General features: G+C 39.5%; 4 protein-coding genes across 9 annotated transcripts in view; 1 reads left to right on the top strand and 3 right to left on the bottom strand.

Annotated features, from left to right (window-relative positions):
* Window positions 1-4,309: 4,309 nt before the first annotated feature.
* Window positions 4,310-20,834, top strand: lnx2b (ligand of numb-protein X 2b). 5 transcript variants are annotated; one of them, XM_023421697.2, is made up of 10 exons: window positions 4,310-4,452; window positions 9,775-10,362; window positions 11,994-12,187; window positions 14,327-14,523; window positions 15,355-15,768; window positions 16,789-16,935; window positions 17,898-18,072; window positions 18,569-18,812; window positions 18,903-19,061; window positions 19,167-20,834. In XM_023421697.2, the coding sequence occupies exons 2-10, from the start codon at window positions 9,953-9,955 to the stop codon at window positions 19,300-19,302; spliced, it is 2,076 nt and encodes a 691-aa protein (XP_023277465.1). In that variant the 5' UTR covers window positions 4,310-4,452; window positions 9,775-9,952; the 3' UTR covers window positions 19,303-20,834. The 5 variants fall into 5 exon arrangements, with proteins under 5 accessions (XP_023277465.1, XP_023277464.1, XP_023277468.1 ...); XM_023421696.2 differs by lacking the exon at window positions 4,310-4,452 and adding an exon at window positions 4,460-4,612; XM_023421700.2 differs by lacking the exon at window positions 4,310-4,452 and adding an exon at window positions 8,667-8,773.
* Window positions 20,835-22,867: 2,033 nt separating this feature from the next.
* chic1 (cysteine-rich hydrophobic domain 1) lies at window positions 22,868-30,533 on the bottom strand. Of its 2 annotated transcripts, XM_023421622.1 has the most exons (6): window positions 30,388-30,533; window positions 27,259-27,313; window positions 26,100-26,255; window positions 25,650-25,706; window positions 25,076-25,135; window positions 22,868-24,324 (listed from the first exon to the last, which is right to left on the bottom strand). In XM_023421622.1, the coding sequence occupies exons 1-6, from the start codon at window positions 30,531-30,533 to the stop codon at window positions 24,274-24,276; spliced, it is 525 nt and encodes a 174-aa protein (XP_023277390.1). In that variant the 3' UTR covers window positions 22,868-24,273. The 2 variants fall into 2 exon arrangements, with proteins under 2 accessions (XP_023277390.1, XP_087034196.1); XM_087178070.1 differs by lacking the exons at window positions 22,868-24,324; window positions 25,076-25,135 and adding an exon at window positions 25,142-25,413 and having other exon boundaries at window positions 30,388-30,523.
* A 1,135-nt stretch (window positions 30,534-31,668) lies between these two features.
* Window positions 31,669-35,380, bottom strand: cdx4 (caudal type homeobox 4). The gene is given in 5 exon segments (XM_023421624.2): window positions 31,669-32,133; window positions 32,135-32,239; window positions 32,242-32,367; window positions 33,346-33,491; window positions 34,945-35,380. Coding segments are annotated over 5 exon segments (897 nt in total). The 3' UTR covers window positions 31,669-32,049.
* Window positions 35,381-44,614: 9,234 nt separating this feature from the next.
* kdrl (kinase insert domain receptor like) overlaps window positions 44,615-63,013 on the bottom strand; it is a 44,572-nt gene continuing 26,173 nt past the window's right edge. The window contains exons 19-30 of the mRNA XM_023421655.2: window positions 62,844-62,957; window positions 62,533-62,621; window positions 62,208-62,361; window positions 61,374-61,471; window positions 60,612-60,734; window positions 60,206-60,317; window positions 57,326-57,425; window positions 54,580-54,685; window positions 53,368-53,492; window positions 50,481-50,559; window positions 49,851-49,954; window positions 44,615-46,901 (exon numbers count right to left, since the gene is read on the bottom strand). Coding sequence (XP_023277423.1) covers window positions 46,703-46,901; window positions 49,851-49,954; window positions 50,481-50,559; window positions 53,368-53,492; window positions 54,580-54,685; window positions 57,326-57,425; window positions 60,206-60,317; window positions 60,612-60,734; window positions 61,374-61,471; window positions 62,208-62,361; window positions 62,533-62,621; window positions 62,844-62,957 — 1,403 coding nt within the window. The 3' untranslated portion in view covers window positions 44,615-46,702. The remainder of the gene's footprint in view (window positions 46,902-49,850; window positions 49,955-50,480; window positions 50,560-53,367; window positions 53,493-54,579; window positions 54,686-57,325; window positions 57,426-60,205; window positions 60,318-60,611; window positions 60,735-61,373; window positions 61,472-62,207; window positions 62,362-62,532; window positions 62,622-62,843; window positions 62,958-63,013) is intronic.

Genomic DNA, 63,013 nt, shown 5'->3' with positions numbered 1-63,013 from the left:
GGGGGGGGTTAGCAAGCTGCTGCAAAGTTTAAGTGTCCCTTAGCAACAGTTAAAAACAAAAGAACAGATACATATGTACTTGTAGTTAAAGTCTGTCTCTTATTAACAGAACAACACCCAGCGAGGTGTCGTACTTGAAAGCTAAAAGAGAAGTTTTTAAATGTCAATACATTTCGTAAAAAGATCATAACGATTGCCTGTTTAGTCAAATATAGCTTATTCCTCTATGCCAGAGACCTCCATTGTTGTCCATCGAATTAATGACATGTTCCCTCATTACGATCAATATGGGCACTGTAGTTTATCTTGAGGTGATCCCTCCCACATTATTTTGCTACTGTAAATACTCGCTACAGCACCAAATGTGCATTAATCCACAGATGAAAATAATCCCAAACGAATGCACTATTTCTACACCTGTCTGAGTAAAAGCTGCTAAACAATTATAGTGGACAGTTGTGTTAGGGGATGGTTTAGCTGTAGGAAAGCACATATTTGTGATCCATTTTTAAAGATTCACATCTTCAGTAAAAACAAATGGGCTTGGAGCTGAGAGCCACAGAAAGTGTGAATGAGAACGTTTTGAGAGATGGACGGTGGCTTTAGTCTCTCCTCTAGGTTTGCTGACAATAACAAAAATGCAGAATACTGTCAGCCTCATCCTCTGATGAAGTTATTTTCAGATAATCAGCTGATACCGCAACAAAGCCACAGAGCTCTGTTTTTAGGTTTTTATTTTTAGTGTGAGCCAACTAGAGCGGTGTCCTCCTAAATTTAGACAAACTTTCACCTCATGTCTGAAAAATAAGGATTATGATCGCTTTCAAATTTGTCTTTGGTTCACATCAAGCCAAGACAATGACAACAAAGTATCAGCAACCTGTTACATCCACGCTCCAATTAAAAGAATTAAGATGTAAGAGGCCTTCATTATCAGTTCTCTCTGAAGCACATCAAAGGCTGCGGTGTAGTGAGAGTGCAGCTGCCCTGATGGTGTGAGTTTCTCCTCTCTCACTCCAGAGGAACTTGTTTGTGTTGAGGATGTTTACTGATCCCAGGAAAGACAAACAGCCTCTTTCTTGTTTGTAGGTACCGCAACCAAACACAGAGCTCTGCGTGTGTGTGTGTGTGTGTGTGTGTGTATATATGTGCGAGAGAGAGAGAGAGAGAGAGTGAGGCAGAGCTTCAGGATGTATTGTATTGTTAGGTCACTGTTTATCTTGTCTCTGTCTTTTCACTCCACTTCCAAGTTTCCCATCAGACACCGACCAAATTCAATGCTGCGAAATACAGTTGGCCAAAAAAAAAAAAAAAATGAGTAAATGATAAATAAAAACACACCAAAAGGCAGTTAAAAACACCAAATGTGAAATATCTGAAACCTGCATATAGTAATTAGGATTTCTTATTATGATAAGTGAGGCTTTTAAATACTTAATTCTAATTATAATAGTAATAAACTTCTTCATAACTCTGTCATGTGTGATCGACAGAAAAAGCAAACATTAAACTGTCACCCTATATTTATGTATCCAACAATTTCTAAAAGAGATTGAGTTTTAATACTTCACCTTAACACATGGTGTCACTCTTTCTCATCTATGCTGATAGTCACTGGACAAACCTCAAACCTCTCCCCAGCTGTTTGTTACCACATGGATCACACACCTTCATGCTGTCGACTTGTTGTAAACAATGTTTTTGGCGTAACTGCAGTACAGTTCTCCAGACTCTTTAGGCCCACGGTTAAATGTTGTTGTTATAACCTGGTTTAAAATGGTTAGAAAGAAGAATCAGAATGGTGTACATTATGCTAATGTTTTGTTTTTTTTAATTGCAGATGTTGAATGTTGTACATTTGGCAAAGCCCTTTTGGATATATGTGATTTTAGATTATATAAATAAATTGACTTGTCTTGTTTTGAATCTTATTCTTATTATCTTGTTGTAAAAATAAATTTTTACTTATTTGTTTTTTATTTTAGTTTGGACTATGATAGCAAATGAATATGTCCACTCTTCTTTTATTCAAGCTGAAGACAAGGTAAAATCCGGGTTAAGCCACTTGTTCACTGAAATGATGACACTTCTCAATCAATCCCATAATTCATGTAATGCTAAGATGATGAGCAGCCTCACTTCCTGTCTGTCTGAAATACAGACCAATTGATGTTTGTATTGTCACCATGGAGTGTCTCATTCTGTGAGCTTGTATCAGCAAATGTCACTTTGTATTGTGGTTTCCTACCACAGATATAAATCCTGGGTGTAACAGGCTTTCACAGAGGTTTTATGGCAGAGACTTCCCTTCCATTCTGCAGGGGGTATGCAGCTTTACGCCGTGTGTTCATGTGTCGCAGCCCTTTTAACTGGCACAGTACCAAAACTAGTATTGTAGTATTTTTCTATCCAGCATCAACGTAACATCACAGTTTCCAGCATCTCAAATATGAGCATATGCTGCGTTGTAAACTCATTGTAAAGTAAATATGTTTGGGTTTTAGGCAAAACACGTTATTTTAAGACGTCAGCTTTGGTTCTGGGAAACTGTGATTGCTATTTTTACTCTTCCTAACATGTTTTAGACATTTTTTTAGATGAATTGTTTAAATAATTAAAAAATAATTAATTGATTGATAATTAAAAAATTGTTGCTTGAATCACTAAAACAGTGACAAATTAGATGAACAAAGACAACAATTATCACAACACAGCCACAGATGTGTAACAATATACAGTCTGAATATACAGTGGTGCATGTTGTGGATATATAATATTGGTGCATTTTGTCTTACATGTCTGTGCTCACTTCCTTGCTGATTACAGATCCATGCAATCTTAATGCTATGTAACATGTCAAACACAAGTTTAAATGCTGTACTACACTGCCATAAAGTCATTACAAATGCCCTTGTGAACTTTCTACATTCAGAAGAGTAAAAATACAAAAATATTAGCCACATTATCCTCACAGCACTCAAAGTAAAAGCAGTTACTATGCAGAGTGGCCAGTTTCATAATAATATATATTATGTTAATGGATTATAATTATCAATCCATTCATGTGTACATCAATTTAAGGTTGCAGCTAGTAAAGGTGGTGCTAATTTTAATGACGGTTTAATGACTGCTGGGTAGCTTGTGAGTTTCTCCCTGGAGATCAAAAAGGTTTTTATCTTAACCTATAATCATACATCACCATTTATTTGTTGATTATATTTTATTTTATTAATGTGAATTTACATAGTGTTATCAAATAAATGCGGTGCAGTAAGAGGTAGCCTCTGAAATGTAATAGAGTAGAAGTAGAAGAAAATTGACAAGACGGCATTATAGGGCGAGGGCCCCAGACCTGCAGGTTTACTCCATTTCATTTCAGTCTATATTATCTGATTCATTGCAAACTTGTTTGAAATTTGTTTCACAGAAGTGGAATGTCAACTATGATATCTTGTAGACTTGTCTTCAGGAGGGACTGAAATCCAATTTGCAGACATTGTGTGCTTTAGTTTATGTTGAGCTCCTTTGTTGTAAAGTTGTGTTTCATCAAATTGCTTTAACTTTTTCTTGGTCAAGTACAATAAGGCTACAATCAATAATTATTTTCATTATCAATTATTTTCACCCAAGTTAATATATTCAAACTGCCTTTACTGTCTGACCATCAGTCAAACATACAGATAATGTTGAGTTTACTATCATGGTAAACTGGGAAACTAGAAGCTGGTACCAGGGAATTATTGGCAATTTTATTTGAAAAGTAACTAAGACTATTAATCATTTGCCAATTAATTTCCTGCTAATCAACTAATTATTCCTGCTCTGTTTGTACAGTGGGGGACAAAAGGGGCCCAGCAACATATTTTTGGGGCCCTCGAGGAAATCTATCTGGCCATGAAAATGGAAATACTCAAGTAAGGTAGACTCAAACATAGTACTTGAGTAAATATACTTAGTTACTTTCCACCACTTACTTTTTGTTGTGTAACATTTTGAAAGCAGATTTTTTTTCTAAAAAAATACTCCATTACAACCTAAACACCTGCATAAACACCCATTTACTTAAGTACATTATCTGAATACTACTTCCACCACTGAATAGACTGTATGTGAACTAAACAGAAAACATGTTAAATATTAGATCTGATCTCTTTAAATGGCTTATTCTGATTCTTATTTAAAGCTTATGTTTCATTGCAGCTCTCTTCTGAATCACAGAGAAGACAACTGTGCATTATGGAGACAGTACAGTGCTGTAGCAGAGCAGTGCAGTGCAGTGCAGTGCAGTGTAGTGTGGTGTGTGTACACCTGCATGGACTTCTTCCTGTGCTGCTGGACGTCTTCTGGCTCGCAAGCACGTCTGCTCGAAACTGGGAGAGTCGCCCAGTCTCCGCCTGTAGGTTGAACTCCACCTGGATCACTGGGCTGCGATTATTCAACAACAGCAATGAGGTAAAAAAAAAAAAAAAAAAACATGTTGGAAACCCTCGGCGGTGTAGCAAGGTGCTGGTCAGCGTCTGTGCTGTTTTAAAATCGTGTTTCACAGAGTTTTACAGCGGTTTCTTTGTTTTAGCCATCGGTTAGCTGCTTCCGGAAAACAACCTTCACACAGGTAAGGCGAGTTTCGGTCTCGACATGAGCAAATTGTGTGGCTTTATGTAAACAAACATGGCAGATAGCCGCCTCAGACTTTCAGCTTTGTACCAAGCCCGTGTTTAATGGTGAAATGTCTTTGTATGAGAGGAGGAAAAGTGAGTTTCCGAGCTTAAGGTGTGTAGCATTTAGCGCTTTTCCCGCAGGTTATGTATGTGCTGAAGGTGAAGCCGTGTCCGTCCGGCTCTGACTTTACCTGCTACATCAACCACGATCCCGTCGGTCCGATACCGATAAAGCCCAACTTTTATGACCTCTTCTGTCATATGGATCTGTCACATAGGTGTAGTGATTAGGATAAAACCAACAGCCTGGGTTGACGTGGTGGGGGGTGGGGGGGAGCGGGCGGGCAGTGAGTTATTTATGGTCCCCGTGACAACACACTAGTGGTGGAAGAAGAACTGATCTTTTACTAAAGCGAAAGTAGTAATAAGCAACCACAATGAAAAATAAGATCCTCCATTACAAGTCAAAGTCCTGCATGCACAATCTTACTCAAGTCATTGGTACAGAAGTACTGGCAGCAAAAAGTAGTGAAAGTATCAAATGTAAAAGTATTAATTATGCAAAATGGCTCTATTTAGCTAAATAGAGCCATTTTGCATAATTAATACTTATTACTAATTAATAGTTTATACTTATAGTTTAAACTATAACAATGCATATTTTATCAACAGATTGTCTGTTTTACATACAATGTACTGGACTAAAAAGTACAATATTTCTTCATGAATGCAGTGGAGTAGAAGTATAAAATTGCTTAATACTTAAAGTATAAGTACCTCAATTTAACTACTCTTCTTAAGTAAATGTACTTAGTTATATTCCACTATTTCCTCTATATTAATTCTGTTTAATGCTTCTTTATTCTTGTACTCCACCACATCTGAGGGTGAAATATTAGCCTATACTTTTTATTTTACTAATTATTTGACTGTTGCAGTTATTGGTTACTTTGCTGATAAAGATTTTACATACAAAACGCATGATAACTGTATAAAATATGATGCATCCTGGGCTGTAACTTATTATTATTTTCATCTGTCAATTATTTTCTCTATCAATTGATCCTTTCTCCACTGGTAACCATCACATGTGTGATGTTTCTGATTAACCTTGAGTAATATTTCAGTCAAGTAACAGTACTTCAGTTTGAGCATAATATTGTTGCATTTATGTCACTTTTGAAATAGCTGTTTCAAATACCCAGACAACAGAGGAAACACTTTTTTATTGTTGAATTCTTGGGAACTGAAGGAGCACCGAGAAAGTTGAATGAGCTCTGGATCCCACAACTGTCATACTTGATCTTTATCTTTGAGGAAAATCAATCATCAGCTGAGTATTTGTATCTGTATTTTTGTATAATTCCTTGCGCTGTGAGAAAATGAGCAGAGGGCTTTGTTTATGACTGTAGCCTTCTGCCCTTTATGCGCAATACAATAGCGATATCCTAAGTGAAAGCCATGGGTGGTGTTTGTTAGGCATGTGCAGTCTGGCTGCTGTACAGTGGGAGGCACAGGAGCCCTGTCAACATAAGATTAACCACCTCCATGTGTGACTTTTTCGTGAGACACTGGTACAGCAATACACGTGAGTCTGTTGTGAGGCTGAGAATCCAGCTGGTTTGGTTGTGTTCATTTACAAAACTCTTTGGGGAATGATGGTTTTAACGTCAATCAGATGGTTTCTGTTGTTGGAGTTGTTTTCTTCCCTGCATATAGATACACAATGCAAATATTTGTCATCATGTTTAAAGCAGGGGACTTTGCATGTTGTTGCTATAGCAACAGCCAATGCTTGTTACATAATTTCAATAATTTAGTTCAAAATAGATAAATAGATGGCATTTTAATTTGGTTATAAATGAAATGTTATGTTAAATTTAAGAGAGAAAATATCCATGCAGCTCCAGTGATAAGAAACGCGATAAAAGCGGAATCTTGGACGTGTTAGAGATTTCCACTCGATGAACTCATACTCAGACACTGATGAGTAAAGTCTTTCACCTCTGGCTAGGAATTTGGTTCATTTTCCATTTCCTGTGTAGTATTTATGTGTAATCTCTATTAGTGGTGCCAGACACCGGTGTAAGGTAAGAGGGTAGACATGACATACCTCCTGTCTCATGGACTGGGGAGATTATTTGTCTAATGTGGCCTCACCTGTGTTCACTGAGGGAGTGGCAGCACATGTGACTCACTCATATCAACCATCGGTGCGAATCACTCGGCTCAGCTCTGATGGAACGCCACCATGGGTAATCCTCTGGAGACTGGAGGACACTGTAGGGCCACAGACATTTCTCCCAAAAGCTTAGTCTGTCACATGATTACAAGGCATTTCCATTTGGAAAAGGCATTCCCTCACCAAGCCTGGTTGTACTGAACTTTGGTTGGCTCTAAACCTGTAAAAAAAACACATTTCACCCCATCTATTGCAAAACTCATTGTGCTAGTTTAATAAACATGGACTTTAACTCTATTCAGAAATGTTGTTTGAGGTGTGGGAGTTTGGGAAATAATTTTCTTCCTCTAGTGTAGGATTAGGATTAATCTATATCTGTACTTGTTATGTAGTCAGAAGATAATAAAAAATGTCCTATAGCCCAAGGTTATTTCTTTAGGTTGCCTGTTTGAGCTGCAGCTAACAATTATTTTCATTATCAAACTGCCAGTCCATTTCTTTATTCATTGATTTTGGCTGGTCCAAAACCTAGAGATGAGAAATGATCAAGCAACTGTTAAGGAATGTTTGGCTGTTTTTCTTGATAAATAAAATTAATCAATTAAAACAATTGAACATTAGTTTTCTGTTCATCGACTAATTGTTTCATCTCTTTATTAAGTCCAGGCAATATTTCATGTACAGTGTCAGAATATTGTAATTTCCCAAAGCAAGAAGGTGACGACTTCAAAATGATTGTTGTCGGTCAAAAACCCAAATATACTCACTTTACAGTGATATAAAGCAGAGAAAAGCAGCAAGGCTTGCATTTTAAAAACGGTCAGTAGTGAGTGAGTAATTGATACAGTGACAAATCAATCAACCAACTAATTGTTTCTGTGCTACACTTTTTTACATTGTGCTGTACCATTTTGACTAATCGCTGTTTCACGTGGAGGATTCCAAGAAAGATGAGCACCTTTATTGATTTTGTGCTGTATCCTTGAGAAACATAGTGATGTACTGCTGTGTTAGTGTGGTTACAGTGGTCATTAATAGACAGCTTCAGAGCCAGCTGCCTTTGGAAAGACTCTGTGTTCAGCTGTGACTTCCAGAAAGCAAATAGTACACCTAAGCGATAAAGAAGGAATTTGATGGGAGTGAAGGTGCGAGTGTTTTAGTGACAAGAGAACCGGCTGTGCTCTTTTGCGTTAGAGCAGCGCAGTGTATTCAATGTAAGTGTGTATCTCTGGTTTCTCATTCGTGCACAAGGTCGTGTAGTTTCTAAATAAATGGAGCATAGCCTGGTTTCTACTCTGCTTCTCTCCCTATGCTACAGGATCCATGACCCCTATCCATTACAGGAGGAGGTATCACTTGCACAAAGTAAAGACAAAGAGAGAACGAGGGCCTGTAAGACCTCAGCCAGACTGCATGTATGTGGAAAGATTTGTGTGTACACATATTTGTAATCAGGCTTGTGTGTTTGCAATCAGTCATTCAGCTACTGAGAGTATTTTACCTGTGGTAGTGCAACATCAGCAGTCTAAGTCCCCACCCCCAAGCGTGTACACACACACACACACACACACACACACACACACACACACACACACACACACACACACACACACACACACACACACACACACACACACACACACACACTCACTCTGACAGAGGCCTTTCCTCTCACTCTGCCTAGTTACACCAATTCCCCTCTGCATTCCTCACACCGGTGCAGTCAGAGCTCATACACATCCACACTCATGCACACAAATATGTGTCCACACATACGCACACCCACCCACACACACACACACATTATTCTGACGGTGTGCTGCTGGAGAGGCAGGGCTCTGGTTTCATTCGGGCTTCAGGCAACTGCTAGGCTAGAGTCTTGTGTTTGCGTGTGGTGGCTACTGGGCGCTTGACAACAAAGATATCATCTCGGGTGAGTCGCTCCAAGGTAATCACACTGAAGATAAAGCAGTCCTTTTGTGCCTGAAATCTGGACTGGGGTCACAAAGGGAAGGAAACTGAAGGTATTGAGTTCATTGTGGTGGCTTATTTAGTCTTTTTCACATGTGGTACTGTGCAAGTGAAAAGTTTTCTATACTCCTCTGTATATTTAAGATGAAGTCATAGTTCTTAAGGTGGTATTTGGAGGTGCTTTGTGCTTTTCTGTCCCACTGTAGCCCCTCAGACAGCATGAAGTGATCCCTGTCAAAGTGTTTAGGTCAAAAGTCCTTGCATATGTTGTAAAAAAGCTATTTATTATAACTTAATGAGATTTTCTTTTAACCATTATGAACAGTAAATGAATGTTCACCCTTTTCATTCCATTAAAAATATGCTGTGGTCTCTTTGAAGCCCTCTAACCCTACTTCTAGTAGATGAAGTCAGTCTTGAAGGTGGATTTCATGAGATCTAACTCAGTGTATTTGGTGTGATTCATGAAATGCCACTTTATTTGTTAATGTGTGGAGTAAGCAGCCAAAAGTTTCACCAAAGAATGCTGTTGTTAATCAGTACTCTCCTTATGAGAGGGGAATTAAAGGAGATTAAGTGCGGCACAAAGGGATGGAGACCGCTGCTGATTGGGTGCAAGGGGTCATTAGTGATGGGGGTTGCATTTCTGCCCAGTTCATTCAAAATTTGTACTCTCGTGTAGTGCCATGCCTTTGTTCCCTCCCATTAGCAGGGGTTTGACTTTAGTCCGGTTCTCCTGCCTCATTTCACAGAGTTTAGCCCTTTCTGTGTGAGAATGGTGACTTTTAGTTGAGATGAGAATTCCTTTTGTCCCTCAGGAAACTCGCTGAGAGGAAGCAGCTGCGGCTTGCTGCCATATTGCTGCTGCTCTGTGGATTTGTCATTTCCTGTGGAGCTGGCCAGTTTGAGTAGGAATAGTTCAATTTCTGCAGTAGACTTTACTGTGTTTCTCTTTCTCAACAGAAAATCAAAATGAAGTCGAGGAGATACCTTTGTTGACTCCGGATCATTGTTTCACTTTCACCATTTGAATGGATTCAGCTTTGGACATGCAGACATAGACTTACAAAGTATACTGGACACAGTTTCTGAGGAGATAAGAGGACGCAGATCTGAGGTTTGGACTGAGCTCCCTCAGCCAATGGCTACATTAGAAACCAAAGTGACCAGCAGCAGCAGCAGCACTGCAGGTCTCTCGTGGGCGCGGGTATGTAAGGAGTGTGGCCAGCAGCACGAGAGCCAGGACAGTCACCTGTACGAGTACCAGGACGAGGTAGACGATGAGCTGGTTTGCCACATCTGTCTGCAGCCCCTGCTCAGACCTATGGACACCCCTTGTGGCCACACTTACTGCTTTCATTGTCTGAGCAACTTCTTGAAAGAGCAGGACTTCTGCCCTGTGGACCGCCAGCGGCTGCAGTTACATCAGTGTCGTCCCTCCAGCCTGCTGGTCAGGAACCTGCTGGACAAGCTGACTGTGATGTGCCCTCACTCTGAAGAGTGCCTGCAGCAGATGCAGCGCTGTGAGCTGCAGCCTCACCTGCACAACAGGTAAAGATCTGGGGGGTGGGGTTGTTAAAAGGTCATTACAGCAGTTGCAGTGGATATTGTTTGACTTTTACCGGGTTAAAATGATTGGACACAAATGGCAAAACCACACATATCAGCACATTTCACTATCAACATACTCTTTCACCCAGAATATAAAGACAATGCATGGATGATGTAAGAGAGGGGGAGACGTTCCTGGATTTCATCAATATGTCAAGAGGTACTGGGAGGCTTTTAGCAAGGATTCAAGGAATTAGAGGCACAGGTTCAGGGGAATACCAAGGCATATAAATCTCATCAGGGAGAACCTGTGAATACGTCATAGTATACTATAGCACCAGGTGGTGAGCATATCAACAAAGCAGTGAGTACAGATAATAATTTGTAGCTACAGTAGATAATGCTGTATAAACAAAACCTCACACCTGACAATGACAGTTACTTTCACAGTTGAATTACATTACTGAAGATCCAGTGTGTTTAATGTTATGTTGATGTTTGTCTCTGTCGCTCTCTTTAAAAGGTCATTAAAGGAACAGTTAGAAAGATCGGGAAATATTAATTGCTAATTATTATTTGCTTTCTTGCCATGTTAGATTGGAAGATTGATAGCACTTTCGTCACTTTCGCCAGATGCCAGATAGCTTAGCTTAGTTTAGCTTAGCATAAAGACTGAAAGTATGGGGAAACAGCTAGCCTGGCTTTGTTCAAACGTAACAAAATCGTAGTTTCGGTGCCTCTAACGTTTGTTGACTCCTTACAAAATTGAAGTGTAAAACTGAGTCGTTATTTTTTGTATGAATTAAACAAACAAGACGTAACATGCTAATTAACTTGAGAGGTGCTGCAAGGTTAACTGTTTCCCCTGTTTCCAGTCTTTGTGTTAATCTAACCGTATCACACAGCAAAAAAAGCAAAGACACTTATTTCCCAGAATTTCTTTCATTTCTTAAAGTAAAGTGGATTTATTACAGTATATTGTGAATTGCATCAAATATCTGCTATCCACACACGCGCTGCGAGCACGTATCTCCACTTGAAGATAAACATAATATCTTATTTTTATCAAGTCATGACAAAAGAATTCTGACTGCTTCTCAGGAATGTAAAATTACTGTCATTAGCCTTGTCTGTTTGTTTCTTATTCCTGGTAGCGGAGGTCAGTCGTCTTGTTTCTCACATGGCCAGTGTGGTGCTTATCATCCCAGCCATTACGCAGTCAGTTGTGGGTGGCAGATTGTCATGCTGCAGCCTCTCTGTGCAAACAATGAGGAGGCAAAGTTCAGGCATGAGGAGCAAGCAGCAGTCCCAGCACTGTGACTGACTTAATCAGACTCAACCTGTCTCACCCAGACACCCTGCAATGCAGTGAAATTGTCTATTAATCTGCATAGTGCTTCTCTTTTAAATTTTGTACAAAAAGACACTCTTTCTCTCTTTCGGTCTCCTCTTTCCCCTCAAAAAACATGTAGTATTTATTTTCTTTTTCCCTTTTTCTGTGGCCATCCATTCCTGCCACTCCTCGGTAACCAGAAACATTCAAGATCATCCCTTTTCCATTATAAAGATGGTTATTCACATGTGTTGTTTCTAAAAGGAAAATGTCAATCATCACCCATGTCTTTCCACAGATGTCCTGTTTTTAGAAAACTAAGGGAGGAAGCAGAGAAGAGGAAGAGGCCCTCGTGGAATGAGTTAAAAGGACGTAAGGGTGACGGGGAGTCGTCTGGTGATGCCAAACATTCAGCAACTCTGTCTCGAAATCCCACCCGCGATCAGCCCGAGCCTGGTCTGATTAATCCTGCCTATGAGGAAAGTGAGGACGGTATGAAGTCATCTTTATCTTTTATAACAGCCACCATTATAACAGTGACCCAGTCCCCCTGTCTGTGTTTAGTGCAATCATGATAATTAGAGTGACCACTGCTTAGGAAATGACCACTTCTTAGGAAAAGATTTTCAATAGGACGCTGGCGATACTGTGTGGCAGTGACAGGGAACAATGTTTATAGAAGCTCTCAGATGTAACGGAAATAGTTTCCCTGCCAGGTTGATTGCAGAAAACCTAAATCCTCATGCCCGTCCCCTTCAGTGGGGGGCGGTTGTCAGAGCACACAGACGGGAATTGCTGATGTTTTTAGCCTCAAGGTTTTGATTCTGAGTCTGTCACAGGTGAATCATCAGCCTTGCTGTAGAGACATGTACCAGCTCACAGAATTTTTTTTTCCAACCTGAACCAGACTCATCACAAAGAAAAACCTTTAAAGCCCCTTAAAAGCCAGTTCCACAGACCAAAGTCCACTTAAACATAGTTTCCAGGCAACTGGCAAACAGTTTCCCCAGAGACGTTTGCATTGTTGTCAATATCTTATCTATTTCAGTCAAATTACTGCTGTATGCTCTTAAAATCAGTAAATACCTAAATGAAATGAGCTCATACTTTTAGATTTAATCATGTCATATATGTACTGATTGTTGTTGGTTTTTTTCCAAATGTCAGCATGTTGACTCATCCAGGTTATTCTATCTCTGCAGTCGGATCAATTCATGCCTTTGTGATGCTGGTGGGACCGAAAAGATTGGCAGCACTGCTGAGGAGTTAGCTGTAGCGTGTAAATACTTGTATGGTCTGTGTGTACGCACAGACCAGCTCCAAGGCTGAGATACTCTCTGTAGTTCAGTCTGCTGAGACGCTCGCTATCTTACTGTGATGATAACACGCTGAGGTCGACTCTGTTTCACTGTTTCCTGTCTATGTTACCGTTCGGTGTGAAATGTGTAAACAAACGTCACCTCAAAAGCAGGTTATTGGTTCACAAACTACATTGTGTAATTTCATGCATGTCTCTACATGGAGAGATATACCCCAGAATCTTGCTTAGTAAAGTTGGAGTTAGATGAGACTAAATCTTGTTCTGCCATTTTAAAAGGATAATTCCAGTTAGTTACAACGTGTGTCATATTTCCATAGCTCCGGCTGTCACTTCTGCAGGTTGTAGTAACATTGTTAAGTAACTGCTGAGATCTGGGAACATGGCGATGTCACTATAAGAAAGTCTAATGTGGTCAAATGATCCAAACCACTTTATTTGGTTTGTGAAAGCAAATGTGAGGGCACTTGAAATAATCCCTCGCTGCACAGGAAAACTGTGTGCATGCATAACAGTAAGTATGGGAGGATTCGTTTGAATCAGGATGTTTACAAAGAACAATTTGGGCAAAGATTTTACCCTTTTCCTGTGTTTCCTCTTCCATATAAATTTATCTAACCTTGAGTTTCTGGAGTCATGTCATGAAGGGAGAAGCAGAGAAAACCATTTGAAAATGCTGATGTGGGGCTTTCAATTGTATCCGTACACCGTAAAACATTTTTGAAAGAAATTTTTAAAACTGTATTATTAATATTTCCACTGATTTACAGGTATAATTAGATTTTCAATGAAATAGAAATACAAATACAAGTTGGGATTAAATCGCTTCATGTGTAAATAGACTGTATGTCTCACATTTTTCTTCTTTTTTTGTGTATAAATAGTAAAGGAATATTATTACAGCCATGAACAATCAATATTTGGATTGATTGTTTGGGTTCCAATGCCAATACTTTGTTAAACTGAGAAAATGTTAAGTCAGACTTGTAGCTAGAGAGATTAAACCTGTTTAATATGCCACTGTTGGACTTCTTTTCAGTGATGTTACCACATTCCCAGATTTCAGCTCATCAGTTTGAAGAGTACAATGTAATAACTTCTGGTTGGAATAATGACAAAAAGGAGGAAAATAAGACCTAAGTTGTAATAGACCAGAAATGTCTTATTTTTTGGCTAGCACACTGATCTTCAAACTGTATTATCATGTGTTAATCGAGGGCAACTGAGCTGTGGAACGTGGAGAATTTGCTTCATGAAAGATGGAAATGCAGCCATATTTATTCCACCTGCTTCTCTGTTTCTCTTCCCTCCAGACAACACACCTCTGCGGTCTAGTCTGGTGGCCGAGGCCAACATGGTGGAGTTGTTCAGAGAGCCGGAGGAGGAGCTGGGCTTTCGCATCGTGGGGGGGAAAGACACACCTCTGGGGAACATCGTCATCCAGGAGATTGTGCGGGACTCGCTAGCAGCTCGTGATGGCAGACTGGCCCCTGGGGACCACATCTTAGAGGTGTGAGAGACTCATAAACTAAATGAGGGAGGTGCTGAGATAATATAGCCCGTCACGTCAAGTATTCATCTCCTCCTCAGCATAGGAATTCAAACGTGTTCTGGTAGTGACACAGTTCAAATCAACATATTTCTGCATAAACACCTTGTCAGTGCGTTCTCATGGCATTGTAAACACCATGTTTTTTAGCAGGGAATGGGAAAGTAGATATTCAAGATAAACAAGTTTTAGCTCCATGGTAACGAGGAGTGGTTTGTACTGCTGGGAACAAACGCGTAAACGACTTCACCTGGTTGCTTTCACTGATTGACTTCCCGCCTTTCTGTATAAGAGAGTCAATGTTCAAACATGAAGTGACCTCAAATTTAATTATTTGTTATTTTTGAAAGGGTTATGTAACCAGAGTTATTATGAAACTATGTCATGAGTTTTCTTGAAGTGGTGATAACTTATTTTGCCATTTAAGGCTGCAACGGTTACTGTATTTTGAGTATCGATTAACCTGTCGATTACTTTGTCAGTCCGACCTAGAAAAGCAGCTTTGACAGGCTCTTCATCTAAACATTGAACACAAGCTGACCAGTATTTGTTATGTTCTGGTCATTATAGTGCATGAACCAGGCAAAGAGAGTTAGTTACAATATAAAAGTGAGCTGTCACAACTTTAAACAGAATTAAAAGTCAACTTTAGACTTCCACTCTTTGGCTGACAGTAACACAGTTATCTTACAGGAAAAACAACATAAACAATTCACTTTTCTGCTTGATAAAAAAAAAAAAGTTTCACTGACTGTGTTGTTGCTGTTTCTCTCTGTGATGTTGTGTATCCAGGTGAATGACGTCAGCTTGGCTTCAGTCCCCCACGCCCGGGCCGTTGCTGTGCTGCTGCAGCCTTCCCTCCTCAGACTCACCGTGATGCAGGAGAAAGGTTTCAAATCAAGGGATCCACGGGCTGATCATCACCCCTCCTCTTCCATCATATCACACAATCCCCACGGCAACGCTACCTCCAATCACAACCCCGGCACAGTCCTCCAGGTGATGCTGATGAAGAGTCAGCGCACCGAACCGCTCGGCATCAAACTCATCCGTAAGTCGGATGAGAGCGGGGTTTTCATCCTGGACTTGCTGTCGGGCGGTTTGGCAGCCAAAGACGGAAAACTGAAGAACAATGACAAAGTGTTGGCCATTAATGGACATGACCTGAGGCATGGTACACCTGAGAGCGCTGCCCAGATCATACAGGTATATTTAATATATATTATATTATAAACTCTCTGCATTATCAGTGACCATTCTTTAAAACATGCCATAACTTTGAAGATTGATTTCATTCTTTCTACGCTGCCATTGTTTTGAGTTAATTTTTGTATATTGAATATTTGTGTAATAATGCGATTGTGAGAACGGACTCATCTGTTCTGAGCTATGTTCTGAGAAAATCAACCCAAGAGCAAACAACACACCAACAGGGGACACTACGAAATGAATCATCTGAATTATGAAGTTGAATCATTAAAACAATAGCTTTTCAGCTGTCAGTTCTTATAGATTGTTAGTTTGTCTGCATCTGCTGTTCCGGTTTCCCACAAGCATTTAAATGCAGCACCAAGGAAGACTTACAGAACAACCACTGCTTCCAATTACCGTGCAATGATGTAGCATTAACAAAACAAACCTGAAAGCCTTGAGCCTTGCTAGCTCATAAGCCGCAGCGCTCATTACACCACACAATGTGAAAGTGATTAATAAAAGCAAACACGATAGTCTTATAAGTAGTTTTGCTACTAATGTGACGAATTTAACAGGATTTAAACCTAAAGAGCCTGAATTTACTCCATCACTGGTAATATGCCAGTCATGAGAGCTTTAAGTCTGATAGTGGCAGTCAAGGGAAAGGTCCAGGGGTCACAAAATTCACTCAAAAGAATCTTGAGGGGACTTTGAATATTCAAACAAAATGTCATGGCTTTGCAAATGGTTCTTGTCCAGATATCCTGCTCGGAAGGAAAAGTGACAGATGGGCCAATATTGCCATAGACTCCACTGCTGGCAGAGTTAAAATAAAGTTGTCTAAGTGCATTAAATGTGATGGATTAGTCGAGCAAGTTTTGGGTCTCTGCGAGTTGAATTCCATCCAGGAATTACTCTGAACCAAGGTGCTGCCAGCAAGGTAGCAAATCAGTCTAAAGTGGAATATCTATGGCATGGGAAATGGTGTTGTATATGTATTTCCTGTGGAATTAATTGCTTTTCTGCAATTAGGCCAGTGAGGTGCGTGTGAACTTCGTGGTGATGAGACCTTCAGAGTCTCAGGAGGAAGGAGGAAGCAGCAGAGAGGGACAACACAACAGAGCAGCCAGGAGGGCGCCTGAGCCACAGTACTTCAGACGCCAGTCCACCTACATGAAGGTAACGCAGAACATTTCCTAACAAATGAATGCTCAGACTAAAAGAGATTGCTCCTGGCCTCCTTTTTATAGAAAACATTTATAAATCCATCTTAATTTTGCCCTGGACAGCTGTTGACAGCTGGAATTGTAACTTGTTTTTAATCCACTAACCACAATGCTGGTTGCAGTATATTACAAACTTTACATGTTTCTATTAACACAGTGTAGTTGTGATAATAGCTCCTTTGTCAGTCACACTAAGTTGTACCATGCACTGTCAGTAGTAAGAATAACCCCCCCCCCCAGTTGGGGGTGAGACGCTTTGAGAGCAGACACCTGCGTCGGTGAGCAGAGATGAAAGCCATTCTCTGGGGCCTCCCTCTGTCCTGATCAAAAGGCCTGGGGTGCTGCTCACTCTGCCGCTACAGAGCCACTGTCTTGTTGTTTTTTGGTTGTTCCTTTGGGTGGTAGAGGATCAAAGCTGGTAACAGTTAGCTTTCGCCTGCAGAGTCGAGCCTTTTCGTCTTGCTGGGGGGGATGGGTTCCCTGCTGGGGGGAGGAAGAGCCCCCACCTCCCCCAAGCTTCCCTTCTGATGGTTTACAGACTCCAGAGAGAAACAAGGAGGCTGGTTGAAACTGTCATTTTCCACACATCTTTTCCACTACGAGAGCTGAGTGTGGATCCTCACACGTTACCTCCACCCTAACCTCTCAGCCCCATCTCAAATGTTTCACATTTGTTTCTACGAGTGGTTTTGTGAGGGGAATCAATTAAGTCAAAGGATCCTGGAGAGGCAATTTATTTGACAGCACAGGCTTCATGCATGTTATGTCAGACAGGACGGGATAAAACAATTATTCCTGTGGAGAATTTGTTACACACGTCCTGAACAAGGCTTGCATAATTTTATACATCCACTGGTGATGTTGATCAATATGTTTGTAACTGTTTCATATTAATTTGTCTCATTGTTCATATAGGATCCTCCAGGTGGGTTTTCCAGCCAGGAGAAGACTGTGAGCCTGAAGAAGGAGCCTCGGCTTTCCCTGGGCATCACCATTGCTGGGGGGAGGGACTGTCGCAGCCGCCTGCCGGTTTACATCACAAGTGTGCAGCCTGTCGGCTGTCTGCACCGGGATGGCACCATCAAAAGAGGTACGAGCAGCATCTGGTGATCTGTGATTTTGACTTTTAATAAAGAGTTTTACTTGAAGATGATGATGTTATAGACATTGTTCATTGTGGCTGCAACTAATGATTATTTTCATTACTGGTTAATTTGTCAGATTATTTTCTTGATTGATTGATTCTTGATTTTTGCTTAAATAAGTATTTTTCAATTACAAAGATAGTTGTTAATGAATTTAATATCAATCAATAAATGGATTAATCGACTGATCATTCAGCCCTTGTCATGACTAAAACATGCAGGAATGGGGTCAGTTCATTATATTTAAACTTAATTGTGTTGAAATATTTGGATAAATACACTATAACAGCAAGAAACTGTTAACGGGAAACAATTTCCAGTTATGTTTTCAAATCTATTACAATGTGACAAATGGCTGAGTAAGAAAAGGGCAAATCTTTATTCTTTAATACAATATGTTGCATTGTCCATGTCCATGTCCACATCGTCATGTTTCCTTAGGTGACATTCTGCTGAGCATCAACGGTGTGGATCTGACCCAGTTGACCTACAATGAGGCGGTCTCTGCGCTGAAGGCTCAGACAGCTCAGTCCCAGGTGGTGCTCCGTGTCATCCAGACCCTCTCCGAGGACTCAGAGGACGAAACCGAGGCTGCCAACAAGGACGAACTGGACCCCATGGACGACCCACGCGATGACACCCTCAACTGGACGCCGCTGTGGACTCGCTGGTTGGGATTGCCCAGGTGGAACAGCTTTCATTAACACCACTTAAACTGTATTCTGTTCATGTTTATGTGAAAGAGTTCGCTCTGACTCTGCCCTCATCGTTTCAGTCACATGCACTGGTGCCGAGACATTGTCCTGCACAAGACCAACAACGAGAGCTGGGGCTTCAGTATCGTCGGTGGCTACGAGGAGAGCCACGGCCAGCAGCCTTTCTTCATCAAAACCATTGTGCCTGGTACACCTGCTCACTTTGACGGACGCCTCAAGTAGGTTAACCCCAATTTGACCTCCATATGATGCAATCAGCTCCCGTATTCTGTCATCACTCTTACTGGCCACTCTCCACGATAATCACCTGTGCTTCCCTCCAGGTGCGGTGATGAGATCGTTGCGGTGAATGGAGCCACAACAGTGGGAATGAACAACTCATCTCTCATCCCCATGCTCAAGCTGCAGAAGAATAAAGTCACACTGACAGTGGTGTCCTGGCCTGGCAGTCTAGTGTAGAAAACACACATTCACTGTCTTTTTCCTTCTCTCTCTCTCTCTCTCTCTCTCTCTCTCTCTCTCACACTCACAGCCCTGTTCAGCTGCATTCTTGACTGGGCCACTCACTGTCGCTTCCATATTTGTTTGGTTACATTCTTGTTAATCTTTTGAGCAGTTATGTAACACAGAACATGTGTGTACATAAAAGCCATCCTGTGTATAATGGTACCTGTTTGTCTCAGTGCTCGGTGCGCTCGCACTGCAGTTTAGTCAGGGTGCAAAAATGATGACAATCAGTGAATTATATGCTAAGGACAAACTGGAAGGATCATTTTTTGAAACACCTTTTTGATCTTCCTCTGAAGCTTTATCTATATTTTTGCTTACCTGTTGGATAATGTTATCATTTAGTCATGACTTGATTCAAGTGATTCACGCTAACAGCCTCCAAAGATGAAATGTAGAGCTTACAGTACAAGTAGACAGTTGTAATGATGAATTATAGTTCACTTTGTATAACAAAATGGCTGCTGATTGTAAAGACCAATGCCAAAGACAGAAAAATCATCCTCTCTTGTACCTGTTGTATCACTAGTGTGATTTTATCAACTTAATTTAAATTGCACTTTGAAATCGTGCAACGACTGATGAAGCCATGAGAAATTGAAGTAAATTGAATCAATTTTTTTAAGAATAAAATCAACAGCTACGGCCACATTGTGTTACAAAAAGAGACGCATTTTAACAGTGGGTTTGTTGGAAAGCTAAAGAAAAGATCTACAGTCACCTTTGGTCTAACACTTTGGTGCTGGCAGGCTTAAAAGACGCTGGAAAATCTAAGGTCCAGTCTTATCTAAGCCATAAAAGTAATCATCAATCTACATGGAACACTTAATCTGAACTGCATTGGTAAAAAACACATTGGATCCAAGTTTATTTCCTGTTAGCTCTTGATTTTAGCAATTCTGCAACAGGAAATAAACATGGACACAGTAATGTTTTTGTTTCAAACTGTGAGTGGGTCTATTGAAGCAAATAAATCTGTGATGGATGTTTAGTTTTTTATCAAAGTGTCGTTAATCCTTAACGAGACAACTTCTCATTCATCTTTTGATTTATTGATTGATACATGTACCAGTGCTCTGTATTTATTTCAAATGATATAATGCCTCATATTGAACAACTCTGATAAGCGGGTGCCTTGTTGATATTGAAGGACAAACGAGAATGTATACTTGCCTTAAATTGCCACTCTACCAAAATGTGTTTTCCCTCATTAATTCCTCTTATTATTTCCTCTCATTATATTCTGTTTAAATTAATTCAAAGGTGAATGGCCTAGTCCAGATAAAATGGTTTTACCTCGTTCTTTTTGTTTCAGCACATTCCCAGTGGCCTTCCTTGTGTCTTAACTGATACAAGACTTATTGAACAGTTCAGAGTATTGTCACAGAATTAGTTCTGAGTCAGAGTGGCATTAGTTATAAATATTAGTGTATGCCTTGGCCCATCCACTTTTTCATTATGTTCAATAAAATCATATTAAATCATGTTGTTCTTCTGTTTATCAAGTCTCTAATTGCAATGTGGGGGATGTCCCTTGTCTACAGTGGCATGAATGGTAAAGCAGCTCCAGCAAGATCCCAGGAAAAAAAAACATGGGGGAGGAAGTTCCTCAGTACAGCAATCCAGCAGTTTTTGTTAGTACAAAAAGTGAATCTCAAATATTTCCTCTTATACAGCTGATGTGGTGGGAAATGGTGCAGAATCACTACACAAGTTAAATTTTATATAAATGTTACTGAGCTGCTATTGGTGAACAAATTATGATCATATTGGATTTGTTATGCCACATTCCCTCAGAACATAGTATTTACAGTAAACTACAATATGAGTGCAAATGGTGCTTTACCAGAGGCAGAAATGTCCAATAAGTTGTACAGTGACCCCTGGTGGACACAAACTGACTAATTTTAGACTCTCAAAACATTTTCCCCCATATGACATGTTTGCTCAGAAGTCATTATACATACATGCGAAATCAAAGGTGACCAAACATAGGTTCTTAAAATGACTGTACCCCATCGAGGTACAAAGAAATTGTAATGCATTAAATAAGACTAATGATTATACTGCAGTGAGTGTGTACAGAGTGTACAGTTCAAGTTTGTGAATATCTACATGTTTAAACACACACGCACAGGAGTGCTTGACTTTCTCACTCATTCACAGCCTCTCCTGGTCTATCGCACACACACAGACACATTTGTGTTTGTGTATGCAAACAGACCAGACAGTAAGACCAGTACAACTAGCTGTAAAAGCAGTAAGTACATATGAAAGTCACACACACAGACACTCACCATAGTATCAGTGGTATGCCGCATGGATAGCCAGTGGTGAAAGGGTTACTAGTTTACTAAAAGTCATAATACTACAATAGACAAATACTCCAGTGCAAGTTAAAAGTCCTGCATTCAAAATTCTACTGGTTTTCTGTGGCTCCCCTGTTCGATTTGTCACAGGACTTTGGTGGTAAATCCCAGCAGAGATTTGCACAACTCCAACCTGAGCAGGTCCAATCAGCCACATAACTGAGAGCAGCTGTGTAGGTCAAACCAAAGTAACTACTCACTATACTTGTTAGATAATTGTATTGGAGTATAAAGGGTCATATTTCCCTATGAAATTTAGTGGAGTGAAAGTATAAATCACCATAAATTGGAAATACCCAAGTAAATTACAAGTAACTAAGCATTATTCGTAAACTGTTACTGAAGTTCAGTACTTACAACACAGGGTAAATGTACTTTTCACCACTGTGATTAATGACGATCAAGCGGATAGCTGGCAGAATACAATGTACGTAATGCACTTCACATGGTGTACATCAAAGTTAATTTAAATAAATCTGCATGTCACAACTAATATTTCTCACACGTGAAATTAAATTACATGTTTTGGGATTTCAAAGATCAATTAACCAAATTCTTCAGGTCAAGAATGTAGAAATGTTAAAAGAATAAATTACTTGACTAAACCTTGTGCTTATCATAAACTGCACTACATTTAATAATGCTCTTCAAAATTAACTAAAACTAGAGGTGGCAGTAACTTGAGTTGAAACTATTAGGACAGTGGTGAATAAAGATTACTGCAGTAAAAACCTCTTTAAACAGGGAAAGACTGTGAATGTGAAAACAAAAAAAACAAAGGACCATAAAATCAGCCCCAGTGAAGACCCAGTATTCGGGGGTTGTAGTGAGATACAGCAGAAACATGATCCTGTATTTTCTACTCTCTGACCGCTGATTCACAACATTAGAAAGCAGAAACAGGTTTTGGTAACAGCATTCCTTAGTTTTACAAATGTGTCGAGTAATTGCAGGCTGTCTTGTTAAATTTAACAATTCAACACCTTGTTAAACATGACTAATAGCCACATTTCTGGTAGTAGGGCAGCATGCTGTGGGCAAAGTGCATTAGCAAAGGTCCACAATGATCTGTTTTTACTCAGGTGACACATTGCTCATTGAGCGTGACAGATATTTCAAATGAAGAAGGACGCAGCAGCAAAGAAAAACCAAATCGACAATTTATTTTCTCTCTCCATAGGGATCAGGTCATCATGACAAACATTTACAAGAATTGTAAGGGGGACAATACTGGGAGGAGGATTTCAAATCTCCTTTGTACAAGAGAACAGATTTTAACCTGTACTTCTCTGTGTTTCACCAACTAATCCAGAGGCACTCTAATACAACGCAATACAGCAATCTCTTGACCAAGATTCAGGAAAATAATTTTAACACTGGACAGAAAGACTGAAACAAAGGAACCATCTGCTCAACACACCATGTACTGTTAATGCATGTGCTCCATAACACATAAGGAGGACCAAACACAGCACAGGGAAGAGTACAAAACTATAAAAATCAATGCATTGTTGGGACAAATTGGGGAAAAAAAGTGCAGAATTCAAATCATTATCTTCCAACTGCATGTCCAACATCAAAGCTGGAGATGCGACCATCTCCAGCTTTATCAGACGAGGCGTCATTGAATGTCATCTTCATTGGCAAAAATCACACGGCAACAAGCACAGCAGCTGTTGTTATTGGATGAATATTCAGGATGCATTATAATCTAAAATCCTGACTTTCTTTTGCGCTCAAGTGCAATAATCAGTCCTAACTCTGGCATCATGTACATTGTAACTATATGGCTTACAAGGTAAACAGGTCCATATAAACTAGAAAGGTACGTAGACATCTTTCAATAATCAAAACTATGGTACAGCAATATATTGGCAAAAAAACTAAAGACCTAAGTAACTTTATGTAAACAATGGTATACCACTGTACAGCTTATCCTAACATGATATTTACAGGTCAAGTTCTCTTACTAGCTAGTTCCCATGTACAGAGGGTTACATGTAAAGAAAAAACACAGGGTGATGACGTACACTGTACGTTAGGCAATTTCAACCATCCCATCAACTTGCAAAGAACTGGATTCAAAGAGAGGAAACCCAACAAACAGCGTTTGAATCTACAGACTTGATGAATTACCCAATGCCTTCCTCCTCCTGTTACATGTAGAGTTATTTAAAAAGTCATACATAAGGCAAGGATAGTTAAGGAAGGTGGAGGCATCACATTCTTTGCAAGGGATTACTGATATAATAGATGGGATACAGGTTGATGGTTCTTTGGGGTAAATGCACTTTTCGAGAGTTTCACTTGTTTGTCACATAACAAAAACACATCAGAGTGCAACAAAGGGGACATGTCTAGTTCTGTCGGGAAAATGTGCAAAATCTGCTCTAAAGCAAAGTGACAGTGTTGCAAATTCTAATGTACAAGGTACTGGGAAATGTACAGGTCGCCACGATAGACGCCGCTGCAGACCCTTATTTCAACATACTGTATATACAAGGCACTAAGGATAAGATTCAAGGGCCACACGTCCAGTCTGTTAACGGCCTCCTCAGTCCGGTCGGAGTATAGGATATTTGGGTAAGAATTCTATAAGAATCACCTGCAGAGAGAAAAAAGGCAAAACTAGTTATCAGGACCACTGCAAGATGTTTAAATATAAATGTGTTAACTAGCCCCAAAACTATTAGTCAATTAATCGACCAATAGAATATTGATCATTAAAGATTTATTTTATGGGTACTGTAGTTTCTTTAGAATTTCTTAAGCAGTGTTTTTGTGAAGAGCTTTTGGTATAAATCACGCAGAGAGACAAAGTTCTGATAAAACCACGCTGTCTCCTAAATTCTGCAACGGCAATAAATGTTTTGAAAGAAACGTAATGTCAACTGGATTTTGTTTTCTACTAATATAATGAGGAGACAACGCTTATTAACTGAACTTATCAGTAAGATTTTCAGTGAAAACTTATTGGGTTTTTTTTTTCCAACAAAATATCCAATGAGTGTGAACACAGCATCAACAAACTTTTTTATGGTTTACTTAATTTTGTTGAGTTTATAAGCAGGTGTTGATTTACACTGACATTTACTCTGGAGATCAACTGCTTGAAACCAATGCAAGTAAATATTCATTCATTATTGGACCGAACTTTATAGCTCAAATGTAATGAATTTGTTTTGATTGAATTTGATGATAGTAAGGAATATGTGCTCTACGGAAATGTGATGTGCATTTTTCATTATTTTCTTTTTATAGACAAAACAATAATCTGCAGATTAATCAGTAATAAATATAATCGCTAGTTGCAGTGACAGTAATTTATAGCTGTTTCGTTGTGACAGCCTACTTACATATTCCATCATATTACTGCTTTCACATTTTCTTTTACTGAGTTTCCAGTGCAGTCCCAGCTGATGAGAGAAGACATAGACACAATGAATGAACATCTCTCTCACTCTCAAACACACGCACGCGTGCACACACACACACGCACGCACGCACGCACGCACGCACGCACGCACGCACGCACGCACGCACACACAAAAAGGACAATCTGTCTGAAATTTCTCCTTCAGTGTCAGGGGAATTTGGGAGAAGAGCTGTCTGGTCTCGCTGGGGTCAAACGGTGGCCAGACACCCTGAAGAGCTTCCTTTATGCCTTTGCACAGCTACTAGCTGTAATTTGTTGCTGCGAGACAAAACAAAATTAACACAGCATTTTAGTGCTGACCTCACTGTCCTGACAGACCCCGTGCACCAAATGTGAGGCAAGCAGCTTTGAGGGACTTGTGCTGCAGCTTAAGTTTTCAAAGCAGATTAATTGTCATTATCCATCATGATAATACTCAACTTACACTGCACACTGACACAGACAATTAAGCACTTTCACACAGGTGCAATTGTGCCATTTGTTGTCTTCCTTACCTTGTGGTATAATCGGTTATTTTCCCACTCTAACAACTTCTGAATAGACCGTCTTGTCTGTTGGAACAGAAAACAATTGCATATACATTAACACAAGTAGAAGAATACTTATTACTCAATTTTACACTTTACACATAACAGTAAACAGCCACAGTGTTAGGATTTATGGACTGAACTCCCAATTTACCAGCTAGTAATTTTCACTTTGTTGTCAGTAATTCTGAGTGGTAACACCACCTTTAAATGACATACCCTTGAGCTGGGCAGGAGAGGAGCTGTGCAGTGCAATACGTCATTTCTGCACAGAGCCACTAATTGAACATGAGTTGTTATTACCCTCTACACTTAGACCAATACGGCTGAATTGCTGAAACAGCCCCTGAGTAATCAGCGCTGATGTAAGGGAGAGTAAAAAGGTCCAACTTGTGTCACAGGCAGTCTGGGACTTACTCTCTTGTTGAGGCAGATAACAGGCCATAGACTGCAGCCAACTGTACAGCAACAACACAGGCAGCCGCAAAGAAGCCACTTCACATTCACAGGCAAGTTCTTCTTCAAACAAGCATTCACCCTGCTGATGCTGGTTTTGAATTCCTCTGGCGCTACCTAGAAAAAAGAGGAGAAATGATGGATCTGTGCACCAAAATCAACAATTCCTAGATGTCATTTTTTATCAGAAAATTTAAACATTAAGCAAAAAGCTTAGAACAAAGGGGAGTAAGACAATTCAAGTGTTTCTTGGTAGTGCTGACATGAAAGATTCCTAATTGCTCAAAGGAAACTTGTGCACAAAGATCAAAGAGCTTTGGAAAACCAACAGGTAGATATTTGCAGATGTTGTCCAGAGATGAGATGACATCTCTAAATACTATGGCTCTGACTTGCTAACCAAGCTCTAGACTGTTCAGGGCAAGGACAGACTCAAAGGAGAGATAAGCTCAGTGCCTGTGGCAGCGCCGGCCAAACAACTTGAATGGATGCTCATTCCTGGCTGAGTCTGTACGCCATAAAACAGGGGTCGTAATCTTTTATGACAGGATGCAAAGGTCTCTTTGCAAACAGCCAAAGACCTCAGAATAAAGCCCAGCAGGGCCTGATCTGCACCCTTCAATCATCATAATTGTGACCTCATCCATCACGTCACCCTGGGTCACAATACTGAAGGTACCTTTTATTGCCCCACACTTCCCTCGGCCTGCTCTTACCCCTGCAGCCTTTTTGTGTTTCTGTGTCTGACCCAGGAAGCTTTTCTTTCTTGTCTACGACCGAGTCTTCATTTCATTATTTTATCACCTGGAGTTGGACCCTCCAAAACACTGGGGTCCCCGTCAACTGAGCCCCATAGAAGGCTTACTCATTTACAGAGCTGGACAGCAGCACATTCAGCCTCTTTTCTATGCACTTTGGTGCATTACTTGAAATGCATCGCCATCACATCACAACAACTTGGAGAGGTTTGAATAGGCTGGTTTGGGGAAGTTGGAGCTGTTAAAGACCCAAAAGAACAATAGAATCACTGTGGTTTTAATTGCTTAATTCTTCCCACTTGGAACTGAACAGAAAGCAGCCTGCAAGACTGAAATGCAAGAAAACTAAAAAGCAACTGTACCTTTCCCGTGAGAACAGAGGGAAATTCTGTGTCAAATCTGTTGCTCAGTCCAAACCTGAGAAAAGGGGAAAAAAATCAAATGTGATCACTGATATACTATTAAAAATATATAAGTACAAAATCTTTCATTACTATAAATGTAATGAGAACAAAAGCAATCTACAGCCAGAGCAGAAATATATTGTTAGATTACATAATGAGACATAACATGTTTATTCAAAAATTATTCATTCAGCACAATTCTGTTTAATATAAGTTAACTTTATGAGAAGGGGGGCATTAAACCACACTCAACTACAAAACAATGACACAGTAAACACTTATTCCTACTGCAGACCTTCATGTAATGACAGTAAAGATGCAGGAGTCCAGGTGACGAAGTTGCATCACAAAACCAACCAAAGCAGTACAATAATTAATAATTATTTAATAATTAATTATTTTATACCATTATATCATTTTATACCATTTTTATACCATTATCATCAATAAAAATCACTTCAAGTCAAACATGCCAAAAATAATTACAAACAAATTATAACTAGGATGATAAGCTTACACTCCCAAGCTTCCAATAAGCCATTGGTACTTTATTTTACTGTGGTGGCCTGTTTTCACTGATGAGAACTGGCCACTGTAGATTTCATGTGACATTCATATGCATATTGTGTTATCACTCCAAGGAAATAAAATCAATGGGCATATTATCCTTGCATTCATATTATTAACTATCCAATTACAGAAACATAGTTTATATGTGCCATATTGTCACAGTTTATCTGCAGAACTGTGCAAATGTTTTAGGCACTTCAGATGTTTAGATTGTCATCCATCACAAAATACTATTCATGGTATTATTTTTGAAAGCATCCTCACTTCACTTATAGGCCCTAGAAGTTTTGCACAGTAATGTATATATACAGGAGTGTAACCCAATACAAGTGGGCAGGGGTACAGTTTCATCTTTTTCTGCAGTTCTGAGTGGGCACATTAGCAATGCAGAATTTGCCATTAGTTGCTTATAAAGCAGCTTGACAACATGTCCCCTGATAATATATTTTCATGTATTTATCTTTCCTAGGAGGTTGTTCACATTCATATGACTTGACAACGTTCAATAATAATAATACCCATGAGAACAGTAAGAAATGGGATTATGTTTTAAAATTGATACCCTTTTCTTATTAGCATCCACGTGCAGGGATGGTAAAGGAGGCAAAGAAAGCTGATTCAGAATCTAGTCAGGTTAATGTTATGGTGAAAGTGAGGAGATATCTGACAATGATGACAGTGATGAAAATTTTCAGGTTTTCCAATTTGTTATGACAAGACTAACATATTTCATCAAACTGGAGAGCTAACATGCGTTAAGGTTTATGCTCCACTCTAGGACTGCAACAATAAGTCCTTTAATCGATAAGTCCAAAGACAAAAAAATCTGCAACTAGTTTTATATTTGATTAAATGTTTGAGTAACTTTCCTCAAATGTGAAGGCTTGATGCCTTGGTTTGTCATATGTGATCATAAACTCAGTATCTTTTTTGGACTGTTGGTCGAATAAAACAAGAAATCTGAATACATCTCTTTGGGCTGTGGGAAATTATATTAGCCGAAATGTACCTAGCTAGTCACTGGCAACCTCATGTAAACAATGGTGAAACTTAACAAAAATGTCTTAGTCTTCATTGGTGAAGTTGTGCTGACTTGGCAGATACCTTAACTGTGGTGGAGGAAGTATTAAAAACCTTTACTTAAGTAAAAGTATTAGTACAGCAATGTGAAAATACTCCATTACAAGCAAAAGTCCTACATTCACTAATGTACTTAAGTAAAGGTACATAAGTACCATCAGCAAAAAAAGTATCAAAATTAAGAGCAATATATTATCATAGCCCCTCCAAAATGTCACCAGATAAATCTGAGGGGTTGTGGGGAGAGAAGTAGGAGAGGAAAAAAAAAAAAATCAAAGCTCTGTTTAACAAAACTATTTTCATTTTTTTTCCTCAAAGCTTTACTTTTTGTGAATACTTGATAATCTTAACTCTTTGGGCTTCAAACTGTTCAAAATCTCAATAAACTCATCTGAGAGGTTTAAAGTGGAAATTGCCCTTTGGTGGGACTCTTGACAACTCGTATCTCAAACCTGCAACATCTGACATCTGTAACACAGGGCTCCAAGAGTTTGGACACTTAACTAGAAAATCTTATCTAGCTGCAAGTATTTTCATTATTGATTAATCAGATGATTATTTTTTCGATTTGTTGCTGTTGTTCAGTCACTGAAATATGTTAAAAAATGTCCATCACATCTTCACAGAGCCAAAAAATATAGGTTAAAATCTCTTGCTTTACTCAACCAAAAGTTCAAATACCCAAAATATTTTGTTTACAACGATATATGCCAAAGAAAAGTCCAAATACCCCAGAATATTTAGTTTACAAACACATATGAAAAAGAAAAGAATAGAATCCTGCAATTAGAGAGGCTGGAATCAGAGAAAATTTAGCATGGTTTCACAATTTTTGCTTGAAAATTGACTGAAACAATTAATCAATTATCAAAATAGCTGCTGATTATTTTTCTGCCAATTGACTTATAAACTCATCATTTTAGCTCTACAAGTAACCAGTAACGACAGCTGTGAGAAGTGGAGTACAAAGTAGAATGTTTCCCTATTAAAAATTAGGAATAGAAGTATAGAGTAGCATAAAATGAAAGTACAAGTACCTTAAAAGTTTACTTAAGTACAGCACATGAGTAAATGCACTTGGTTACTGTCCACCACTGTTTAATAGTATCTGTTGGAGACATTGCAACACTTGTCTGTTCGGTGATAACGTTAGTCACAGACTTGTAGCTTAAGGTACATCACATGTAAACTTGCCTTCCAATGCCTATCGGTTGCTGTACTACCACGTTTATGGTTGCCATGGGGATATAGAACTGTTAGGTTGTATCGTAATAATGCTCCGTTCGGAGGCAAACCGTTTATCCCCATGTCACAACATATGGCTAGCCGTCAGTTGTTGTGATTTGCGTTAGCTCACAGGCTAGCATCAGCTAAACAGGCTAAGGATAACAAAGCGACACTCGGACAGACAGGAGCGACAAACACGGCTCTGCTTACACTGTAATGTGCCCAGCCCCTCGCATAACCACGGGCTCCGGACAGTATCTGGGCAAGTGTTCCTCGCTCACTACGTGCTCATCCTCTTCGTCTTCTAACTCATAAATGGTATCAAAGTCCGCCATGTTGGGTAGTAAGACGCTCATGACGTTTCCCACGGTGCCGCGCACGGACGCTCGAGCGGGAGCGCGGAGCACGAGTTGTTAAAGAGCGACCATCGCCCCTATGTGTTCAAACCTGGTTCAAACCCTAGCACTCAAGTCTCACTCTGTAGAATCAAGTAGAAAAAGATTAACTTTTTTTCAGAATATTTAAAATTATAAATTCTGCACTCAGCATTTGGGATATTCAGGTAACTTATAAAACACAAACCAGCTCAAAGTCAAGAGAAGTCAAGAAGCCAGTCTTGCCACCCGATAATTAAGCTAACATGTCACCTAAACTAATTAGACTACACTGAGCTAAAAACATGCTCTAATCCGCTTTGTTTGGTTAGGACGGGCCTAAAACCAACCAAGATTACTACTTGTGCTATTGAAGTCTACAGACAGCTTCCATGAAACATTTTGATGTACAAAATGTAGGATGAATTCACCACATTCCTAAAAAAAATATGCCTAGTAGCTACTGTGCACCTGAGTGTTGTGTATAATGTGTTGAATGGAATAGCAAAAACAGGCTATTATGCTCTGAATATCATGGCTGTTTATTCGTGGACTCCTATACAGCTGGTTCGTTTTTAAAGTGTGCAAAGCATGGCGACTTCGGAGAGAACTGACAACAAACCAGCATAGACAGCACAATGTGAGGGGTTTCTTTTCCTTATTTTGCAACTATGTGATTCCTGTTTGAGCTTTGGGGAAGATGAATTCCCTTTGGATTACTCCAGTCAAAAAGCAGATGCATTGAGTTGATCAGTAGGCCTGTAATATCATCTCTGGAAAACGATGTGTAGCTGCAAATCTAGGCCATATTTATTCTCACTGGTTTGATAGACCTGTGTGCTTGGATTTTTTCTTTTTTTTTTTCAGCAGTATTATCAGGAAAATGCAATTGACTAATTGCCAACTGTATAAAATGTGTTATGGTGTTTAAACTAATTCCCCTGAAATGGACATCTTGAGGTGCTTTACTTGTTTTGCACCTACATTGCTTTGTTATTACATGCAAATGTAACCCAAACTTTGCAAAACCAAAAATCGGAAATGAGGAAAACGACAGGTGTACTGCAAAAAAACATTTTATTTACATTATGAAAGTTGCCATCAAACGACCGCTCTACCCGTATCATTACCAGCTGCTCAATTGTGCTGTTACAATTGTGCTGAAAAACGTGTGAAAATGATTTGTCAAGTCAAAGCACTTTGTCCAGTGTGACGTGAGCTACATACAATCCAGTATAAAACTTCCTTTGAAAGGTCCCTGAATTTTCATTTTATTCACAAACACATACACTTCATCGCATACAAAAAAAGGATATTTATATCTTATTAACTCACAAACAATTTAAAGCTTTTAAGTTTGAAACACGTCGATTTTTTCGTTTTTTTCATCCCCACGTTATTAGAACTATTCTATAAAAAGCAATATTTCAAGAGCCTCCAGCATTTCGTTGCTATGAATTAAACGTTTATCCACAGCTTTGTGCTTCAGGACGTGAGTTCAGATCCTCTGGCTGCCTATCAAGTGTCCTGTCAGCGTGTAGGAGTGCTCAGTTATGTTACATGGTCCAGAGGGTGAACTGTTTTACTGAGTCACAGTCACTTGCTGTATATTCCTGATAGATGGCAAGGTGTTCATTCCCTGAGGGGGGTACAGAGAGCCGTGGATGTCTGAGGGACTGAGGGACCCGGGCACCGGCAGAGGGCTTACTGAACCCGGGTCACTATGCACAGACCCCCCGCTGCCGTCAGACTGACCCATCTTCTTCTTTATCAGTTTCCTCTCCTTGGCTCTGCGGTTCTGAAACCAGATTTTCACCTGAAAAGGCAAAAAGAAAGTTCAATTAAATAAATGTTTTCGGGTATGTGCCACCTCCTTTAAAGTGAAACAAAACAAATCATTATAAATAGATAAGTCTAGATTGGAAATAGAAAATAATTAATGACAAAAATTAAGCTTGTATAATCTCTCATTATAAATAAAATAAAATGCATATAATAGGCTACATAAAAATAGATAGGCTTAAATTGGAAATTATTAATGAATAACAATATTAAATATATTATTGGCGTGTACTACCGAGTTTAATCTGATATTCCTTACTAAAATAAAATAAAACCCTTATAAATTAGTAAGCCTAGATAGAACTTAACTTCATTAAACAGTAACTGATAACAACAATAATGATTAAATGTGATATTTTTAGGTGTAAGCTAGTCCTTTATAAATAAAATAAAATAGAAAATAAGTCATTCAAATAAATTAAATTTCCTATTAACAGATACATAGGACAAGTAGTAGTAGCTCATGAATCATAAATACAATAATAAATATAGGCTAGGTGTAGCATAATGAATACATTTCCACAATTTCTTGTTTCTTGGTGTGATTTCAAAATAATAGAAAATAAAACGCCTGTGTATTCACCATGGGCAAATATAATTAGAAAGATCAGGAAAATTATAACCAATATAATATTTTCTTTATGGGGCTTTAATGATCCAAGAATTATTCGTTGATTTAAAAAACACAAAAAAACAAAACAAAAACAAACAAGAGCCAATAGGCTTTATCAGGGGTTTAGATAGGACTATAAATATATCCAAGGCAGTTATCACTAATGAAAAAAAAAATGAAATAATGACGTTTTCTATAGGCTTCATTTTGTAAGTTACACATGTGAAAACAAGCCTACATCTCTATGTGGTGTGCTCTATGTATGACATATGTAAAAATGAGTTATTGCATCCATCTGCGATGAAAACAAACCAGGCACAAGTATTTCAATCGACATACCTGTCTTTCCGACAGGCCGAGGTTGACAGCCAGTTCAGATTTCCTCCTGATGGTGATGTATCTGTTGAAATGAAACTCCTTCTCCAGCTCCAGTCTCTGATGGTCTGTGTATACTACCCTGTATTTCTCCTTCGTTCTCGTTTTACCTGCGAAGGTGACAAAAGAAAACCCAAAACACAGCGTGAATATTTTTGCTTGTCCGTTTCTAGGATCATCTGCCAGCAGCCAAGTGGCTGAACTGGAAGATTTACACAGAGCGGGCTGCATGCCAGGACCGGCCTATCTGCACACAGCATCTTTATTAGCTGTGTCTTAAATCCACATCTCTTTGCTTTATCTACACATACGCAAATTGAGCTTTTTGATCTTGCTTTGATGACAACTGTAGAACAGTGAATTTCAAACAGCCACGATTCAGATCCTGCACTGACAAGTTAAAAAGAAACACTCGACACAGGAGATAATAGAAGTATCTGCACTTTACGTTAAACACCTCCCGACACCATGTAGTTTACATTACATTTGTTAGACCAGTTTTACAATTTTATAGGCCTGTGTGAGTGCGTGTCTAGTGTTACTGTTAGAAAACAAATGTTTGACAGTGACAAATCATGTCCAAATAAAAAGAAATAGCGATGGACACTCATATTCCTAACATAAATACAGCCTGAATTAATTTTAATGAATCTATGTTGGTGTAAAATAGTTGCGCTGTTTTATTCTAGGGCACATCATTTCATAATATTCGATTTGAAACTGTAATTTACGTCACTGTTAAGACATACAGTAGGTATAGCTCCACGTTTGAGACTTTAGCTGTGAAAAACCCCACTCTTTCCGGCAATATAACTCTTGGAGAGGAAGAGAGGTTGGTGCATATCAAAGTGAAGAGGTGTTGAAAGCAAAGGCCACTGCCTGGATATGACGGATAACACTCAAAACACCAAACAATGTGACAGGAAAGTCGACCTCACATCTCCAGGAATAATGTCATTAACATCACAACTGGGCCTGGCGCCGATTGCTCACACCTTTTTTTATTTTCTTATTTCCACCGCAGAAGAGAATACAGTAGACTGGGCTGCTGGCCTTCAGACCATCTTAACCATCACAATTATGAGATGTGGAAATTATTATTGGATATATTTAACTTCTTTCTGCTGCTAGTCTGATCAAAATGTATTATGTTAAATAGGCTTTTATCAATTATAGACTAGTAATACTCTCATTCTCATTTTACCCTTGTGTTATCTTAAATGGAGAGAGCCCGCATAAGGCAAGTGTCACAGGACCAGTTTCCTTCTTATGCATTCTTAAGCACTTTCCTTTTTCTTGTTTTTAATTACATTTCCCCAATATCAAGTTTGACCCATTGACCCTCCGCTCTTGTTTTCAATTCAACATGTTCGATAATTAATTTAATTTTAACTGACATGGAACTGCCAGAAAAATAATTAAAACGCGTAAAATTCGGTGAGACTCAAAGAGAAGCAAAAACTCTTACAGGCGCAAAAACTGTTTTTCATGCAACACTGAGGCAAGCGCTTCAGCGCATCGAATAACATAAATTTGACCCAATGTTTGGGATGATGGACTCACCTGTAGAAGATGATTGCGCAGTTTTACTCATCCACTGGTATGAATTGCGTCTTTCTCTATCTGGAGAAAGTTGTGCAACGGTAACGTTGTCCGGCGGCGGCTGTAACACCGCAGATCCTGGAGGATGCATGTGAGTGTACTCAGAGGAGCAGTAAGGAACCTGTCCAGGAGAGGAGTTGTTCATGGGTGTAGGAATAGTATTAGGTGGTCCCAGACTATATGCGCCCCAGTCCTCTCGTGGGGCGCCATATGTAGGTCCCCAACTCCCCGCAGATTGTGCGTGCGTATCCATGTTTGGCACATGATGGTATCCAGTAAAGTCGGGGTACTGTGGTGTAGAAACAAAATTCTGTGGAGGCAGATTGATGCTCGATCTTCTCACTGGCCCTTGGTGATACATGCCGCTTTCTTTATCCAGTAAGTATCCCACATACATGATTTGTACAAAAAAAATTAAATATAGCAAAATCAGCAGAGGGGATGATGTGGCCTGTTTTAAGGCGACATTGCTGCCCTGAAACTGTTTTCTAAAAAAAACAATCCTGCTTTTTATAGTCCAGAGAGGTTCCCCAAGTGTGAAATGCGACGTAGTTCCAGTCTGTCTCCAGTCTCACATGATGTGGCTCTGTTGACAAGATGGTAAAGGTATACTAAGGCCTGTCTGACGTCAGCCAACTCCTCAACTCTTGGAGATTTGCATCCAAATGAGAGTGACCGGTGCTGCCGGCCCAGCTGTCCCCTCGCGCCTGTCCTGTATGGCGCGTCATCACCTGACAGTCGGCCTATCCTGAACATGAGTTCTCCCCTCCGTGAATACATTAACGCCGCGGCCTATCAGCTGCACACGCTGCACAAACCGGCAAAAAGCCAAGTTAACACGTGCACAAATGCATTAAGCAAGCAAGCAAAAAAAAAAAAAGATCTGTGCGTAATTGCGCATAGATACGTTTTGTTATACAACTTTATTCACCTTCTTGTGACAATTCATTTCGCTTGAGCCTATAATAGTGGAATATAGTTGTATAGGTTTAACTTTCCCAATTTAGGAGATCGATCATGTTTAAAAACCTGTCATAGAATTCAGCTGTTTCCGACCACGCTTCACGCTGAATCCCGTTTTATTTCAGATATTCACTTGCAAACGAGGTGCAAAGTACGAGAGACTTTTTTCTCCAGAAGCAAGCCGGACCTTTAGTATTGCGTGTTCACACCTAAAGGTCGCACTTCACAGCTAATTCCGGTTACAAGGAAACTCCAACAACCCCCCCTGTGACAAACAGCGGCCTGCCACACATCAGTCACCGCTGTCTCCTGCAATTTACACTCAACTTAGTTTTCTTTTTCTTTCCTGCTTAGTTTTTAATGTCAAATGTGTGTCACGGCTCTCGGGAGAAATAACGGCACGATTCAAGATCTGAGTTTTAAAAACCCATTTGGACACAGTCAGCCAGATCCTTCAGTTAATATAGGCCACTGCCACATTTAGGCCAAACAGGCTCATTCAGCTTCAGAGAAACAAACTCACTGAGCATAAATTTGAAAATGTCAGACATGTTTAGGATTATTTTTTCAATGCACTTTTCTTAAAAAGAAAAATCAAGAATTCACTTTTAAATCCAAAACTGAGCTGCAGTCTTGTGTGTATCATTACATTTGGATAACATTATACGCACTTCAGAGGAGCACACTTCTTTTAATTTCTTATTATTCTCCTGCAGGTGTCCCAGGGCTAATTTAGCAGAGTTGTGTAATTGGCTTGTCTGAAAGTACGATGCAAAGTCATAAACGCTGATGGGTTTCACTGAAGCGTCTGTTTATCGACCAGAAAATATTTATGAGACAATGTAATGATGGAGGTGACCTTTGACAGTCCACGGCCAGCCACTTATGTGATTTATATAGAGTTTAATAGGCTCTCCTGGCTGTCAGTCAGCTGTCTGTTTATAGAGGATCCTGGTAAGTATCAAGTATGACACGTTTTCTTTTGCTTTTTCGGGGGAACTTCAGCAGAGACTTTACTCTGCAGTGTGGAACAGTCACAATCACCAGTTTAAGTAAATAAAATACACATTTCTCAGGGAATTTAAACAGTTTCCTCTCAAAGGAATTTGCATATTTGCAGTATAAAGCAGTTTATTCTCAGGGTGGTGGAGTCCAGGATTTCTGTTCATAAAGTAGGATCATGGAAAAGTTGGTAAGGAGGCAGGTCAGGCCTTTTGAGAGGAGCTGACTCATTGAATCACCTCTGTAGGAATAACAAGGTTTTCTCATGTCTTTTATTTCTTAATTTTAAGACTACATCCGGTGGCTTAAGAAGTTTTCTTTTATGACGGTTCCCAGTCCGTTGCCATCCTCTTCAGACTTGGTTGCATCTCTACACTGTCTTTGCACTGAGGTTGCTTTGTTTTGTCCTGTGATCTCCACAGCCTGAAAACTGTTGAGTCAGACTCGCTGCTGCCCTCCTGTGGACTGCTGCAAACTGGTGACTAATGAAATCTGTAGGACCACACACACCGGAGTATTTACCTCAAGAGGGCAGCCTCTACCCACTAACATTACTGTAAATGACAGTAGTATTAAGTAGTATTTCATTATACAGAATATCCTGTGACACATGACAAGAAGTTACTGTGATAATCTACAAACCACAAGAACTGTAATATTTTCTTTGGTAAAAATCTAATTAGACAATAAGTAGTTCTGTCTTCAGGAAACATCCTAATATACATTATGTTTTATCCTCAAATGCATTTTGAGGCACCTCTCGTTGAATTTAGTAATACACAGAACATAGAAATGAAAGGGAAACCAAATAAGTTATCATGAATGATGGCCTGGTAACACTTCACTTTAACTTCAGCTTTATTCACAAAGGGATTGTAACTCATTATATCGTCATTGTAAGCAGATGTAAGGACATTTTAAGTGTTTATTACAGTAATTTACTGTATTTGTCAACAGTCATAACAGTTCCCATGAAGTATATTTTAGTATATTGTCGTTTATTATGTATCTACACATCAGTCACATCATTGTCCAATTACATCTGCTCACAGCTACATTACACTGTCATAAAATATTTATTAAATGTGTTTATTCTCCTGATAATTTAAAGTAGTGTTACCAACAATGATGATGTGTGAGGAAGAGTCATTTAAACAGAAAAATCTTCTCATCTTTTCTTGCCACATTTGTTCTTTCACACTAGATGATTCTGCTCATACTTACTTTGTGATACAGGCCGAGCAGTAGTTTGTGTGTTTGTATGTTTTCTTTTGGTACATTCACCTCACAAGGCTCAACTCCTCATGTTGCTCTCCCCTTTCTCAGGTTTTGAAGTTTCTGTTTCAGATGATTCCTGCAACATCCTCATGAATAATGAGTATTCTTACAGTAAGCGGAAGAGAAAATGTTTTACGTGACTTCTTGAGAATTGAGTCATGACATTTAGTAGCTGACTGACTGTACCAGACGTTTTGTCTCACATGTCACATGCAGATGAGTTGGAGTTGAGTGCAGGGTGTATACAGTAAATGTGGTAGTGTGTCATCAGGACTTCTGTCACACAGTGTCCTAATTCTCCTGGTTTTCGGTTTTCATTTTCCAGGGCAGCCGCAGTCTATGACATAATCACCACAGCCGGATATTCAACAAGAACAGACTTGTTCACGGTTACAGATGCAATCGAGCTCAGTGTCAGAAGAATAAAATGTGAAGTGTATTTCAAGTTGGATCTTGCATTTTAAATCATAGATGAGGTTTAACAGTAATCCTGATAGCGAGGTCTTAGCAGCTTTGTCACATTTTGTTTTTTGATTGTCTGTTAAGGTCTCTAGTGTTTGGTTCAATTTATATATATTCTACTATCTTACCCTTTCACTGTAAAAGTCTAAAATGTGTCCTGTATATCAAATTCCTAGTGTATTGTGCTTTTGGTTTGAAGCACTGTATAGTCCATGTACAAGCTGCATGTTTGGTCACTAGATGGCGCAATTGAGCTGTCATAGATAGATAGATGGATAGATAGATAGATAGATAGATAGATAGATAGATAGATAGATAGATAGATAGATAGATAGATAGATAGATAGATAGATAGATAGATAGATAGATAGATAGATAGATGTGTGATGTGTGAATGTGGGAAATCAGCAGAGTTTTTTCTTCCTCAGTATCTATGATGTTGCACAGATGTACAGCTGAAGACTGACAAGCTGACGTTGATACTTTCCAGGATGTTTTAGAGGTTCATGCTGGGTTTTCTGGCTCCGATCCAACTGCTCTGTAACACTAATCCGACAAAAAAACGTATACAAATTGTACAAGCCTTGAAAAAGCACAAGCCTTGAGCTACATCAGGCAGAAATCATAAATCATTATTCTGGTTCTCTTGTCTTTGCAGGATGTACACCCTGGGGTCTGCTTGACCCTGTCCACCATGGCGCACTTGACCTCTCGCAGTTGTTTAAATGAGTCCCATCTCGTATTTTCTTGCTTTCTGGAACTGCTGTCCAACATCTTATAGATTCTCAGATTGATTGGTTTGGGAGAGCCATGCGTTCATTTGGAGTGATGTGAGCGATCAGTGCAGTTTTAACAGATGTGCAACACCGAATACACTTTGCAAATGATATAAAGGAATTACTCAAATTTCTCATTCAAATAAACAAAGTCAGAAAAGTTGCCTCTTTTCCTGAGCTCAGCACACTGTAGTGTGCATGTAGAGAACCAGTGAATCAGTGACAGTTGGTGGGGAAGCAGCCCAAGAATTCAGTTTGTTGCATAACTTCACTGATGTTATTCAAGTGGCCACAGCGCTCAGCAGGAAAGGAGGTAAAACAGGACCATCTGCTACTATTTTTAGAGAAACTGCCTGCATGGCTGACACACAGGCACCGATCCTTGTTGGTTTGTCATCTTTAATGTGAAACACATGTAAATGCAGCAAACACAAGTCATGTATTTGGATTAATTTATTCAGGATATGACAGAAATAGATGTTGGCAAGATTGTGAAAAAATGTTTGTGCTTACAAGCTGTTATTGCTTTGCTTGAGAGCGAACATTTTTTACATCCTTGGGGCAGGGGTGTTGAGGAATTCAGGAGGGGGGGCGGGTGGTGGAAACATCATCATGTGAAGGCCCAACACGAAGAAACGTGGATAAAAAATTTACATAAGAAATTCACTTTTTAATTTGATTTAAAACCCGGATAAGCACAGACTATGGTGTTGTACCTTAAACGATCTTTAAAGAAAAAGAAAAGATAAAAACAAACTACACACAGTTCTGCTTGACACAGCAAACAACCGAATACCAAGAAAAAAACGATCTGAATTTTCTTGATGTATGGTAACCCACGCCACATAGTGCCACTGCAAATAAGTTGTAGTGCAGAAAGGATGAGATGAGGCCACACTGCCAGACATTTGTAAACTGCTGGTGGCAGCAAACAGGAGGTTCTGATGTCCCACATATGGACTTGTCTAATGGATTTCAGCTCACCAAGAGTAGCCACAGAGCAGCCGTGATTGGGGGAAACAGAAGCCCGGCAGCGACAGAAATGTCACAGAAAGGTATTAACACAAAAAAACATGCAGCTCCGAGCTCCATAATAACCCTGTTCACATTAATGATACCGCTGTGGTCGCTGCATTTTTCCCAGGCCTTCCTGGTATATGGGCACTCTACACACCCCTTACCCCCCACCAGAGGGGTTACACAATGGGGGCAAGTGAGTGAGCTGGTTTCACCGCACTTTTGCCTTTGAATGGGCATTGATGAATTTGAAGGCTCCCAAGGGTGCAGGGCTGACATAGTTTTGTTAGTGTTCTCTGGAAACTATTTGAAGTCAGTAAATGCTCTTATCAGATATATGTAGGCTCTGTGCAGCTGGTGTTAGCCCTGAACTATATGGAAGCAGGAGGTGATCAGCGGCCTTGAGCTTATCTGATATAAGTCTGATTTCTGTTTGTCATCAGTGAACAAACGGGGAACAACCAGAGAATGAACACATGCTATGAATAAAGTCGACATTTCTATTTTCCTCCACTGATATCCCAGCCTGTCAAATTCAAATCCAGACCGACAATACAACCCATCTGATGTTTTCATACACAGTGTTTTAAAGAGATCCAGTAAAGTCCTGTTCTTGCTAATGCACAGCACGTGATTTAGTCAAGCACAAACAAATGATTCATTTTAATTTCCCGACGTCAGTTATGGTTCATGAGCAGTTTATTTCGCCACACCAACAGCACAGCTCAAGGAGTGGCAATGTCAGTCTGTCTGTCACCAGCTTTTGTTCAGACTGAAAAGATCTCAACAACTACTGGATGGATGGATTCTGTTCAAAGAATGACTCCTGCTCACTTTGGTGGTTTGGTGGTTAGCACCACCGTGAAGTTGACTTCTGTGATTTTGAGCGAACCGTCTCAACAACTATTGGATGGAAACAACTTGGTTCATGACCGAATAGCTGCAAAATAATTACATTCCCTTTAGCCTCAGCAGTTGTTTAAGTGCTGATTTGCAGATATTAGTGTGCTAACACACTAAACTAAGATGGTGCATATGATAAAAAAGAAAAAAAAAGACATATCTGACAGTGTAGATGCATATCCCCATCTTAACCACAAAGGCTTCTGGACACCACCAACTATATTTAACTCACTGTGGCTGTGTATAAATGAATCACATTAATAGTACACATGACAATACATCAACCTGTTGTTGATCTGTTGTTTGTTTTTTCCCTTCACCCTCTGACCCACAGTGGTGCTGAGGCTCATTACAGATAGAGGTCTTTATTTAGCTATATGTGTTGTTGACCCGGCCTTTTACTTAGGTGGACTGAAGTCAGGTGTTTGACTGTGAACGTATCCGGCTCATTGTTCTGCATTTAGGTGAGAGGCGCGGATGTGGCATACCCACCATTCACCTTCTTGGGCAGGGGTCTGGGAATAGCATTGTGTGGTCATTTATACGGGGAGACGGGCTTTGTGCTGTTTGGTCAATGGTCTCAAATCAGTTTATGATAGGAATTCAAGCTGCACAGATTCATATGTTTTTTTGGCAAAGTTTCAGAGGTTCCCTGAATTCATTAACTTGTTCAGTGATTGATGGAGTATTTTGCAGCTCGGTTTGCTCTGGGAAGAGGCTGGGGGGGGGGGGTAATCAGGAGGTGGGTGGTGCGAGCCCCGGCTCCTCCAGTCCACATGTCAAAGCGTCCAAATTGCCCCTGATGTGTCACCAGTGTGTGACTCTACGTGTGTGATAAACAAAGCGCTGTGTGTTTATGAACTGGCTTCACTGAAGTCTCTTCGCTCCTCTGGTGACAGATTTATGCTCCTCTCTCCCATGTTTCATTAGTAATACATCTGATCACAGAACAATGATGGGAAGTTATCTAGGTCATGGGATTGTAATTTACAGTATGTAAGGCCCTGTCTTTAATGTAATGCTATGTGTTTCTCACCTGCTGGTTTGTTCTTTATTAGTGACAATTATTACTTATAATGTACAACCACTACTAAGGCTACTGTCGTGTGTAGAGCCAAGGACAGTATGCGGTGACTGATGGACTGATTAATTATAAGGGAAAAAAATATAACATTTAAAATACAGACAGAAGTGATGTTCTGCAAACTATAGTGTCCATGTCCACGCCCTCCCAGCATGAATTCACAAGATACCACGATTTAATACGAGCCTATGGATCCAAAATGCTTCATACACATTTTCTAGAGTTCTACAAAACAGTCCAAAAATAAAGAAAACAATTTTCAGTCATTTTTCAGGCTCCAGAAAATGTATCAAACTTGAACAAACATTCCTAATTGTGATCGTCTGTGCACCAGAATATTTCAGGGTTTTTTTTTCACACTTCCTGGAAAATAAACACTTTTAAATCATCATAACTTGCACAATACGAAAGAGAATGGGATTCACTCTACACGTGTTCATGCAATCTGTGTTAACCTTGAACATGCCACAATGAATGTGCCTCAATGGCCAGAAGAAGAATACCAGATGCAACAAAACATTTTTTGTTTCTAGACAGGCCAGATGCAACAGAGCCAAACTTTTGTTTTACATGCAGATATGTCCTTTTAATAATATTTAAAACCCCTTTTCTTCAAAATATAAAAATATTGTATAGTTTAGGATTCATTCTTATCTAAATGGTGCTACATGGACTTTAGTATTAATCTTTGATGTCAAGAAATGTTCTTATTTTATGGAGATCTTGAACTCATATTTTATCTTTGATCTCAAGCTTTATCATGATAAAGCTTGATCTTAGCTTTATCATTGATCCTTAAAGAAAGTCTCTGCATAGCTTAACTCAGTGGCAAAGTTGAATCCAGCTCCCACACTCAGGAAAGGTGTGCCTGAATGGAAAAATACTGTATATAGGTGCAGATACACAAGCCTGTTTATCACCAAAAAAAAAAAAAAAATCATGACAGTCAAGAATACCCTCCCACTCCAACATCCTTCCCTTGTTTGTTTGTATCTCATATTCTAGGAAACAGTCCACATCAGAGATTGTTGATGTGTGTATGCGTGTAATGTTAGGCGCTCACCTTACAGTAAACATAGTAAATCCTGCAAGGACAAGTGGAGACAGTCAAGGGCCGGACCTGTCTTGTGGCGTGTGTTCCCCTTGGCCACACCCAGTGCCGGTAACAAGGGGCACTGCGCTCCCATAGGAAGCCCTGTGTGTGGCGTCCTCCGGTCGTGACCAGGATGATTAAAAGTTCCTTCCTTTCCCACTTGGAGGGGCATTGTCCCGGTGAACAGACAGACTGCCGACACCGTGTCCTGGCGAGGAAGTGAGTCTCTCATCGTCCAAGGAGCAGCAGAGGGGCCAAACACTGATGGCACAGTCCAATCTAAACAAACCCTTTCATTAAGGTTTAAGAATTCAAATGGGAATAATCAAGACACATTGATATGAATCAACAGGGTTAGAGTTAAATATAGTCTGAAGCTTCCACTCATACTTGCTTGTGGCAGTGGTTCCCAACATGAGACCCTCTGAGGAGTTGCAGGATAAATCCGAGTGGCCATGAGATGATTTGCAGGAAATGAAAGGGGAAAAAAACACATTTTTCATTGTGATTCATTGGAAACTTTTACCGGTTCGAGCCTGTAATAAGAGGTTGTCAGTAGACATTGGTCTTCTTTAACATGGTTTTACTTTGAAAACTCACATGCCGGAAATGTTGGGGACCAGTGGTTTGCATTACAGTTCAATGATTTCAAGTATATCATCAGTCAAACTGTGGGTTTTATTTTATTGGCAACACACTGTTTTACAGAAACCCATTAGGAGTTTTGAAGAATATCAGAAAAAGCATGTGCACAATTGATGTGTTCAATTGAAGAAACAAAGTATTGGACAAATGTAACTTTTGGCCTGATGATGGCGCTAGATGGAAAGCCAGGAATCAACAAAGTTCACAGATGTAATCCATCTAATAGTGGTCAAGACATTTTTATTATACTGAACCACAAATGTGAACCTTATGGTGGCGCTAGAAGAAGAGTCCGGGATCGTCAAAGTCATTGGGATTTATCTATTCAAAACTCTTAGAGCCACGGTGCAGTGTAAATATGTTTTCCTCAAGTAAGTGTTTAAAACATTTATGAGTCGAGACTTCAAGTAAAGTATAAATATATAGATCTTTATTCATTTATTTACTTCATATGCTCAGTTAACAGTGTTGGGGAACATTACTTTCATTAAAGCTAACTTGTTACACTACATGAACAAAACAGGAAAAACTAGGATGATGTATGACCTGCTGCAGGAACCATTGATCATAGTGATGTATGAAGGAATGCAATAAAATCCAAATACTAATAATTAATCTTTGCATTCAGACTGAAATCTTTGATTGTTATTGTGATAGCAGTAACTAAGATAATAGAACCAAAATTTAAGACAAGGTTATAAACAGTGAACATGATGTTAGGATGGCAAGAATTAATACAACAAATACTGCAAACATTAGTTTCCTACTATGTACTAGAGTTAAGAGTTAAATAAAACACAAATAAAATCAGAAATCTTTGTAACATGTGACCCTCAACACTGTTTCATAATAATATACCTTTAGAATACAAAAATTATACTTGATATAAAGTATCAGTGCATAATCACTTCCTCCCCACATAAACAAAACCAATTGGTCCACAAATAAAACGTCATTTTGGGATTCAAAATATCCATTTAACACTGTAGTTTACTCACTGACAAATACTGTGTTCTTTAGTCATTAATAAGCTCAAGCTAGCCACATTACAACAGGGTGTGTGCACAGTAACACATGAGCATGAATGAAGGTTTGGTCCACAATATGTTCAACACATCCTGAATCTTGAATAAACTGACCAAAATGCTGTTAAAACACGGAGATTTTACATGTTAAAATATAACAACAGTGAACCAGAGCAGACTGGTGCTAACTTCACACACGTAGAGTTTTTGTAGCCTGCCCTGCAAGCTTTATTAACACTTAGCACAAGACGAAGGACGGAGAATATCCACATACATGTTTCTACAGAGGCAGATTCCCTCAACTTTACTATCAGTGAATACAGCAGCACAAACAGCTTTTAAGTGTGGAATTAATTAAGTGTGGAATGTGATATTAAGTGTTGATTATCAGGAAACTTGAGTTGGAAAGTTCTTTGGTTAAAATCTGAGGCTAAGTAGACACCAGGTTTTTACAATCTAAATAAATACACAATTTATTTTACTAGTGCTTTCTGAATAAACCGTTCGGTCTTGTTCTAATTCAATTTCTACACAAGAAAATAAACAAATCTGGTTTCCTTCTCACTTTCTTTTAAATTTAAAGACAAAAAAATTGAAGCTTCTTCAATAACAAATCTGGATCTGATGGAGGAAACTGAATATAGAGTAACTCTTCCTTTAAATGCTTTCATGGTCAAGCTGAAATGTAAAATCTTAAGCCGTCTGGTGTTACTCTCAGCTTTACCCTGTTTCCTCCATTAACCTGTGATTTTTCATTACCCGGAGAGCTTAAAAAACATCCACCAGTACATGACAGAGCACTTGCTCTCCTCTGCCACTCTGGATCAACCTGAGATAATTGAACTGATAATTTTATGGAATTACAGGCGCTATGATACTTCAAATTAGAGACTTTTCACAATTTATAGTTAATTTGAGTTTTTCATCTGCTTTTTGCTTTGAGCAAAACTGAACTTTACCTTTACTAACTAAATTATTTTCAAATTTTTTGAAAAAAAAAAAAATAGTCTCAGTATAATTTGAAAAGCCTCAGCTATCCCCTCTCCATTTATCATAAAAGGCTGTAGTTAGTACAGATCTGCGGTAAAGTTGGAATCATGGTGGTTTGTTTTCACAGTAGAGCAAAGAAATACCTGAGCCTGTTTTCAGCTGTTTGACAAATCACAGTGAATGTGGAGCGGACCAGCAGCATTTACATCTGTCTGAAAACTGGAAAGGAATCAACAGTCTACAGGTTTTTCTTTTGTTGCACAGCAGACGCCCTGGAAGTTAGAGGATGCAGAGGTTATGGTTGAGTAGAATCATGAGTTGTTTCAGAGCGTCTTTTTCTAAACGGTTTAAGAGGGAATCTCATGGGTTTTCCTCTCAAACGTTGCTACAGAACAGTCCAGAGATAAGAGTCAAAACAGAGGAGAACAAAGCAAAGGCCTTGAGGCTACCAAGTCAGATTCTCCAGGGGTAAAGCAGGAGGTTACACAGGTGGGGTGGAGTAGCGCACCACATAGTTGTAGTCCGGCGGGGGGCTGTGACACTCCAGGCCAGCGTCCAGAGCTGAGTCATCCAGGGCCGAGTCGTCCAGGCTGAAGTCCAGAGAGGGAACTGTAGTTGGGTACTTCTCCTTCTCTGTGTCGCACAGCACAGACTCTTTACTCTTACTCACTGCCTTCATCCTAAAAACACAAAGATTCACATGCTTAAAAACGACTAAAAACACAAATAATCTATCACTGCAATGACAGGAATTTGACACAGAGTGATGCTTTTATCTTCGTCTATACTGGAACTAATAGTTAGTGGGAACGCTATGAACCAGCTTTTCCTCATTTTTTCTGTCCATGAAAACACAGATGCAGCCAAATAAGCGGATAATGGACAAATCATCAGGCTTGTACAATAAACAGACTAATGCAAAGTGCTAATTGCAAAAACACTGGAAAACAAATATGACACAATAGACACAACAAATCAGCATGGCGTGACAGGATGATCTGTTGACATCCTGACCAAGACATGACACTGCACGCAAATTGACCTCAAGGCTTTTCTAAAAACAAATTCTTCCGTCCTCATGAAAAAATATTCACAGCCCTCATGCAAAGGCTTTTGATATTATTGCAGCATCTGTGGAATGATTCTGATGAAACTTTTCTTTTTTTTAGAAACACTGCTGCAGTCATTGTGGATGGATAAACAACCAACTTTGAAGGTCCAGTGTGTAGAGTGGGATCTATTGGCAGAAATGGAATATAATATTCACAATTATGTTTTCATTGGTGTATAATCACGTGAAACTGTGAATCGCTGTGTTGTGTTTGGCGTAAAATGAGCCTTTCATATCAACGCAGGAAGCAGGTCCTTTTCCAGGGATGGTGCACCACCATCTTCCTACAGTAGCCCAAAATGGACAAACCAAACACTGGCTCTAAAGATGGCCTTTTGTGTTTTATGTTACCTGTGGCCACTGTAGCTTTTCCTATAGGGGTATTTGAAGTGTATTTACTTGAATACCTTGCAGTGTGCAGCCTCACTAAATGTCACTAAATCCTACACACTGGTCCTTTAATTTATTGTGAATAAAAAGTCTGTTTTCCTCAAGACAACTTGACTTGATCACTCGCACAATAGAGGGCTGCTTGATATTTTTGATCTAAGAAGTGCCCCTTGTGAAGCTGTACAATCAGACAAACTTTTCCTCATTCATGTATGATGTAATCAATCATCCTGAGCTTTTCTGCTTCATTTGATGCTCAGAATATGAGTAATTGCCTCTTATTGTCTTCGGAGGTTGCCAAGGGATTCTAGAGCTCCTCTCTTGAGGCCAAAGGGTCAGAGCCCGGCGGGGGGAAGTGATGCCGCTACACTGGAATTCTGTCGTGATGAATAAACTACCTGGTAAACTAAGCATCAAAAACAGTGAACAATAGTGTTGTCTTGCCAATACCAAGCACAAGGTTAGGGTACAGTTGGCAACTGAACAACGGGAAACAAGATGAGTCAGGTCGAAAATCATCATAATCTTTTCCCTGAGCTGAAACAATTTGTAAATTAATTGTTTAAATCGTTTTTAAAGAAAGAATGCCAAATATTTAGTGGTTATAGATTCAAATGTGAATATTAGCCGGTTCTATCACTGTTCGATGATAGTATGAAATAATATTGTTGACTGTTGGTTGTACAATACAGGACCAGTTTTTGTTCTGATTTAGGATTTTCAGTTTTGTGTCCTGAAAATTTACTACATTTTCAACATCCTCACTGGGGCAACTTCCTTGGCAATAATGTTCAACCAACACTGACTGAAAGTTGTGTTGTGAGCTATTGGTAAAAAGAGGGCAGGCTAGAAGAGTGGTGAAGGCAAAGGAAGCAACAGGTGGACCTAAGCTACACAAAAGATCCACAGCGCTATAGCTAACAGGGGAGGCCCTTGTAAACCCTCCTAAGTTCAAAGGTGGCAGTGATTGAGTGGTTGCCCAGCAAGGAAGTCCTCCCCTCAAAATATAGATAATTCTCCGCATGCCTAGGTTGATTCTCTCTGCCACGCTGAGGCCCTGATGACACAAGCAGGCCTTAAATGTGTCTAGGTTGCCTGAACTTCAGGTTTTGCAATCTAAACTACAGGATATGTGTGGGTGTTTGTAGAAGTTTGCACACTTTCCACTTAATCTCAAAAGAGATTCAGGAAACAGATGATGATTTAATTTACTGCTGTTCCTCCTTTAATTTTTTAAGTGGGAGTCATAATACTTTGAAGGAGTATTAATAGCTGCTACTGTGCAGGGAACAGCAGAATAATGCCAAAAGGTTTAAAGTGCAATTACTTAGTACAAGGGTTTGACCCTGTAAATTAACCCTGCCACTGAGCTGCTGTAAACTCAGTATGAAAGCCTTTAGACACCTACAGAGACAGTAATGAGAAAAAGATTTACAGAAATTTGATTCAGATTTGACTTTATCATAAAATAACACGTAAAGTGAGAACATATTGTCTCAGTGTCTTTTTTTCCTTTACAGTTTTATATACTTGCCCTAACAGAATCCACATCTTAAAGCCATCAAATGCTCCACAGGATTTTGGAGTATATATAATCTGTCTACGTCACTCTTTTGAGATTATGTGTTTTTGTTACCCAGCATCAGACTATAGAAGACAACCATGACTCATAAGTTAAAACAGTCTGGGAGGTATCTCATTCAGGGCTCTTTAAGTGAAAACAAAGAGGTTTTAGTGTGCACTCTTAAAACAGCCAAACCTCAAGTGACGCAGCCGCGCTGCTTTTGTTCTCAGTCTTTCAGTTTGTCACGTTCAAGCCTTTTCCCTCGCACTTCTCCTTTGTGCTGCTGTCCCTCACGCATGGTTTCTTCAGACAAAAGGGAAAACTAGCCGCTGACTTCTTTTTAAGACAGAAGAAACTTCTGTGTGTGTGTGTGTGTGTGTGTGTGTGTGTGTGTGTGTGTGTGTGTGTGTGTGTGTTGTATGACAGTTATAGTGTCTACATTCCAACACAGTGGGGAGGTTTCCAAGCAGGTATTTTGAAGTCTCCTCCAGTGTATTTGTTTGTGTTGATTTGATTTGTGTTGATTTGTGTTGAGGAGTGTAATGTGAGGTGCAGTGTACGTACGCTAGAGCCATGATGCTCAGAGGTCGACCTGCCAACGATTCGAGGCGCTTCAGTGTGTTCATGTTGTCAGAGGAGAGGCCCATCCCGCTGTCTGACTGGCTGTCCTGATGATGATGGAAAGACAGATAACAGTGGATAATTAAAACACCACATAGCATCTTTTAATTTTTATTACCTGAAGACAAATACATTTCTTAACATGAGTAAATGAATACATTTTATTTCTATAGAACCTTTCAGAACCATAGTTACAAACTGCTTCACAGGTGCACATAAAATATGATAGCATTAAATATAAAAATAATTACATTAAAATCGAACCAAGTGACAAGGCACTCCAGACCGGACAGCCAGAGAAGAAATTAACTTATCAACGTATCAACAACCACTATGAACTGTTTGTTTGATAGATAGGATTGAAACCAATTTCAATAAGTTAAAAATTCACCCTAAATCCAAAATAATTTTTTGTCCTCTCATATAGTTCAAATGATATTTGATTAATGTTCTGGTGTGGAGTTTCAAATTAATGTCACATGCCTGTTACCTAACTAATTGCTTGGTTTAGGGAAAGTTGAAGTGCATATGTCTGTCTCTGGTGTAGTCTGTGTGTCAGGCTGAAAAACTTACCCCGTGGTTCTCTTCTGTCCCGCTCTCCATGGTAACATCGTCAAAGGTTTTCACACTAGCAGGGCGGATCTTGATGTTCCTAGCAAAAAAATCATTTCCAGGGTAAGTCTCCAAAATATCCTAAGATGTTCTGTTTCTGTTCAGAGAACCATTTTATTACGCCGGAGCCAAAAGGCAAAGTTCAGCAACAAAACTGCAGGAACTTAATCACTTAGATCAACAATACGTATCATCTGTGACAATGTCCTTTGAAAACACACCTTGTTTACTTTGCATTTCAACACTCAGCGGCTAAAACGACTGCTTAATTTAGCTTAAGGGGTAACTGTCATTACTGCTTTTCAACACCTCCTCAATAACCACACTTGGAGGACTTGTGAAAACCCAACACTTTAACAAATATTATTTTAAGTGGGCATAAATCTTGAAGCTAGCTATATGGTTTTTGGGGAAATTCCTCACAGGAGCCACAATACTGAAAGTTCTCTGGCCATCGAACTTCCGTGTCTATATTTCTTATCATGTACCCATCAGGTTTCTCATTGTACTCAGGTCAGACCTAAATGTTCTCCTTGTAGAGCTTAGTCTGAGTGCCACAGGAACAATAATTGTTTTGGATATTGTTCAGTGCAAAGTGGGAAGATAATTTAGGCATTTCCTTTGGAAAACAATTCAGCACTGCTTACCTTTAACAATCTGAGGATAGATTTACATGTCTTTAAAATAAGGGGATTTATGTTGAATTTAAATACACTGAAATCAGATGCAGATTTGAGCCAGTCTACAGCCATGTTCACAGCTTGGTGGTGCTGTTCTTAGAAAGTGGTGCTTTGAGTTGAGTGCTAAACATCAGCATGCTAACCTGGTCACAAAATTACATTTTTGAGCTGCTGATGGTGCTAGATGAAAGGGTCATAAAATGACTAGTTAGTTATCCTGAGAGGAACGTGAATATTTGTACCAAATCTTATGGGACAAAAATATTTTATTTATTTATATATATATATATATATATATATATATACATATATATATATATATATATATATATATATACACACACATACATACACACACACATACATATACATACATACACACACACACAGTACTGTGCAAAAGTTTTAGGCAGGTGTGAAAAAATGCTGTAAACTAAGAATGCTTTCAAAAATGGAAGTCTTAATAGTTTATTTTCATCCATTAACAAAATGCAGAGAATGAACAGAAGAGAAATCTATATCAAATCAATATTTGTTGTGACCACCCTTTGCCTTCAAAACAGCATCAATTTTCCTAGTTACACTTGCACACAGTTTTTGAAGGAACTCGGCTGGTAGGCTTTTCCAAACATCTTGGAGAACTAACCACAGATCTTTGGATGTAGGCTTCCTCAAATCCTTCTGTCTCTTCATGTCATCCCAGACGGACTGGATGATGTTGAGATCAGGGCTCTCTGGGGGCCATACCATCATTTCCAGGACTTCTTGTTCTTCTCTACGCTGAAGATATGATCTTAATGACATTGGCTGTATGTTTGGGGTCATTGTCCTGCTGCAGAATAAATTTGGGGCCAATCATACGCCTTACTGATGGTGTTGCATGATGGATAAGTATCTGCCTGTATTTCTCAGCATTGAGGACACCATTAATCCTGACCAAATCTCCAACTCCATTTGTAGAAATGCAGCCCCAAACTTGCAAGGAACCTTCACCATGCTTCACTGTCGCCTGCAGACACTCATTATTGTACCGCTCTTCAGCCCTTCGGTGAACAAACTGCCTTCTGCTACAGCCAAATATTTATTTATTTTGTTTTTGTGCATAGTTGAGTCGCTTGGCCTTGTTTCCATGTCGGAGGCTGGCTTTTTGGCTGCAACTCTTCTATGAAGACCACTTCTGGCCAGATTTCTCCGGACAGTAGATGGGTGTACCTGGGTCCCACTGGTGTCTGCCAGTTCTGAGCTGATGGCACTGCTGAACATCTTCAGGTCTCGAAGGGAAATAAGCTTGATGTGTTTTTCATCAGTTGCACTAAGTTTCCTTGGCCGACCACTGCGTCTACGATCCTCAACGTTGCCCATTTCTTTATGCTTCTTCAAAAGAGCTTGAACAGCACATCTTGAAACCCCAGTCTGCTTTGAAATCTTTGTTTGGGAGAGACCTTGCTGATGCAGTATAACTTCCTTGGGTCTTGTTGCTGTGCTCAGTCTTGCCATGGTGTATGACCTGTGATATGAAACTGTCTTCCACAACCTCACCTTGGTAGCAGAGTTTGGCTTCATCCAGTTTTAAGCCTCCTACACAGCTGTTTCTGTTTCAGTTAATGACTGCGTTTCAACCTACATGTGAAATTGATGATCATTAGCACCTGTTTGGTATAATTGGTTGATCATACACCTGACTATAATCCTACAAAATCCCTGACTTTGTGCAAGTGTACCTGTAAGAATTGATGCTGGTTTGAAGGCAAAGGGTGGTCACACCAAATATTGATTTGATTTAGATTTTTCTTTTTGCTCACTTTGCATTTTGTAAATTGCTAAAAAAATAAACAATTATTATTTATATTTTTGAAAGCATTCTTAGTTTACAGCATTTTTTCACACCTGCCTAAAACTTTTGCACAGTACTGTATATATTTAAACACTTGTGAAAAAGATATGTAATAAAAGCAGGATATTTTACAGTTTAACAATAAACTTCCATCCAATAGTTGTCACAATATTTCAGTTTGGATCAAAGTGGTGGAATAACCAATTGCCATCCATTGAGCTGTGTCACTCAGCACTGGGAAGACTAGATAAAATAGCAGCACCTCCTCAAGTTCATTAGAGTTTCAGGTATCGGTTAAGTAAACTAGCCAGTGAACAAGGATCCATTTTCTCACCAGTTGCTCCCTGAGTCGCAGTGGGAGGTTGGTTGTGTGGGTGTCTCCTCTGACAGCACTGTGTTGGACGGGTCTCCCACCTTAGCCAGCAGGGCTGTGTTGATGGGTATGTAGTGCTTCCCATCCTAAATCAACCACACAGAGACAAAACATCTAAAATCACACAATTATGCTTCCATGACACAAATTATAAAGACACAAGGGGCTTAATTAGGTTGATACATCCACGTCACGTGGCGAGCAGCCAAAGAAATTAAGGTCATGCAGAATAAATCCAATGCAATGATGTCAGAGAAGCCGACAGAGTCTGTGACCAGCCGTTCTGCACTGTAACAGTAGCTTTATTAATGAGAGTCAAACCCCTTCACTGTTCCAGTCTGAACTGTTTCTCACGAAGATAGCTTTTACCTACTCATTTGTAATGCAACATGCTGTAGTTTTCATGTGATGTGATGTGTGACCTTGTCTTTATCTTGTATTACTTCACTGGACTGTGTAGTCTTTGCAGGAGAAGTAAAAGATAATTCATTTTCTTCCTCAATGTCAAATGTTCTATCAGCAGAGATAGCTGATGCTGAGGGCCCCTCTTTCTTTAGTTTCCATTCATCAACTTCAGTAACATCTTGTTATTCTTTAAATGTCAGTCCCTTGTTAAGTTACATGGCACAGTGCCATAACTTATTTTGTGCTGTGTGCTTCAAGGTTCCATCTGATCCAAAACAGACACGGAGAAAACCCTTAAAAAAACACATTAATATGTAAAAAAAAAATTAAGAGACTTAATCTGAAAGGGTCCCAAGGTTAGTGAAACCCAGTCCAAAATTGATCCAATAACCCGAACACACCCAAACAGGGAGAGAACTCACTGACAACAGTGTGATACACCACCATACTCAAAAAGAGCAGCAACACATGTCCATGTGTTTCAGAGCTCAGGTTGAATCTGCTTGGATACACTCTTGACGTGGACACAAGATATGCAGCAAAAGAAAGTGTCCATGCTGAACCCTTGGTCAGATGTCAAGCCTTTTTGATGTTTTTTGTAATTAATTTAGCTAAAACTGTTCTGTAAACCGAAAATTTGGTCAGGAAAGTGATATCACGTTTTTTCCTGCTGTTGTTGATACAAACCTACAATAAGGACTGAATTTTGAATGTGGAACTCTATATAAACATACAGTGTTTGAATATTACAAAACAAGACTTTCATACCTGCTGCACGCTGGCTTGAAGCAGGTCTCCCAGCCTTTCCACCAGCTCAGTGAAGGTAGGTCGCTCCTGTGGCTCCCCGTGCCAGCAGTCTAACATGGTCTGATATCTAAGAGCAGAGAATATACCACTGAGCAAACACTGTGATAAAAACACACACAAATCCTCAGCATGCTATATGGACACACTCTGAATGGTAATACCAAGAACAACAGACAGTATATTTGGGTTGATGTACTGTAAAATCTGACTAATTTTGTGCATTATTTAGCACCTTTAATAGGAAAAAGAGCTACCTCAGGATTTCTAGTCCTTTGTCTTTTCATCTTCAATAACCAAACCCCTATGCATTGAACGACCACATCTGGGTCACCTCTAGATTGACTGTCATCTAGAACATTTGTCCATACTCTTTTCTCCGTGTTGAAGTGATCCTGAGCCTCTGGGGTTGTATCTGATTTTCTACTGGTCTTGGGTGTGAAGACCAGTGAGAGCATACAGCCTCGCTCAGGTCTCTGACAAGCTGTCAGCGTCTCTCTCCATGTGGCAAGACTCAGAGCCTTTATGTGAGTTTCCATCGCAATGGTCTGTCTCATTTTGTGGAGGAATTTAGAAACCGAGCACCATGGCTGCTGTTTAAGTTACGTTCACAGCATGTTACTGATTCAGATCGGTTGGGGATGGATCCCTATCCTGTTTCTGTTGCAGCCAGCACTACTCTCCCAACAGAAATGTTAAGTTTTATGTCAGTAAACTATTTTTGGCATCATATTCAGTTAATCTCAAGGTTGAAGACTTGGAAAAGCAGATGTTTGGTTGCTGCTGTATTGACCCAGCTCTTCTCTCCATCTGTATTTGTGTGCAGAGCATCTAGGCCCAGCTGAAAGAAGCTAAGTGGCTGCGATTCTCATGTTAAGGTAGAGGGTAGAGTATACTTGTCCAGGTGGTAGCCCTCCTAATGGTGACAGGATGTGGGGAGCATGATCACAGCCTTTATGCATATAATTCAGGGAGGAAGTAGACACATTGTATGACTACACAATTTAAATCACATTTCCTGCCTGGTCTGTAATGAGAATAAATAGCCTCCCCCTGCATGTTTTGGGTCTTGAGGGAGTGCAGTGTTTCTGAGGGAGGTGCGATTCTGTATAATTGAGCTTCTTTGTCCGGTTGGTCATGTGGGGTAAGATGGGAAGTGAGCATCCTATTTATTGTCCTCCCACTCTCTGAGCAGCATCCGCTAAATTCTTCTGCAATGCATCAGGACGGGGGATCTTATTAATAGGCTGTAGACAACATTCCTGATGAATCATTGCTGCAGTGGCGCAGATTAATTGCTCAACACTGCCTCCAACCTCATGTGCTTTTTATCATTCATATATTACGAATTTGGGGTCAGGTTCAAAGTGTCAAAACCTGGGTTTAGGAACAGGTGGGATCAACTGCAGACCTCTCGAGGGGATCTGCAGATTTCACCCCACTGACTCTGACTGTATTACTATGCATCTCATTTTAACTGATATCAGCAGGTTTCATCTTGGCTTTAAATTAGAGGCAGCCCTCACAGTCTTGCTGCATGAAAAATATAATATCTGGCAGTTCTATTTTCATCAATGGACTGTCTGAACCAAGATGGAAAGTATAAGAGATTCTTGGCACCGCTGGGTCTGCATCTATAGATCATCTGCTCTGACTGAAAACTATGGTCTGGGTTAGATTTTGTGTATCATATCCAATCACAGTCTCCTTTGTAAAGCTGATAAATTCATTCAGTTAGTTCTACTTGGCAAAAGTTGCTTTAAAACTCTGGACCTTTAGTTACCACATCATTATTAAGCAGAAGTGCAGCATTATGCTTTCAAAACAAATAAAATTTGTGAAGTCTGACTATATGAGTCATTTTAAATTAAAACCAGACACAACATATGCACATATGTTAGGGTAAGACCCAGTTGCAGAGCTCAGACTGTGCAGCCCATAAATCTGGTTCGGCTACACATAGTACAAAAGAGTAGTATTCTTATTAAAAAAACATTTGTCTAGCTGTATCACTGACTGGCAGCACTGACACCAAAGAAGAGAACTCTCTGTCCTCCCACAGATACTTATGTCCTGGACCATCCATCAGCCCCTTCTCAAAAAAGTCTCAAGTCCATCTCTCCTCATTGCATTTAAACGTGCCTCTCAGTTACATCTGTCACACTGTCAGTCAGAAAATGCTTTAGAGCTTCAAGCTCGCCGCTGCTGAGCTAATCAGCAGCTAATGTTTCCTCCTGCAACATTTCAGAGCAGGGTTACCCATGATTCTTATCAGGCACCCCTGACCTGCTGATGCAGCCACAAAGAAACAATGCCTCCTCTCAGTTGTATATCGATATGGGAGGCTTTTACTTGCTGCCTTTACATTCTTGTTCTTTGTGAGCTGGCTGAGATAAACAAGACTTCTCTCACTATAGGAGACAGATTTAAATGAAACGATAGTTCAGTGGAATATGGGCCTTGTTTTCAGTGATTAAACTATATAAAACATAACTCTGACAAACAATAAAATGTTTGCAATCCTAGATTTTCAGTGACAGATTTACAGGTCAGGACAGATATCACCCAGCAAATCAATAGTTTTTGCTTGGAAATACAATCCACTTGACTGAAGTGGACAGCATGCAGGTACTTTTTACTTTGATTTCTTGTTTGTCCACTTTTGAACTCCACTCTTGGACCCCACTGTACATTTATTAGGAATACTCACATTTCAGAGGAAGAATATTCTGGTGCTCTCATCCTTGTCCCCTCTTTTAGCCTGCAGCAAAATTCTTCATCAATTTGCACCCCAGGGTACGGGGAGGCACCTGGGAGGGGAAAGAGGGGGAGAAGTTTATTACATTGATTCGTCGTACAAAAGAAAAGTGATGGGAAATATGATGTTTACATAATTATATGAGGGAATATGATATTAACATGGTAAAATCCAAATGTAACAGTATTGAGAAAGTTGAATTAGTCGTCTGTTGGAGGAAGGGAGAAAGAAAGAAAAGAAGGAAAAATTCTAACAGTGCCACGATTTATAAAGCTGGTTCTTGCCAATGTAATTTTCAAACTGTTGACACAAATTGCATGGACAAAGTGTTTTCAGAGTGGAGGAAAATTTAAGAAAGGAGAAGATTGTGAACTGCAGCCACAACAGTCAAATGAGTGATTTCTGTTTTAAAATGATTGGATGATGTAACTTTGGTTCCCTCATGACATACAGTGGTGTCCCCATTGTACAGTAACTGTATAATATTGTTATATTTGGACTGTTGAGACGAGAATCTGTCAAGTGTGTCACTCATCAACCAAAAGGGAACCACCGCTAATTTTATTTACTTTTGAACCCTAATGTTGGCAATAAAATTTGAATCTTGGGCCAAAGCTTCACGCTCTGCTCCCTGTGAAAACATACAGTCATACACTGAACCAACCTTTATCCAATATCCAATTTTGCTGGTTTTGGAAAATACATGTCCATTCTATTTAATCAACACAATTTCTGGACCCATTAAATAATATTTTTTGTGCTTGCTTGAATAACCCGCACACAACATAAAATACCATCGTTATAGCTTCCCAAATTCAAAGGGAAACCACAGATTTAGCTTTGCAGTGAATATGAAGAACTCTCAAGAGATAAAGCTTACTGGCTATTAAAAGAATTATATATGTAAACCTATAAAAGAGATATAAAGGTTCCAAACGAAACTAAAATTGACTGGAATTGTTGCAGTTTTTGTTCATTGTATTTTTAAGTTTTTTGTGTTTATGTTCAGTATGTTTTTATATCAATAGATTTACAATACTTTATTTGTATTTACTGTGAAATGTAAAATGTTCTGTGTCATTTTCTGGTGCAAATGAAAGAAAGTTTGTAGTGTACAGAGATGAACTTTTTCTATTGTATGTCATGTGCTCATGGTTTTTACATATAATGTTATATCATATCATACCTCAATGATGGTGTTTTATGATGAAGTAGAATCATCTGCCATCTAATGATAAGCCAAACATTTTCCAACATATGTACTGATATGGTGTATCTGACAAGCACCATGGGGACCTGGTTCACTTTTTGGCATCAACACTATACTAACAAGGTTTGGATATTTAATCCCACAAAACGGAACTGACACACTTTTGGTTCACAGAGTGATCTGAAAAACACACTTGGGTTACCCTGACCTCCGAACATGATCAGATTGCAAAGCTCACTTCTTTGCCATTTTTCTAAGTCATTTTGTATCTTTGTTTCCTGATTTATTTTTCTGAGGCCTGGCTAACACTACCCAGATGTGTAAGTGTTTCTTTAACGGAAAATGTGGTGAGAATGTGTCAAGAGTGAAGAGGAGGGAGAAAAAGACCAAGAAAAATAAGGAAAAAAAAAAGAGAGTGTCATAATGACGTCAGTGTGTTTTACATTTAAAAGAATATGCAATTTGACACACTTTTCTTTCAAATGCAGCGGGTGACGACAATGTATGGCAGTGTTTCAAAAGCAGCACAGTCAGAAAGTACAGCATAGCAATACATTCAACTTTGGTTCTCAGCTTTTTTACGCTTACTCTTATGTTTACCCTGCTTCCCATGGTGACATTTGAACATACAATATTTCATGTTGAGTCTTGCTATAGAAACATGTGGTGAGCTCTGTGCCACGGTGCAGAGGCAATCATGGACCAACGCACAAAGCTGTCTTAAAGGCTGCAGTGATTTCACAGCAGGGCCACACTTTTACACTGATCTGGCTGCTTGGTTACAGTGAGTTTGTGCTGCCAGCTGGGAAGAAATGCATAGCTTAAATAGGAGGTGTTCTCTCCTTTTAATGTCCCATGCCTGTACTAAAAATCACAGTCTGACTTCACTAATGTTTTTTGCACGAGTGGCATGAAAATAGTTTTTTCAGGCTAACAATGCAAGCCTAGGCCCTTTGTCCTCAAGGCACAATTACTTACTGAAGACAGTTATTACCCAGTGCATCTGGTGAGGCTGTATAGCCGGGGGGCACTGAGCGAGTCCACCAAGCTAAAGCTCTCTTCTCACTGAGCATCTCTAATAACAGAGCCCAGTGTTTAACTGAGATTCCAGGCTTTACGCATATGTGAGGATGTTGAGAATAAACACAAACTACAGGTAAATGTAAAGTGAATGTCAATATTTTCATTTCACAAGAAAATAATAGCTGTTTTTTCTGTATTTTTCCAACAGTATTCCATTTTATGCTGGTTTCAACTTGTTCCTAATATTTGTATTTGCAATAGAGGTTTTCATGCTGTTTACCCATTGGCAATTCTGCATTTTTGACTAATGTACCTACAGGTTTACCGTGGATAACTCTGGGTTTGGAAGCTGATAGTTGCCTCCTGTTACTTGAAAACTTACCTATCAAAAAATGTTTGTCAGGCGTGTTTAATAGCTAAGTCAAACTAGTATGACCCACCTTTGCAGCCGTGTTTGCAATTGTCACGTCCACATTTTTTTCTGCATGTGTGGTCGGGTGAGTTTTGCATAAGCAAGGTTCCTTTGCTCCCTTGTATGTTAAACAGTATGCAAGTGAATTATGAAAATAGTGCTGTCAGTGCTGAGCCATGACACTTACCCAGGGAGAAGATCTCCCACATGAGAACACCAAAAGACCAAACGTCACTCTGAGTTGTGTAGATCTTGTCAAAAATGGCCTCAGGTGCCATCCACTTGAGCGGTAGCCTAGCCTGTGCACAAGTATTGAAATAAGAAATAATTAACAGCCTTATCTCACCAGTATAGAGATCTCTCTTATCAATACCACCACTAATTATACTGTCAGATCGGTTCAAACTGTCTGAGCAGGTGCTACTTTTGATTGGATAAACAAATTTAGCCTCAAATTTCCATTTTTCTGTCCAGTTAGTGGTACATTTCTGTTTTGCATATTATTCATTGATGGAAATGCTCTTGAGCATTTTTTCAGCAAGACAGTAAATACCAGACAGCTGGAAACACTGTTAAGACTTTAATAAACTTACATCTCCTTTGCGCACATAATCCGGGTCTTTGTAGATGTCTCTGGCAAGTCCAAAATCACAAATCTTCACAACATTATTCTCAGAAAGCAGTATGTTTCGTGCAGCCAGATCACGATGGATGCACTAATGAAAAAAAAGGAATAAAATCTTATTCAGTATGACATTTACATATCATTTTCTGGATATAACTGACTTCCCAAAGCTACAGTATGGCAGCTTGCGGGAGCAACACATGGTCAAGTCATCAGTGATATTACAATGGAGGACGATGTGTTCTTTATCCAGGCTAAGAGATTGTCTGTAAAAGGTCATTTACAACAATGGCTTCATTCTCTAATCAGTCCCATCCTGTCTCCCTGAAATTATGAATGACTTTATATGAATGAGTTATAGTCTGTTATCCTTTAAAAACACTGGATTTACAGAGGTAAGATTATACAACAAGCAAATCAATCGCTGAGCTAAAATTAAGAGTTAAGTTGTGATTTTGCTGTCATTAACAATGTAGAAACACTGAACACGATTTGCATGCACAACAAATTTAGAATTTAGAATTTGACTAGTGTGAATCAACTTTGCTTGTTTAAATGCAGTAATAAACAAGGGTTAACATAGTAATCCTTCACTATTTTGGGCAAAATCTAAATCAAAATAACATCCTCTATAAATAAAAAAACCATTCCATTATATAATACAATTTATAGACTGGTTTTCATAATAGAATGCATCTTCCTATAGTGATTTATGTGAAGAAGATAATACCTTGCGTGAAGCCAAGAACTCCATGCCTTTTGCGACTTGGAAACTGTAGCAAATTAAATCCTCCAATGTCAGGACTCTCTTATATAAATCCTCAGATTCTGAAACAAAAGAACATAAAGCTTTCTCAGTTAAAATGGTGTTTCATAGTGGACATATATGGACTTTAAACTTAGAGCAATAATCCTACTCATCTAGCTGTGTTTTTAAATGCAGTCAGTGTGATTATCAGCTCTGTACACCTGTCAGATAAATCGGATTAGATGAAACAGTAACAATTGTAATGGGGAAACTGAAAATGTAAAGTCCCAGACTACTACACGTCATCTTAACAATTCATCCTGTCTTTAAAACATCCTTTACAGATGACAGATAAAACAAAATACAATTCTTCCAATTTTTCAGACGGCAGGTGAAACGTGTGGTTATGGGCCCTGTGTGCTTGGTCGGGGGTCTGAGAGAGGAACTCACAAGGAGTCCTTCCACTGGCCCACCTGAGTAAACAGCTAATCAAACCAGAAATAACACATGAGGAACAACATGGTCGACGTGCTGGTCCTGAGCTGGAGCACAAGAGCAGAGCAACACTAAGGCAAGGACAGGAAATAAACAGACGCCTCCCCAGACTCAGTGGGGTGACAGTGGCTCCTGCTGCAGTGATTGTACTGCTGAACAGGAGGAGGAAACGTCCCATAAGATTCAGGCTAGAAAACAATCTGAGGGGAGCTTTCATTCCTGGGCAGGAGGGGTGGAGCAGAGGTGAGGGGGGCAGGAGGGACAAACAGAGAGGGGAGGGGTGCGGGGGTTGAAGGGAAGCAAGACTTGCTTGGCCTTTACCTTCTTCCTCTTCCTCCGAGTCGCAGTAGCTCTTATCTTCGATGAACCCAGAGCTGGCTGAGCTTCCGGTGCTGGCCACACTCTCCAGGCGGCGCTTCATCAGCTCACTGAGCTCGCAGGATGATCCTGATGACACCACCTTACCGTCCTGGCGCTGACCAGCACACATATATCATGTTAAATGAATTGCTGCTGCTGACATGCTTGGGGCTTCTCTATAAGGTTGTCAAAACAGTCACTGCACGCTCACACTAATGAGCTCATTGCTAAAATGATGAGAAAGCAAGAGTTCTGGAAAGTCTAAATCATGCAGTTCGTGACTCACCTTGTACACGATAAAGTCATCTCTCTTGCTTCTCAAATAGTTGGACAAGTTACCATACTTGCAGAATTCCACTATCATCATCAATGGTCCTGTTAAGATGGTACATTTCTTATGATTATTCCTATGGCATGTAATAGTTCACAATAAAGAAAAGCAAGAAAGATAGAGATGACAATTTAAACCTAAACTGACACTTCAACAGGAAACATAACAGCAATTCTAATGTCCTTTTCTTATGCCCTCTGTTTTCCATACTTGAATATCAGAACAGTGGGATTGCATTTTATAACTTCCCCAGTAATAAAGCTCACCTCCAGGCTTCGTGCAGGCTCCCAGCAGGTTGACCACGTTCAGGTGATGGCCAATGTGGATCAGGATCTTTAACTCTGACATCAGAGCTTTCCGCTCATTTGACGTAGCACCTCCTGTAATAATGTAAACACATATGGAACTTGGTCAGAACTGGTTAGTATATCATTAA

Source organism: Seriola lalandi, unplaced genomic scaffold, assembly GCF_002814215.2.
Source record: "Seriola lalandi dorsalis isolate HSWRI2012SDOR001 ecotype SW California unplaced genomic scaffold, Sedor1 jcf7180002054673, whole genome shotgun sequence".
Taxonomy (NCBI): Eukaryota; Metazoa; Chordata; class Actinopteri; order Carangiformes; family Carangidae; genus Seriola; species Seriola lalandi.
This window is presented reverse-complemented; position numbering and strand designations above follow the sequence as displayed.

Bases quoted from the DNA above. Each gene is read 5' to 3' on its own strand.
- lnx2b (XM_023421697.2), top strand. From the start codon at position 9,953: ATGGCTACATTAGAAACCAAAGTGACCAGCAGCAGCAGCAGCACTGCA. The intron at 16,936-17,897 runs GTAACGCAGAAC...TTGTTCATATAG, and splicing joins GCCAGTCCACCTACATGAAG to GATCCTCCAGGTGGGTTTTC. The intron at 19,062-19,166 runs GTAGGTTAACCC...GCTTCCCTCCAG, and splicing joins CACTTTGACGGACGCCTCAA to GTGCGGTGATGAGATCGTTG.
- chic1 (XM_023421622.1), bottom strand. From the start codon at position 30,533: ATGAGCGTCTTACTACCCAACATGGCGGACTTTGATACCATTTATGAG. The intron at 27,314-30,387 runs GTAAGCAGAGCC...CCCTTTTCTCAG, and splicing joins GGGGCTGGGCACATTACAGT to GTTTGGACTGAGCAACAGAT. The intron at 24,325-25,075 runs GTAAGTAGGCTG...TTCTCTCTGCAG, and splicing joins GCAGTAATATGATGGAATAT to GTGATTCTTATAGAATTCTT.